The sequence below is a fragment of the Macrobrachium nipponense genome, chromosome 36 (genome assembly GCF_015104395.2).
Source record: "Macrobrachium nipponense isolate FS-2020 chromosome 36, ASM1510439v2, whole genome shotgun sequence".
Classification (NCBI taxonomy): domain Eukaryota; kingdom Metazoa; phylum Arthropoda; class Malacostraca; order Decapoda; family Palaemonidae; genus Macrobrachium; species Macrobrachium nipponense.
Genome location: NC_087220.1, coordinates 3,001,302 through 3,062,249, shown reverse-complemented (window position 1 = coordinate 3,062,249; position 60,948 = coordinate 3,001,302). Strand labels below are relative to the sequence as shown.

The 60,948-nt window shown below is 38.3% G+C and overlaps 1 protein-coding gene and 1 pseudogene across 1 annotated transcript in view; both read right to left on the bottom strand.

Moving 5' to 3' along the window:
• Positions 1-1,214: 1,214 nt before the first annotated feature.
• Positions 1,215-37,612, bottom strand: LOC135203501 (zinc finger protein OZF-like; annotated as a pseudogene).
• An 18,092-nt stretch (positions 37,613-55,704) lies between these two features.
• The window catches only part of LOC135203248 (uncharacterized), a 61,852-nt gene continuing 56,608 nt past the window's right edge, over positions 55,705-60,948 (bottom strand). The window contains exons 3-4 of the mRNA XM_064233020.1: positions 58,725-60,948; positions 55,705-58,528 (exon numbers count right to left, since the gene is read on the bottom strand). The exon at positions 58,725-60,948 is cut by the window's right edge and continues 357 nt beyond it. Coding sequence (XP_064089090.1) covers positions 55,705-58,528; positions 58,725-60,948 — 5,048 coding nt within the window. The remainder of the gene's footprint in view (positions 58,529-58,724) is intronic.

Sequence of the window (60,948 nt, the reverse complement as noted above, 5' to 3'; positions counted from 1 at the left end):
GCTTACTGACGTACACCTGGTCTTACTTATAAGTGTGTTGTGCTCTTATTATCTTTATACAGTGGGAATAATGTCAATTCGAGTTTTGGGTAATAATATTCAGGGAACTCTTATTGGCCTAATGTCAGATGTTCAGCACTAAAAGCAGCCATTTGCTGTAACATGCTAAGTAGTACACTAGTGGCCTCTTGATCAGAGATCATACAACACAGAACCTGTCAGTAATTGCACAAGTGATTATCAAGGAATTCTAGCCATTAACTCATTGTTATACCTCTGGCCTCTTGATGTGTGAACCTAGGTAACATAGGGTCAAATCAGTTCTGGGACAGTGTACTACCTTCAATAGGTCATGAGTAGTAAGGGACTAGAAGCCTCATCCTCAATGACATGTAGAAATTTGCTTGGAATCACAGCAAGACTTCAAGGGCCACCCACCAGAGCTAGTTAATTTTTTAAACAATAATCTAGAAACCACGATAATCAATATTAGTACTTGAGGAGACACTGAAAGTAATTAGTGAATGTTTAATGGCATTAGAATTTTTTCAAAGGCCTTAAAATACTCATGATTTGAATAAACCTTGATACATACAACTGCTACAGATAATCAAACACTACATGGGTTAAAACTTTATGATTTATGGAGAACCCTTCCTTACCAAAGTTCATTACATGTATTTTTACAGAACTTGCTTCGTACAGCAGTGCAATGCTGTTCTTATTTCTGTAGATTTTATAGGATTGATTGACTTGCAGTATTGTGAATACCTTTCAAAGGGCATCTAAAAACTGTGAAGTAATCCTATTCTTACAAAGGACTACGCTAAAACATGCTCCTTTAATTTATATAAATCAGTCCATATTTTTATACAAATAAATAACAACACTTAACAAAAGGGTCTATACATGAGACTGAGAAAAGTTGGCCAGAAAGAGCAATGAATATGGAAATGTCATGACCAAGACAGGCAGGAGCAGCAGCAGCACAAGACAGGGATGGTAAGGACTCTATTTCATGTCCAACCCACTGAAAGGCAAAACCTGATATAAGAACGCGTTAAGCGTCCAGCCTAACTCCGAGCTAAATTGAAAGACTGATCACTTTTTGCAATATACACTCTTATTTGTTCATTCATTGAATTAATTAGTGCAATTCCACTACAGATGCTTTGAAATGTAAAGGTTAAGTAAACTCTAGAAATTCCTGACATTTTAATAAAACTATAATAATACAATACATTTTAGTAAGGCTAAAAGAATATACAAATACTATTTCTAAAATTAAAGATATGATGTTATACATTTTTATAAGAATATATATGCATACTGTAACTCTGCTCTTATATCTAACAAATGTCATTCAGGTAAATAAAACCATTTAAGCATAACTACAAAACAGATTCTCCACAAAGAGAACTTCCTATACTCCAGAATATAAGGCTATAACAATTTTGCTTATGTTACCAAGTTCTACATCATATGTCAACTAAAATGAATTTCACTACTGTACATTTTTATGAATGGAACTTCCAGTCCTAGAGCAGAGTATTTCTTTTCATGAATGACTGGGTATCCAAATAATACAGTCGGGTACTAAAATTGTGCACTTTGTGATAAAGAAGTGGTTATACAATCAACAATCAGCCTTTTTTGTTCTAAAGGCCCAAGACCTCTGCAATTACAAATTGAATACCTCACTCTGTGTACATACAGTATTGTTGCCAGCTTACAGTAGATGTTAAACTATAAGATATAACTGATGGGTACATCACTTTTGTAATTTGAAACATAGTAATATGTAAAATATATGCATGAGGAATCAGCACCCCGTTAGTGATACAAAATCATGACTGGAATAGATACCTCAACATTTTATACTTCCTAAACATATGAAAAATAGGCTTGAGAACATCATCAGTAGCAACAGTACCTCTAGAGATTGAACTCTTGGACACAAATATCTAATGCTACGGTGTTCTTCAAAATTTGCTAAATTAGGACTCTACGAGGTCTTTTCACAATGAACCTTGCTCACTATTCTGTGGTTTTTTGGACACCATTATACTCGTACTGACATTTATGATGTTTACACTAAAGTACACAATATACCATTATTAGTTCTTCCTTACATTATTAATGTTACAGATATCAATTCAAATCTTGCCAGGATGCTGTTTACAAATATTGATGTCTGTTTTGGGCAAGTGTGCAAAGAATTACAGGTGGTCTCATAAAGATCAAGTTAAGTAAACTAAATGATAATCAACACAGTATACAATAGTGTACAAGCTGCCTGAGGTTCATGGTTGCCCCTCTAAATTCCACTAGCCTTATATCCGATGGTTCTTTTCAAGAGGTTAATCGCTCCTTTGTGGACAGCATTTGCACCTCATTTATTCTTGGACAGCTTGTTATTGCCTGAAGACACTTTCTCAGGTTTTTCTTTATAAGTGCTGTTGCACCTACCAATGCAGGCATTATTTCTATTTCCTTCAGTTCCTATGTGCTTTTCAGGTCGTTCTTTAGGTCTTGGTATTTTGTTATCTTGTGCCTTTCAGCTCTATTGAGACCAAGGCTCCAGTATGAATTCTCCTATGACTTATAAGATTTCCTTTATGGGAAAATGCCTTCCCACATTCCTGCACATGAATGGCTTCTCTCTAGCATGGAGTCTCATATGGACTGTAAGACAAAATTTCTGGGAAAATGCTTTCCCACACTCCTTGCAAACGAATGGCTTCTCTCCTGTATGGATTCTCATATGAACTGTAAGATCTGGTTTCCGGGAAAATGCTTTCCCACATTCCTTGCAGACGAATGGCTTCTCTCCTGTATGGACTTTCATATGAGCTGTAACATGTGTTTTCCGGGAAAATGCTTTCCTACATTCCTTGCACATGAATGGTTTCTCTCCAGTGTGGATTCTAATATGATCTGTAAGATGTGACTTCATGGAAAATGCTTTCCCACATTCCTTACACACAAATGGCTTCTCTCCAGTATGGAGTCTCATATGGATTATAAGACCTGATTTCTGGGAAAATGCTTTCCCACATTCCTTGCACATGAATGGTTTTTCTCCAGTGTGGATTCTAATATGATCTGTAAGATGTGACTTCATGGAAAATGCTTTCCCACATTCCTTACACACAAATGGCTTCTCTCCAGTATGGAGTCTCATATGGATTGTAAGACTTGATTTCAGGGAAAATGCTTTTCCACATTCCTTGCACATGAATGGTTTCTCTCCAGTGTGGATTCTAATATGATCTGTAAGATGTGACTTCACGGAAAATGCTATCCCACATTCCTTACACACAAATGGCTTCTCTTCAGTATGGATTCTCATATGGATTGTAAGCTTTGGTTTGTGGGAAAATGCTTTCCCACACTCCTTGCAGACGAATGGCTTCTCTCCTGTATGGATTCTCATATGAACTGTAAGAACTGTTTTCCGGGAAAATGCTTTCCCACATTCCTTGCACATGAATGGTTTCTCTCCAGTGTGGATTCTAATATGATCTGTAAGATGATGCTTCAAGGAAAATGCTTTCCCACAGTCACTGCATATGAATTTCTCTTTGGTCGGATTTGTGATAGGACTTGTAAGATTAATTCTATTGTAAAATGCTTTCTCACAGTCACTGGATCTGAAAGGCTCCTCTCCATTGTGACTATTCCTTCTCTCTTGTTTTACTTCCTCTTTGCAAGGTTGTGTATGTTTTTCATTCACTACTGAATTAATTTCATGTGAATATTCATCATCTTCATTAGGCTCACAGAATTCTTCTGGCTCTATTTTCGTATCCATCAATGGATCCAGAGACAAAAAGTCTCCATCTCTAGTTTTGCTAAAGGCAGCCATGTTGCTGTTTTCTTGCTTTATGGATGGTAGTGATAATGTACCTTCAATTTCCCTTTTCAAAGGAAATTCTAAAGAATGCTCTGGATTCATTTTAGCCTTTTGTCCAGTGCTGTTCTGTAATGACAATGTGCTCAATTTGCAACTCTTAACACAAAACTGTTTGCAATAAATTTCCCAATGAGTCTGTTATAAATTAAGCACAATATCTTGAATGATTACAACCAGATTTCACTGCTGATGTATGAATCTAATATTTAGAATAGATTTTACTTATTGTTGTTGCAATCTTTAAATTAGGAGTACAATAATTCACTGTTGTTTCTTACACCTTTAAAGTTGCTACTGGTAATGTCCCATGTAGTACCATTAAACAACATGCATTCCCAAAATCTTGATACTGTTCAAAACTGATGAAGGAAGGAAGATTCTTCTAAGGGAGAATCTGAAATCAAAGAATCCAACACAGAATTAGGAAACAATACCAGAACTGAAGAAGCAAAATAATAATTTAAATTTAATTTGGGTGCCCATGAAGGTCTCAGGCCAATTAACAAGGTGTGCATTTGACAGTACTATCCAAACATTAATACAATCTAACCAGCATCAAAACATTCCTGAGGCAACAATGCAACAAAAGATTTAAAGTTAATATTGACATCCACCCTCTCACATCTGTAAACATTCCTAGCTTGACATTAAAGTACATACTATTTCTTGTGAAAAAATCCTTATTAACAAATCAATGGCCAAAAACAGAAAATGCAAGAGGCCAGCATATGAATTTTGTGAGGTAACAACACGAAGGGTGCAGTACACAGTAAATGCTTAATCATATGTGATCCAGTTATACATAACTCCATGAGAGATGAAAGTTTTCAAATTTCATCTCTCCAAGAGAGATGAAAGTTTTCAAATTAGTTTAACTGATTGTTATTGAGAATACAATACATGAGTAGCTATTAAGACCAGCAACACTGATGACAGTCTTGGAAGGTATATGTTACTAAATTTCCTGAAATGTGAAACATTTCTTTTCAGAGCCATATGAACCAGAGATTTTTGTGAAGGTTAAGAAGAGTGAGAAAGGGAATTCCCCTACCTCACATTCCATCACCAAGCACTTTTTCATTTGGCTTGTATACAGTGGACCCTGCAATCGTGGGGGGAGGATGGGTACCACAACCCCCCAGAATAGCTAAGATCTGCGAACAGTACATAAAACCCCTCCAAAAATGCTTAGAACTCTCTACTTTTTGATAGATGAAACAAAAAAAAACTCTAAAAATGGTCAGCACTGCCTATTTTAATAGTTAAAAAGACTCTAAAAATGCTTAGAACTGCCTACTGTTTTGATATTTAAAACAAAACTTCCCTCTAAAAATGCTTATAATTGCCTACTATTTTGTTAAAACAGAAAAATTACTAAAAAAAATCGGTTATGCCTGAGTATATTAATAGTTTTCTCACAAAAAGTGCATTTGATCATGAAAATTATATGAAAATACAGTATTATGTCATTTTTGAATACCATTTCTCAGAAAAAAAATACCGTGAATAGGCAAATTTTTCACAAATAATGGTCCAAAGAAAAATCCACAAATAGATGGAGTCGAGTGTACCTCTGAAAATTTTATATGATACAGTTTTTTCTTTGATTACTTTATCTGCATCTTTTTTTGCTGTTTGCGACTTGGCAATATATTCAGATTTAACTCCAGCCCACCAAAGTTACAAGAATGTGTACATTAATAAATAAAAATGAATACATTCAGGTTTTCACTGCTACAGTGACAGAAAACCTACACATTTTTAAAGTAATATGACATTTTTATAATAAAATAAGATTTTATACAAGAAAAAACTAATAAGTCACCTACACCAAAATAAAAACCTATACCACCATACTAAAAATACAAATCGGCTGGTGAGTACTCCAGGTAATTAGGACAACCCCCCCCCCCCCCCCCCCCCCAGACTTCCCTTAATTCGACAACCTTGTTAAAAGGCAAAAAAAAAAAAAAAAAAAAATCAAAAAAAAAAAAAAAAAAAAAAAAAAAAACACACATATTACGTGGGAAAAACCCTCATGTATTTCATACGGTAAGCGTGGACACGAAACGGAAGGCAGACGCCCCCACACCCACTACACAGACAGGCTCTCTCTCTCTCTCTCCCGGCAATCACCCCATCTCTCTCTCTCTCTCTCCACCTCTTTCTCTCCATTCTAACAGGTAATGAAAAGAGAGAGTTGCATCATAACATAACGTTTATTTACAATAACTAAGTCGGTTAACTAAGTAATCCAGTCTTACAGACTAACTTAAAACAACTCATTGTCAAGTCACCCAAAAGGTCACACCTTTCCCTGGGAACTCTGTCCCACCGAAATCCAGAACCATCCATTCCCAACCGGACACTAAACACTATGTGACAAAAAACTCCCCCGGCGAATGCCACGGCATCTTTGCCTATGACTCGAAGCCCTCTGTCAAAATCCCTCCCATAGGTTTGGGTATGAACGCTTTTAACAGAAAGAGGCGCACACGCACATACGAACACACAGTTCGACAACGCCTCGCGGTTCTAGCTGCATCTAGTTTCACAAAGGCACTTTGGGAAGAGTTCATAAACTGTCGTACATTGACTCGACAAACTAAGCATTTTTATCTCACGCCATCCCCTAGAAACTCATTCATCAGCTACTCTCAGGTCGTTATCTCTGCACTGTCCTCCACATTCCACAGGTTACAGAGAATGCACGAACAATATATTATTAATCAAAACCCTATGTCTTACAGATTGCTCGGCCTCGCACCTATATGCTAGCTCCCGCCTAGCAAAATTGCTTATACAATATAAAACATTGGCCGGCTTAAAATCAATAAGTAAAAACTGCACGTCTCTGGCATCATAAAATAAAGTCTTATCACGCTTTATCTCCCAATAACACAAAACGCATTTTCTCTCATATTTTCTGCATTAGGATTCTTGAATATCCCTCTTCGCTTGTCTGCAAGTAGCTGAACAGACAGCAACAGGCTATAGCAGCTGTAGCAACTGTAGGAAGACGGAATGCCTCCCTCATCGTAGAAGACTCTCACGGCTTCTTGTAGATCCCCAAAAAACACGCTGTAGAATTCTCTCGATCACCCATCATGGAAATACTTCTAATCACCATGGGCAACATGGCAGCAACCTCTCTTTACGGCTGGTGGACGTCTTGCTGGAGTCGGGGAACTTTTGGGCGTTAGTATGTCAGTCAGGTCTTTGGTCAATCTAAGAAAATTAACCCAAACATACTACCTCTATCAAACAATGATCTCAAAAAAGGTCAGAAATACTAACTGAACGTCTCCCAATTAACTCCCTTAAATATGACTACTAAATGATAAGTCATTATCGCAACTCTCTAAGAAAAAGAAACATCAAGTTCTCCAATTCAATTCTCCAAACTCGCACATCAGCACACACACAACTCAGAAATCACAGCAACTCCACGGAATTCTGCACTCACATTTCGAACTCGAATGTGCTCACAAGAAAAAAAAAGAAAGAAAAAAAGAAAAGAATCACGTAACACCCAAACCCAAAAATTTTCTCTTAAGTTCTGACATCTAAACAACCCACAAAATCAGCAAAAATCTCCAACTTTTAACAGCAAAAACCCCTCTACTGCTCAATAATTAATTACAATGAGACTTAATGTCAAACTCCCATTTCGTAAATAGCAACCCTCGAAAAATTACACCTCCCGGTAAAATCAAATCTCCCGTCCAAAAAAGAAATGCTACTTAAGCTCAATCCCCAAATCATATCTCTCATAGGAAAAGGAAGAAAAATAATAAAAAAAAAGAATAATCACAAGTAGATTTCCCCAATCCAAAAATACATAATACATGTATAATATGCATAACTCCCGCGTTTTCCCCAAATGCTCCATGTAAAGTTATGGAATTTGCCAGAAAGCAAACTCTCATACATGCGCTTTCGTGAAATGCTATAGCCACATTTCCAGATATTGCAAAAAATTCTGATCTGTCACCATCAGAAGAAAAGAATCAGCACACGGCTCATCACATCGCTTGTCAGCAGAAAAATCACCTGCGGACGCATGCTCAAACAACAGCACAAAAATTGTCTAGTAAGACACATAAGTTTGGAAACTCATGATTCTCAAGAAAAAAGGTCTAACTGACACATTTCACAGAATTAACTCCAGGATATGACTAATGTGTTCAAAAATTTGTCTCGAAGACTTATTCTCTCAACATGACTTTTCCCCAAATTATATTTCTCCAAGAATAACACACTTGTGAACATGAAAAATGCACACACATCTCCAAATAACTCGTAATGAAGTAATGCCATTCGCCTCTAAATAGACACGAAACCAAAAAAAGAGAACCACAGAAAACTTCTCTTGTCTCGAAAAAACTCCATAACCACAAAAAAAAAGAGAGTCACCCGCCCAAGATTAATTCCAACTCCATTATGAGACATCATATCAATAATAACGCCACTCCGGTTATAGAAATATTTCCTCCATTTGGTTAATAACCAACCCCCTATATTATTCTCTTATTTCTCCAAAGCCACATGTCAGTAAAAACAAAAACACCACTCCAAGAATAGAGAATAATCACCTCTATTTCGGCAAATACAAAATATTTACCTCTATTTCCACAATAACTCCATGTGGAACAAAACAAGGCTCCAAATAATATATCTCCAAAAAATGTGCACTCAAGGCATCTAACTCACACACTCCCAAATATTGCCCCATAATCTCCAAATATGTGTCTCCATTTTGCAACAAAGATGGCTTGCAAAATAATTGAACTAAACATAGCTCATACCACATTGGCAAATATCAAAAATGGCCAAAAAATATATCTCCCATATATTATATCTCAAATATAACTCCAAAATAATATATACCTCCAATTATCTCCCCAAATATAATATATCTCAATTATATCTCAATTCTAACTCCAATTCTCCAGAGAATAACTCAATGTTATAGTCAAAAACTATAAAAACTCTCTCCGTTTAGCATAACTGCTAAAAAAAAGCAAAAACTCGGCATATAAAACTGTCTAGAAAATTCTAGAAAAAATCACCAACGTGCCACAAGTCATTGTAACAGAACTCCAAATTCACAGTGTCTAAGCAAAGACTTCCCCATATGCACTACGACATAGCCATTAGAAAACTTAACCAAGTTTCCTATCTCTCACAAAGTTGTCACAAATACAACAAGGTATTGTGCAAGAAAACTCCCAATTCCTGGAACAAAATATCCAGAGAAAAAAATGTAGTGCCATTACGTATGCATTCAAAACATGCAAGAAATTCTCCCCTATATTACTCTATAGCATCAAATAGGTAAAACACGAACACGTTCTCTTAAATGGCTCTAAGTCATGAACTGAGATAATATTCACACTAACTGGAGAGAAAAACAAATTCAAATTCACCCATGGTAAAAAAAAACTTGTGTCAGCGATGGCTAATTTCCAAAAAAGGAGAAAAGAAAAATCAACGGCACCATTAACTATCTCCCGTAACTCACTAAATGTCAAGCAATTATCTGCTGAACTCATAAAAAAAGAAAAAAAAAACTAAAACAATGTGTTGTTAGTTCTTCCCATAATCACAAAAGATTTCACCTCCCTTGACAGCATTAAAACACCCACGTATTAGTATAAAAAAAATCAGTATCAGAAATATCACTATCACAAAATCACCAAAAAAATTGCTATCATCAAAATCATCAGTATCAGTACAAAAATTATCACCAATGTTAATGCTTGTCCATTCTCCAAAAATTCAGCACAAAATTCAGCAAAACTCACACAATTCACCATGATTCAGCCAGATTCATCAAGATTCAGCAAAACTCATCCCCGTGAATCACTGAAATATTCTCCAAAGTTACAAGAACTCAACAATTAATTAACACAAGACTTCTCCCATTAATTCATCGTAATAATTCTCCTTGAATAATTATCTGTAATAATTATCAAATAATCTCCCATGAAATATCTCAAATCTCTCGTAAAACAATTCTCCCGTAATGATAATTATACTTAAGCAAACCTCCCGTGACACATCTCAAGTATAACAATTATTAATAATAATAATAATAACTCTCCAAAGCAATAATTCTCTTGCAAAGATTTCAAGTAAGGGTGAAATTCAAATAGCATACAACAGTAATGCTGAATCTTATGACATACAATTTCTCCAGCATGCAACACCATGACATAACACCATTGCCACACAACACAGATACAACACCAATCATCGGCATTTCAAAGTAATTTCTCCGACACAATAAAAAAAAATAATCTGTGTATCCCCCTTATATTTGTGTCTTTCAAGGCACAAAGAAACATATAACACATCCCGTGCATGTTAACTACTTTTCCCCTCATTTTCGGAAAAGAAAAATCTCTTTATTTCCTTTTCTCTTCATCCAAGGGAGAGAAAAAAAAATCTCTTTTCCTAAAAAAAGACTCTACGGGCATTTCACTTCATCAACTTATCAATCAGCTGACATCTTAGCATTCAATGTCAAGGCCAAATCCATCTCCAACACTAAGAAAAAAAAAGGAAAAGGGGGAATTCACCCACACTGAGAGAAAAAAAAAAAAAAAAAAAAAAAATTTCTCCCCCCCTGAGAACAACCCCTCAGTCGAGCAGCAGAACAGCCCGAGGCATACCAGTAGTATCCCCCCATCTCCCCTTGAATAGTGTCTGAGGACCCCTACCCAAGGTATACACAAGTGCCCATCCCCTGCACTATCTCACGAGTGAGGCTAGTGGTACCCATGCAACTACCCTCCCAAGGGATGCCCGTACACCCTCGCAATGCAAGGCGCCTCTCTGCAGAAATATGCTGAGCCCTTAAAATTGTGGCGCCGCTCTGTTGTCCACTAAGCCAAATATGCTTATTTATAAGCACAGTTCCCCCAGCATAGAAAAAATACACTCCTATGTTTTAAACAAAGACGAATGCATACGTCTATTATAAACACGTGCAAATAAAGAAAACACTTCACTATGGGGAAAGAAAAAATTGTTTTGACCTCTTGAACCAATCCCATAACCCAGAAATATTTAAACAAAAACCCACTCCTTTTTGATAAACAATAGTTCTTTAACACTCACCACTCCATAATGGGAAAAAAGAACTCGAAATTCTTCGTAAAAACGCGGTAGTGATATAACAACGACCGCCGCACAGGTATCTCGGAACACTCGTCATTGCACAAGCAAAAGTCACACTGGGTGCGCTCACTGCTTCAGGCTGACTCCCTGGGAAAAATGCTGAGTCCCATAAAAATCCTTCCCTCCCTTTAGCACAGTTAATCAGACAGACATTTTCTCATTTTTTCCACTAAGTAACTGAAAACTAACAGTTTAACGATTTTCCACAATCCCACAAAGCTTTGTCGTTCGAAAACTATCGCTAAGTCACGGCCCCTTTTTATTTTTCTAACTGGCCACTCATATCTCTTCATTGGCGTTCCTAGGCATAGAAAAGCAAGAAAACTTTCTATATCCCCTTTTTAACCGCTGACACCACTATTACGTGGGAAAAACCCTCATGTATTTCATACGGTAAGCGTGGACACGAAACGGAAGGCAGACCCCCACACCCACTACACAGACAGGCTCTCTCTCTCTCTCTCCCGGCAATCACCCCATCTCTCTCTCTCTCTCTCCACCTCTTTCTCTCCATTCTAACAGGTAATGAAAATGAGAGAGTTGCATCATAACATAACGTTTATTTACAATAACTAAGTCGATTAACTAAGTAATCCAGTCTTACAGACTAACTTAAAACAACTCATTGTCAAGTCACCCAAAAGGTCACACCTTTCCCTGGGAACTCTGTCCCACCGAAATCCAGAACCATCCATTCCCAACCGGACACTAAACACTATGTGACAAAAAACTCCCCCGGCGAATGCCACGGCATCTTTGCCTATGACTCGAAGCCCTCTGTCAAAATCCCTCCCATAGGTTTGGGTATGAACGCTTTTAACAGAAAGAGGCGCACACGCACATACGAACACACAGTTCGACAACGCCTCGCGGTTCTAGCTGCATCTAGTTTCACAAAGGCACTTTGGGAAGAGTTCATAAACTGTCGTACATTGACTCGACAAACTAAGCATTTTTATCTCACGCCATCCCCTAGAAACTCATTCATCAGCTACTCTCAGGTCGTTATCTCTGCACTGTCCTCCACATTCCACAGGTTACAGAGAATGCACGAACAATATATTATTAATCAAAACCCTATGTCTTACACACACACACAGAGGGACCAACCCATTATGCCATTCCTCCCAACACTATGCCAGCTACAGACAAAGGACTGAAAGAAATGCAATCATCGAACACTGTTTCAATCTCCTTACGATAATGAGATGCAAAAACAGATTTTGAACTCCAAAACTTACTTTGTAAAATAACAGAAAGTGACGAATTGTGTTGAAACACTAGAGACTTCATGAGCTTTGACTTTAAGAAAGGGAAAATCTTCTTCCCTACCCTCAAAATGCACTTCTATAACGAGTTCTCTCAGGAAGAAGGAGACTGCATTCTTAGAAAGAGGTTGAGAGGGATTTTTTACTGAGCACCAAAGACGAGAAGATTGGCCTCTTATTTTCTCCAATCTGTGGAGGTCATACCTTAGCACTCTTACTGGACATAAGAGCTTTTCTCCTTCCTCTGGACCAAGAATATCAGTCAAATTCTTGAGAGTGAAGGAGTGTAACATGGAGTTCACTTATGCGCCTTCCGGATGCTAAGGCTACCAATTGCAGTGTCTTTTTGGTTACACGTCTTATGGAAGAAGATCACATGAGGTCAAAAGACGAGCTAGAAAGTATCTTGAGAACAACATCAAGGTTCCAAGCTTTTGAAACCTTCGGAAACTTAGAATTTACAAAGGATTTCATCAAATCAGAGAGGTCACTATTAGTAGACAAGTCTTTTCCCTTATGTTTAAAAACAGAAGTCAGCATCGCTCTGTAATCCCTAATTGTCGAAGGAGCCACACGTTTTGATTCCATTAAGTACAGAAAAAAGCCCACTACTTCAATTTTAGATGTCTCAGAAGAAGAGACTTTATTTTGTCTACACCATCCTTGAAAGACTCGCCATTTACACTGATAAAGTCTGTTAGAAGAATCTCTTATGCATCTCGTGATAGTTTCTGGATCTCTCCTCTGACAAGGCTCCTGACAGTCTGAAGCCTGTCAGAGCCAAAGTGGACAGTCTTTGATGAAACCTTGCAAAATACACCTGTTTGAGTAGTGACTTTTTGCACAGAAGCAGTCTAGGAAAGTTGACAAGCAGACTGAGTAGATCTGGAAACCATTCCTTCCTTGGTCAGAATGGTGCTACAAGGGTGAGAGACATATAATAAAACAGGACTTATCATAGCCGAATGGAGGAAAGGCATAAGCATCCAGACCCGACCAATCCAGTAACATTACATCACGACCATGTGAGAGGGTCCAGGACCGGAGAGCAAAAGAGAGATGGCAAACAGATCTATCATTGAATTTCCTCAGATCCTCCAAAGGTCCAGACAAACCTTGGAATCAAGCGTCCATTCTGATAGAGGAACTTGTTGACCTTGACTCAATTTATCTGCCATCACATTCATCAAACTGAGGAATCAGGGATATCTGATTCCTCTCTGACCATAACAGAAAGTCCTTTACTTTCTTGTAAAGAATGAATGAATGTGTTCCTCCTTGCTTATGGATATATGACAATGCGGTGGAGTTGTTCACATATACCGCTACCACATGACCTGATACCTGGTGAACAAAAGCGTGTAGACCCAGATGGACTGCTAATAACTCCTTTACATTGATGTGATGGGAATTCTGAGCCACTGACAACTTTCCTGGCCCTTCCATCTCTCCCAACAGAGCTCCCAACCCATGTCAGATGCATTAGAATATAAAACCTTACTTTTAATGCCTTGGGTTCATTAAAAACTATGTAAACTGCATTCTTATTGCATTTTTCATAAAAAAATTTCAAATATTGATTATTTTGCATTTTTGGAGTCATATTTCTTCTGCCAGATCAGCGTTGTAGGCGTCGTAACCCTGGAACATGTGTTGTAAACCTGGAAATAATTTCTGATGAATATAATTGAAAAGCGTTGTAACCTTGGAACGTCGTAAGCCGAACCCGTCGTAAGCCGGGGACTGCCTGTATATGGTGATATAAGTACCCTGTAGAGTAGAAATAATATTAAGAGATTTTACTAATGCAGTTAATGCAGCAGTAAAAATAGAGGCATTATGAAAAAGTCTGCCCACATATGAGCTAATAGTATGAACAATAGCACAACCAACATCACTTGATGTCTTTGATCCATCAGTGAATAGTTTAACAGAACCTGAACGTATTTGGTCAAGATAAACAAAACGAGACTTCACTTCCTGGACATTAACCAATATTTTAACCACAGCTTTTTTGACAGACTGATGGTTCTTGGGTCAACCAAGGAAGCAACTTAGAGCAACTTATTGCCTTAATTTTTTGGTCTTTAATTGACAGTCAACTGCAGCATTAATTCTTACATAAAAAGGCTTGGATGGTCTAGCATTTGCAAACTGATGTGGACCGTTTTCTGGGGAACCTCTTAATATGATCATATACCACAGTCCCAGTTCCTCTCGATTTAAGTCTAGAGGGAGCTCTTCAGTGTCAGTATATGAACTTTCAACTGGTGATATCATAAATGCATCAGAGCATATTCTTAGACCAGCATGATGAACTACATCCAACTCCTTAAGTTTGCTTGCACTTGCTGAAGAGTAGACTTGGCAACCATACTCAAGCTTGGATTTACATATCAGCACCCCAGTTAAAACCTGAGACTACTTTTAAAATGTTAAGGGACTTCTTTACCTTAATTTTCAAGGAGTCAATATGACTAACACATGTCAGCTTCTTATCATCCCTAAAAACTTTACCTCCTCCTCATATGGCATTAGTGTGTCTTTCAGCTTAATATTTGGGATGGTCTCCTTTCAAGCAGTAAAACCTCGGTTTTCAAATGCCTCTCTTTTTGTATGTTTCGGTTCTTGTAGACTTTTTCTACAAAGTTTTCTCTCGGTTTTCGTACACTCGGAAACGCTCCATCCGGGGCCCAGTGTAAGACCAGACCCCATATTGAGCATCCAAACAATGAATCCCATTTTCTTTCGTGACCCATTCTGCTTTTGTGTTTGTTGTTTTAGTGCTTTTTTTATTCTTGTGCAACTGCTAAATAAGCCATCATGGGGCCAAAGAAAGTTCTGTAAAAAAGATGAGAAACACTATAGAATTTAAGAAAGAACTCATAGTAAAGTGTTGGAGGAAAAGATGGTATTTAGTCTAATGAGACATATATCTGTCTGATGATTCTCGCAATGGCATATGCGGCTCATGAGATATGAACCATAAGCGACAGTGGAGAAACAATAATAAGACAAAAAATATCTCTGTGAGAAGGCAGTACTCTGCCCCTCACTAGACTCTGTAGGCCGAGTTGTTTGGGAGTACATTCCAGCTTGGAATGCATTTGGCTTATAGAGCTATCGAGTGCACTACAGATACACTTGAGCAGCTGCATGTTAACCAAAACAGGAGGGAATGAAGCCCTCTTGTTCGGATTTAATGCCACTCCTGTTGTGTTGTTGTTAAAAAAATACTATTGGTCATCTCAAAACCAAACCAGAAACTCTTGGGAGACCTAAAAGGCTGCCCTAAGTTTCAGATTAATTAAGAGAAGGTACTTGTCGTCTCGGTCACACACCAGTAGAACTAACCTACAGGTATGTGTAATGCATACATTATAAAAATACAGATATTTTCCATATCTGTAAATAAACCCATGACCCAAGGGGTCATTGGCGAGTTAGGAGGGTGATCAATAGCCATAACAGGACGTAAAACTAGACCATGCCATGCAATGCTTGCAGTGGCCTGGTTTGTATTTATCTGTATCAACAATTTGCACATCTTGTAAATAGGTCACAGCGCCTTCCATGAAGAGAGGGAAAGTGAAGCTCTCCAAAAGGGAGGCTTCTACAGCGATAAGAGGACACCAAAGACGACTAGTTCATGCCGAACAGGGTGTTCCCAAAAGGAACACTGGAGAGGTGGAGTTCAAAACTTCTCAGTGATATCCATTCAGAACAGATTGAGTGTACATCTGGTGACATCCTAAGACTGAACCAGGAACACAGTCTCTCGTAAGCGAACTCTGGGGAGTAGACTCCGTAGAATTCCTCTTATTCCATTGTCCATCCTGGTGTAAACCAGGAATTAGAAGGAAAAAGGGAGGAGGAATGACAGTTCTCGCCTGCTCTTCTGTCGGAACTAGCAGGAAGGGGCGATAAAGCGTACGATCATAAACTTGCAGTGATAATAGCAATGCATAAACTTAGGAAACAAATTTGCATCTGCAATAAATGTTTCCTGAAAGGAAAGCAGAGGTTCTCACCCACCAAATGGAGGATTCTCTTCCACCAACTGGTTCGTTCGGATGAATGGGAGCAAGAGTTGAGTGGAGCTAAATGTGCCAAAAGTTGGCGAGAACTTGCAATGTTTTGCCATGCATCTTTCTCCAGGATCGAAACTTCATGAAGACAGACATCTAAAGTAGGGTGAATGACTCATACCCCTCTCCTGTCACATGCCAAAATCGGGACAGTGAGTTGTCTCTCCGGCACTGAATTTAGATGTACAATCTCCCATAGAGGTTTATACAATTTGAAGTGTCTTGCGAACAAGCTCTCTCTGACTCAGTATACTAGCTCTAGGGACGGAACCTCTAGACCTAGTGGCAGGAGAATGAACTGAAATTTGCACTCCTATAGCTTCCCAAAACACTACCCAGGTGTAAGTGTAACTGTTCCTAGCCCCGAAAGATTAGGATAACCTACAGGAGATCCAATTGCTTCCTCTATGAAAGGAGGCAGGTCCGAAAGAGAAGAGGCAGTAGAAGACGAGACTGACAAGGATGAAGGTGACAACCCATTCGTGTGAAACTCGATTATCTAACAGGATGACACTAGGACTGCATGAAGACTGCAACACGGGAAAGGAGGGTGCTATGCCATGGCAAAGAACCGACCTGATCGAGGGTACAGAGTTCATTCGGTAGAGCCAAGCCAAGTCGAGTGAGCTGAGCAGATCACAACCATGGAATTATGAATGGTAATCATCAGCAGGGAACTACCACTTCCCCCAATAGACTATTCTCCTTGAGGCTAAAGCCCCAAGGAGAAGAATAAAGAGGGATTCTGTGTCTGCTGTCCTGCCAATTCTAACCTTAAGGTACAAGACACTTGCTCATGGACCAAGGTGTTGGCATGCAGTTTCATGCTCTGAATAAACCCAAACCAAACTGAAGAGCAAAATCTTCTGTACTGGTAGAGGCATGTCTTGCTATCCAAGCACGTGTGATAGCGAGTTCTTGGCGAGAGCCTGAATTCATATGAATTCACATGCTTGATGAGATTCCAGACTCTCCCAAAGACAATTATCATGAAAACTTCTCACTTGAGTGCTCGGATATCGCAAGAAACCAAGCATTCGGTGAGCGCCAGCATTTCCAAGGGAACCAGGTGCTCGGGAAGACTCCCGAGTCTTGTAAAACAATAATCTTGTCTTACCCAAGTGCTTGGAAACAGATGAAACCAGTCACTTGATGAGCACATGGAAATTCCGGGAAAATCAAGCTTTCCCCAAGACTCCAGACTCTTGTGATAACAATTATCTGTAATGCCTGTCTCACCTGAATGTTTGGAAATCACAGAAAACAAAACGAGACTCCTGAATCTTGTCAGACGATCATCAGGAGAGGTCCTTCTTCGACTCCTGTATAAGTCGAGGAGGAACAGGCATAGAACCAGTCTTTTATGCGAGCAATTAAGACTGGATCAAGAGAGTGATTTAATAGAATAGGCACTCAAGGCTCCCAAAATGCAAGACCCATGGGAGACTGCAAATTGGAATCCTCCCAAAGGACGGAAAGATTCAGGGAGAACACTGTCTCCAGGTGTTCGAATCCTCAGAATCAGAACACCAGGTGGGAATCTACCAAGCACTGATGAGCACTCCTTTGTGCTGGCAGAAAGGGACGAGACACGTGAATGTCTCGTCCCTTCTCTCATCCTGTGACTGAACTGGGAGGGCCCATCAACGGTTCTGGATGCTCATGATTCAATAGAAACACAAGCACTCAGAATGACTTGCAAACGAGCATCCAACACAGCACCTGTTCAGAGGTGAACCTCTTAACAGGTGACCGGAATGCAAGCCGAAGCCTGCACTCCTGCTGCTCCCTAAACACAAGCCCAGGGGCAAGCGAATCGGTTCCTGAACCCGAAAGTTGGGAAAAGCCAATGGAAGATCCCACTGCCTCCTCAGAAGGAGGAAAGCCCTTTGAAATTTTGCAGGAGGACTTCTTAGGGAAGGAGAAGAATCCTTCCTCTTCTTTGCCTGAGGAGGCCGGTCCAGATTCCCAGGCCTCCTAGAGTTTCAGAAAAGGAAGGGAAGGTCGATAGAGGAGACATTCTTCAGCAGGACTTCTTCTGCAGGATGAAGAACAGACATCATCAGAAGTAGAGTTAATAATCACAAGGCAACTGGCATAGATGTTGTCCAGTGATAAAGCTTCAGGAAAACAGCAACATTTTAATATGATTCACAGCAGGGGAACTGTACACACACTCGAGGCCTATCATGTCACAGGTAGAATCTCAAGGGTTAGGATAACCAAAATGCGGAGATAGCCTTTCATCTTCTGCTGTGATTTACTAACACTTACTGTTAGCCTGCAGAAAAAGGAAAACGTGATTAATAAAGAAGGATACTCCTCTCATACCAAAGGGCAATGCCCTCCGAAACGAGAGGAGATCCCCAATCATCAACACCACACACACACACACACACACCTTTCCTCACTTGAGAAGCGAACGAAGAGGGCAAAGGAGAAGGAAGAATACTGGGTGAGACAAAACAAAGGGTAAACCTCCGAAGTCTCCCCTGGTGAATTCTCCTGGAGTGTAAGCATGAATCTCAAATTCAATAATAAATATATATACTGTTGTGCCCTTATTATTAAAGGGCAAAAGAAAGTAGGGTGCATATATACCTTCGCTGCTGATCCCTATATAGACACGAAAGGGACAGGCGGCTTGCAAGGCTATCACATAAAGTGGGTGTGCATATTAACAGTATTAATATTAATATCAAACACACTAAAATATTCAAAATATATCATCATCAAAACAATAAAAGAGAGATACCACCACGAAAATAGATTAACGGCAGTCAAGCAAGACTTCATGAAAACACGTCTTTATCTGAAGACAGCCAAAAACAAAATTGGAATGTTTACATCTGGGCCAGCAGGTCTCCCCACCTACCTGCTGGTAGGTGCTGCCTAACCCCCTTCAAGAATCTTATTGGCTGTGCTTCAGCTTTGCCGTAAGCAATTCCTATTGTAAAGAACTTCAGGTTTGTATATTGTGTAGGAACAAATGCCAGTCAGTGCATCATGAATAACTAACAGACTGGGTTTTGAACAAAGTGACTGAAGATTCTATATAGTTTACATTAAATACTACATATAATTCATGGACATTCTCTCTTACTGCAATGACTTCACTTTTATATCACTTACCTAGAATGTGTTCTTGAGGAAAATCAACACGATACTAAAGAAAACGTTCTTTCGCAGATTGTCATCAGTGATCATCCGTAACAATAGTACAGGTTATCTATGACAAAGAGATGTGATCTCCATTAGCACATAGAAGTTTTCTATACACAATACTATACCAATGAGATTGTATACTAATCACATAAAGCTTCATTGCAAATGTTAGACTAATGCTGTGCAAAACATGTATGAAAAAATCACAATTTTTAAAAGTGAACTGTATTTTTCATAACTATACAAACCTAGGTTGTTTACAATAGGAATTACTAAGGCATAACCTGGACACGGCTGCTGAATTCTTCAAACAAGGCGGTTCAGTAGTTAACTACCGGACCGGTCATTGGTAGTCCCTCCAACCGGATGCAATTCATTCCAATTTGCTTTTGGCCCAGGTAACAGATTGGCGGGTGGCAGTTTGTGTAAAGGATGTCAGGTTTGTATTGTTAGGAAAAACACAATTTACTTTAAAAAACTATGATTTGTTCCTACACAATATACAAACAGTCGGTCCTTTACAATAGGAAGACTTACTGATTGGAGGGAGGAATCTGAGTGTGCTCTAGTGAACCGACTGGGGTTCAGCCTACCTGGATTTTTCTTCCTGGTCATAAGAACAAGGAAGAGGAACCAACCACTGGAATCTGATCAGAGTTATGGAACTGCAAGATCAGAGTCAATCATCTGGGCTTTTCCCATAAGGGAGAGATGTGAGCCGTCATTATGGGGAGGCAAAGAACCATATGTTGGAGACTACAAGGCAAATACAAGTTATAGGTTTGTCTTATGTCAAAGCCCCCTTCCCAGCCTTGTAAGGGAAGGGCCGGTTAATTGCATCTATTGCTAATAAAAGGAATAGATAGGTTACTCTAAGGAGTGTCCTACCTTCATCTATGCTTGGTCCAGCATGTAACAGTCTGCATTACTCTCCGCCCCCGGTCAGGTAACACGTTATACTAGGTTAGGTTATTATTAGAACATTTACATTCATATTATATTGTCTTTCCTTAAAGGGCTCCGCTCCCGGTCAGGTAACACGTTATACTAGGTTAGGTTATTATTAGAACATTGTCTTTCTTTAAAGGGGTAATGGGGCCCCGGTCGGGTAACACATTCTGCAGGTTAGTTTAGGTTAGTATGCTAACCTATATGTTATTCTTCCTTTAACCCATTAACAGCCCATGCTGCCAAAATGCAACGCCTATTCCACGAATTTTTTAAAATTATCTTTGGAAATTTCCTTATCAGGTTATTTTCATAAGAATAGTAATGTTTTATATACCACTGGGATCACCAGAAAATGGCGATTATTACTGCAATAAACAAATTTATTTTTGCAAAGAGAACATATATATATTATTATATATTGCTACTTTCAAAATGCATGTTTTTCCCCTCTTTGAAATGGTCATGTAGAATTGTGCAACATTTTGTTTTTCAGATTCCATTAGAGATAAGCTTAGAATAGGATGTTTTTAAAATGTGTGTTCAGATTTCGCATTAACGTTCTTGTAAAAGAATATAGTACTAGTATCATGGTAAAGAGAGAGATCCTTGTCTTTTCAAAGCTGCAAATGTTTAACTTTTATGTCAGCACTTTAAAATTAGAGTCTGCGAGATCCGTTTACTTCCCTGCTCTGTCAGCGCGTTTGATAGCGAGCTCGTTGTCATCAAAAACATGTCAATCTTAATTATCGTTTACCCTCCGTTTCAATCGGGTACGTATCTGTTGAGCAGTCTTGTCTTGTACGCGTATGCTTTAATCAAAGCCACGTGCATGTTGCACATTATGTGTGTAAGATTGCGTCAGATTTCAGAACTTTCGAGAAGCTTTCGTGCCTAGAACGTTTTGAGACATCTGCTCTGTCATTTCCATAAAGGAAGAGATATTCATTCGATCTTAAAGACCTCGACCGGCAGTTAGAATCCTCCTTCTCTCTCTCTCACTCGACATCGAGATTATATTAACGTAAACGTAAATTTGGTCACTCATAACTTGTGAGAATTCTATATTTGATATTTCTTAGAATTTATTTAGTTTATTTAATTTCTTTTGTGAATCTGAACAAACATTTCGTAATGGCGCCTGGTTTTTTTTGTGAAAGTTGTAATATACAAGAGAAAGAAAGAAGTTGGTATACCAAAAAAGGTAAAGTGTGTTATATTTTTATTAGTTGCAACTAATAATGGATAGGGAGTGTGTTTAACTAATGACGGATAGGAATTGTGTTTGGTAAAAACTGTTGGTTACAGTTTTTGAGTGAAAAGATTTACACTTTTACACATTGCTGATATTTTTTTGTGTTTGTGTCTGTTCCATTGTTTGTGCACTTATTCATTTTCTTATTGAAGTGTGTCTTTTTGTTTTATATTTTCATTTGCATTCACCATTTAATTGACTTAGTTATTTTCATTGCTTTATCATTGCACATTTAATTAAATTTAACACTTGTGAATTGATTTGCATTTACTTAGAATTCTTTTCAAGTTTTATTGTTGTTTAGCACTTGTGAATTAATTTCAAATTTTCAATTATTGCCTAACACTTTTGAATTTTGATTGAATTAATTTTCTTGAATTTAATTTGTGATAAAATTAATTTTGATTTAATTTTACTTAATTTGATTCAAGAATTAATTAAACTTTACTTTGTTTTTCAAGTAACAGTAATTTTCCCTGATATTGTGAATTTCACTTATAAATTTTGAATTTAATAATAAATTTTGTATTTAAAATTTTTATAAGTGTTTTCTTTATCTTACACCAGTATAAATATATTTAATTATGATTATATTCATGTTAGGTAGAAACATAGAGTGGTAATTGATTTGCTTTCCTTCAATTTAATTGAAGTGACTTAGAACCAGGGAAGTACTTAGACTTCTGAAATCAGGGAAATACTTAGGAAACTTTTTAAAGTTGTTGATGGAGTGATGCCCTTTGATTAATTTAATTACTTACAGATTACCTCACAACCTGTTTGATGACTTAGTCTGATTTTCTGCAATACTGGTAAGTGTTAAGGGATCACTGTTGCCTTTAGAGTATTCAGTCGTTTAAACGTGTTATGAGGGTTCAGGTGTTTGGCTTTTGGTGAGGTAATATTTGATGCAATGGTAACCAGATACTTGCACTTCGTAACATTATTTAATGGTGCCCAGAGACCCGGGAAAGCAGATTTCATTATCACTCTAGAATATACTGGTGGTGTTAGGAATATATTTTGTTAGGAGAGTGACCATATAGTTTGTTTTGTATTTATTGTATTGAATTGTAAGTTGATAACTTAGAGGAAAATGGCTCAGTTCAATGTTCAGGAATTTTTAGCAGCTCCTTCCGTCCAAAGTTTTGTCTGAAACCACTCTGTCTAGAGCCACAGTGGAGCGCTTTAGCAGAGGCATGTGGTGGTTTTGTGTCTACTAGTATGGTAAAGGCACAAATAAGATGTATTGCTATGGAATCATTGATAAACTCTGTAGAATAACTGATGAAGATGAGTTAGAATTGGCTCAAGAGTTGTTGAATGTAGCACGTGCTGATCTCATAAATAAGCAAGCAGAAAAGAAAGAGAAAAGTGATGCAGAGTTAGAGCTTAGACGCATTGAAACAGAGGAGAATTTGATTAAGCTAAAAATGCTTGCTGAAAGAGAGAGAATGCAAGCTGAAAGAGAGAGAATGCAAGCAAAAGAAAGAGAATAGACAGGGAAAAACAAGAAAGAAGAGAAAGAGAAGAAGAAAAAGCAGCAGAAGAGGAAAGAGAAAGAATAAAAAGAGGAAAGAGAAATCGCAAGACATGAAAGGGAAATGGAATTAATAAGAGCTAGATCCACATTACCTGTAACACCGTCTAACCCTAACCAAGGTAATCAAGACCCTGTATTTGATGTAGTGAGAGTACAGAAGTTAATCCCTAAGAAGCTCCAGATGAGTTTTTTGATCACTTTGAGAAAGTGGCTTCAGGTATGGGATGACAGAGGATAAATGGTCAGTTTTGCTACAAAGTGTCTTGATTGGTAAAGGGAGAAGTGCTTATCTAGCCTTAACAGCTGATCAGTGTAAAGACTACAAGGTACTTAAACACAGTGTGCTACAAGTTTACCAGATGACCCCAGAGTACTACAATGAGAGATTCAGAAATTTAAGAAAATAAAAAGATGAGAAGGGAACCTCTAGATTATGCTTACAAAGTGAGAAGGTGTTTCAAACGTTGGGTAGAAGCTGCTAAAGTTAAAACTTTTAAAATTTTTGATGAGTTAGAAGAGTTACTTGTTCTTGAACAGTATCTTAAGGAATTCCTGAACATATAAGAGCCTATTTAAGAGAGAGAGAAGTGAAGAAACTTGACAAAGCCGCTACACTTAGTGAAGATTACAATATAATCAGTAGCAAACGTAATTACAATGTCAAGTACCAGAGTCAACAACGCCCAGGTTTTAAGTCTTATCCAAATAACAGGAACAAATTTAATGGGAAACCTTCAAGTGATACTACTAAGAGTACACAAGGTAATACAGCTCAGCAAATTAATGTGAAATCCTCATCCAGTTTTTCAAGACAGTTACAGAAACCTAATGTTGTCTGTTTCAAGTGTGGAAGAGTAGGACACTACAGTCAAGAGAGTGTTTTTTTTACCGGAATCAACAGCCGTCAAACCAGTTAGTCAAGTTGTGAAACAAACTACGAAGAGCAGTGTGGGCGAAAGAATCAGACTCCAGACAAGAATGAAACTAAACAAGCTGAATGTTTAGCAACCAGTGGAAATGTTACCTCAAGCAGTGAGTGGTTAAGCAGTTTGTGGAGGCTTTTTAAGCCATATATCTATGAGGGTATGCTGTCAACTCAAGAAGGAAGTATGCAGGTACCAGTCAAGATATTACGTGATACAGGGAGTAACCATAGTGTGGTAGTACGTGGTTCTCACCCTCAGTTGGAGAAGAGTCTCACAGGAGATTCAGTTATTTTGAAGGGTATAGGAGGAGAGGAAGTAACTCCTATATGCCGCTTACACCTGTCATGTGAATTGGTGACAGGGAATGTTGATTTTGCTGTAAAGGACTCACTAGCTGTGGAAGGTATACATGTTCTGTTGGGGATGAAGTTTGTGGTGTGCCCATTTATTCCTTGTCCTGTAGTGACAGACAAACCATTGAGGATTAGTCCTACAGAAGAGTTTGGAGAAGAATAACCCCCCACCTGTTTCCTAGTTGCGTAACTACCAGAAGTATGAAGAGGACTACGACTGTAAGTGAAGAAACTGAGGATTTACATACCCAAGAAGGATCAAGTGAAGGATCTTTGTGCTTAGAAGAATATTCCAGGGAAGTGAAGTTTCCCATAGTGCTGACCAAGAAGAGGATTATTCCCAAGATAAGGATGAAGAAGACGACGACGAAGAAGAATGAACCTGATGTTCCTGAAGAGACTCCAAGTAGTCAAAGTGTTGCTGAAGACAGTAGTGAAACTACAGTAGCTGAGTTAGCAGATATTGAGAATTCAACCCTTGAAGTTGGTCAAGTGACAAGAGAGAAGCTGATGGACTTGCAGAAGAAGGATGCATCGTTAACTGATTTGTTCTTCAGAGTTGTTGATCGAGAAGAGATGCAACAAACTCCTACCTGTTACTATCTGAAGGAATGTTTGCTGATGAGGAAGTATAGACCTACAGATATACCAGGAGATGCTGAATGGGGCGAATATCATCAAATTTTGATACCATATCCATGAGAAAGCAAGTGGTTGCAGTAGCTCATGAGTCTGGACATATGGGAATCAGGAAGACTGTGGAGAAGATCATGAAATATTTTTTCTGGCCTGGACTTCACAATGTTAGCAGGTTTTGTCGTAAGTGTCATACCTGCCAGATAGCTGGAAAACCGAATGAAACCATCAAGAAAGCCCCCCTACAACCTATAGAAGTTTAGAGGAGAACCCTTTAGCAAAGTGATTATAGATATGGTTGGACCGCTGCCGAAGACAAAGAAAGGGAAAATGAGTATTTATTGACATTAATGTGTCCTGTGACAGGTATCCGAGCAATCCTGTTAGAAACATATCTGCCAAGATAGTTGCTGGAAAAACTTGTGGAGTTTTTTCTCAAGTTTGGTATACCAGAAATTGTACAAAGTGATAGAGGAACGAACTTTACTTCAAAGTTATTCCAGGATGTGATGAACTTATTAGGGGTGAAACAACAGTTATCAACCGCCTATCATCCAGAAACTCAAGGTGCCTTGGAAAGGTTCCACCAGACATTGAAAAGTATGCTGACAAAGTATTGTTCTGAGTCAGAAAAAGAGAATGGGATGTTGGTTTACCATTAATGTTGTTTGAAGTTAGGAATGCTTATCAAGAAAGTATGGGATGTTCACCTAATGAGATGATTTTTTTTTGGAAGAGAAGTGAGAGGACCGTTGAGATTCTTGCAGAAAATTGGGAAGAAAATCAAGAGGAAAGCCAAGCAGAGTATGTCAAGAACTTAAGGAAGAGGTGAAAGAGATTAGAAAATCTCTTTAGAAAACTTGAAAATGAGTCAAGAGAAAATGAAAAGGAGATTTGATGCTAAGGCTAAGCTAAGAAGTTTTAGTATTGGTCAACAAGTGTTAGTGTTCTTACCTGTCAAGAGATTTCCCCTCACTAATAAATTTCAAGGTCCTTACCAGATAATTCAGAAGTTAAGTGATAGAACTTATGTGATTGAAACACCAGAAAGAAGAAGAAAACAAAGGAAGATACATGTGAACCTCTTGAAACCTTATTTCTCAGAAACTAAAACTGAAAACTGTGTCAGTAAACCCAGACAACTTTATCTACAGAAGACGATGATGGCTACGAATTAGGAGCTGCAAGCAAGATGAATAATTCTTCAATTTTGGAAAATTTGGAGGATAAATTGAAACATCTGAGTGTTGAACAAGATGAAGACTTAAGTGACGTAACTAGAAGTTTTCCAGAAGTTTTTACAGATGTGCCTAGACGTACTGATCTGACCAAGCATGAAATCAAAGTTCAAGAAGATGGAAAACCTTTCAAGCAAAGAGCCTATCGCTTATCACCGTATCATCGAGATGTTTTGAAGAAAGAAGTTGAGTATTTGCTGCAACATGGATTAGCAGAACCCAGTTCAAGTCACTTCAGTTTCTCCATGTGTGTTAGTGAAGAAACCAGATGGTTCATTTAGGATGTGTAATGATTATAGAAGCTGAATTCTATCAGTGTGGCTGATAATTATCCTTTGCCTCTTATAGATCAGTTACTTGATAATATTGGGCAAGCCAAGTTTGTTTCCAAGATAGACTTGTTGAAAGGATATTATCAAATTCCCTTAGATGAGAATGCGAAGCTGCTGTCAGCTTTTATTACTCCTTTTGGGACTATATCAGTATACTGTTTGCTGCCGTTTGGTCTGGATGAATGCACCCGCACATTTCAACGAGTGATGGATCAACTGCTAGGATCAATAGAAGGAGTAGGTATATACCTAGATGACATCGTGATTTACTCTACAACGTGGGAAGAACATCTGAAGATTCTGAAGAAAAGAAAGTTTTCAAGAAACTACAAGAAGCAGGATTAAACAGTCAACCTAGAGAAGAGTGAGTTTGGAAAGGCAACTGTACAGTATCTTTTTGGGTTTGAAGTTTGGGGAAAGGCCTTTTCTTGCTCCAGTAAATGCTAATGTAGAAGGTATCCGTAAGGCTACCCCACCTACTACCAGGAAACCAAAAAACTACAGAGATTTTTAGGCATGGCTGGTTTCTATCGTCGTTTTTGCCCAAATTTCTCAGCTGTAGTAGCTCCCTTGACAGACTTAACTAGTCCCAAAGCTAAGTTTATTTGGACTCCAGAGTGTCAAGAATCCTTTGAGAAGGTAAAAGCCATTTTAACTTCAAGACCAGTACTTCAAGCTCCAGACTTCGACAAGAAATTTGTGATACAAGTTGATGCGTCAGACTGTGGTGTTGGAGCTGTTCTACTTCAAGAAGATGAAAAATAATATCTACCATTCCTGTATGCTTCATGTCTACAAAATTGAAAAAAACATCAGAAAGTATATTCGACAATTGAGAAGGAAACTTTAGCCTTAATCACCGCATTGAAAAATTTGAAGTGTATGTGAATAGACCTAGGAATGAAGAAATATTAGTGTTTTCTGATCACAATCCACTGTCATTTATCCAGAAAATGAAAAATCACAATCAAAGACTGACCAGGTGGTCTTTGTGCCTGCAACAGTATAACTTAAGAGTGCAGCACATTAGTGGCAAAAACAATGTAGTTGCTGATTATTTATCTCGTTGCTAATCGTTGGATTCAACACCGTGATAAAAAATCTTCTGGGGGGAGGTATATTATATATTGCTACTTTCAAAATGCATGTTTCCCCTCTTTGAAATGTCATGTAGATTGTGCAACATTTTTCTCAGATTCTAGATAGCTTAGAATAGGATGTTTTAAAATGTGTGTTCAGATTTCGCATTAACGTCTTGTAAAAGAATATATATATAACGTAAAGAGAGAGATCCTTGTCTTTTCAAAGCTGCAAATGTTTAACTTTTATGTCAGCACTTTAAAATTAGAGTCTGCGAGATCCGTTTACTTCCCTGCTCTGTCAGCGCGTTGATAGCGAGCTCGTTGTCATCAAAAACAAAAACATGTCAATCTTAATTATCGTTTACCCTCCGTTTCAATCGGGTACGTATCTGTTGAGCAGTCTTGTCTTGTACGCGTATGCTTTAATCAAAGCCACGTGCATGTTGCACATTATGTGTGTAAGATTGCGTCAGATTTCAGAACTTTCGAGAAGCTTTCGTGCCTAGAACGTTTTGAGACATCTGCTCTGTCATTTCCATAAAGGAAGAGATATTCATTCGATCTTAAGACCTCGAGGCAGTTAGATCTCCCTCTCTCTCTCTCGCTCTCTCTCTCTCACTCGACATCGAGATTATATTAACGTAAACGTAAATTTGGTCACTCATAACTTGTGAGAATTCTATATTTGATATTTCTTAGAATTTATTTAGTTTATTTAATTTCTTTTGTGGAATCTGAACAAACATTTCGTAACGGCGCCTGTTTTTTTTTTTGTGAAAGTGTAATATACAAGAGAAAGAAAGAAGTTGGTATACCAAAAAAGGTAAAGTGTGTTATATTTTTATTAATTGCAACTAATAATGGATAGGGAGTGTGTTTAACTAATAACGGATAGGAATGTGTTTGGTAAAAACTGTTGGTTACAGTTTTTGAGTGAAAAGATTTACACTTTTACACATTGCTGATATTTTTTGTGTTTGTGTCTGTTCCATTGTTTGTGCACTTATTCATTTTCTTATTGAAGTGTGTCTTTTTGTTTTATATTTTCATTGCATTCACCATTTAATTGACTTAGTATTTTCATTGCTTTATCATTGCACATTTAATTAAATTTAACACTTGTGAATTGATTTGCATTTACTTAGAATTCTTTTCAAGTTTTATTGTTGTTTAGCACTTGTGAATTAATTTCAAATTTTCAATTATTGCCTAACACTTTTGAATTTTGATTGAATTAATTTTCTTGAATTTTGTGATAAATTAATTTTGATTTAATTTTACTTAATTTGATTCAAGAATTAATTAAACTTTACTTTGTTTCAAGTAACAGTAATTTTCCCTGATATTGTGAATTTCACTTATAAATTTTGAATTTAAATAATAAATTTTGTATTTAAAATTTTTATAAGTGTTTTCTTTATCTTACACCAGTATAAATATTTAATTAATGATTATATTCATGTTAGGTAGAAACATAGAGTGGGTAACAACTGATTTGCTTTCCTTCAATTTAATTGAAGTGACTTAGAACCAGGGAAGTACTTAGACTTCTGAAATCAGGGAAATACTTAGACTTTTAAAGTTGTTGATGGAGTGATGCCCTTTGATTAATTTAATTACTTACAAGATTACCTACACCTGTTTTGATGAACTTAGTCTGATTTTCTGCAATACTGGTAAGTGTTAAGGGATCACTGTTGCCTTTAGTGTATTCAGTCGTTTAAACGTGTTATGAGGGTTCAGGTGTTTGGCTTTTGGTGAGGTAATATTTGATGCAAGGTAACCAGATACTTGGCACTTCGTAACAATATATATATACAGTGGTACCTCGAGATACGAAATTAATCCAGTTCACCGAGGTCGGCCTTCGTATTATGAGTTTTTTGTATCTTGGAACACATTTTACATGTAAAATGGCTAATCCGTTCCAAGCCCTCCAAAAACACCCCAGTAAATTATATTTCCAGGCCTAAAACACATGTTCTAGGGTTACAACGCCGATCCAACGGAAGAAATATGACTCCAAAAAGACAATACTGTACATACTTGAGTAATATTCAACTGCATGTAATGTTCAACCCCATTTTATTACGACTTTAGCATACTATGTCCCCCTTAGCAATAAGCCTAGCCTATGTTAGCGGTTGCTACTGTAGCCTAGTCTATGATTCTGACATCTAAACCTAAGAGCTAAAAGCTTAGAATATGCCAATAAAATGTATAAATACTCAGGTATGTACTCATTTCAAATAAAAATTATTAATTAATCATTAACTATAATACACAAACAAACAAAAAAACAAACCTTCCAATCGATTGTTTACATTCAGCTCTTACCTGTCTTACGCAGTATCGAACGAGCGCCAAGTAATCATTTTTCCTAGCACACAGTAAGCCATAAATTGTCATTAGTATCTCTCTTCAACTAATGAAACTACCAAACAAGTATAAATAAAACCAACTCAGTTTTATTCTTTTTATTCTATCTTTACCTAATGGAGATACCGAGTTACTGACAGCTATAATGAAACATACGTATACGTAACGTAATAATAAAGCAGAAGAAGAATTCTAAAAAATACGTATTTGTTGGTAGTCTGATTTATTTTATATTTTATGATATCTAATTCACAATTTTTTTATTAAATGTATTGCATGTACTCATTTCAAATAATTATTAAGTAACCATTAACTATATAAACAAACAAAAAAAAGCTTCCAAACGTCTGTTTACATCCAGCACTTACGAGTATCGAACGATCGACAAGCAATCACTTTACACAGTAAGCCATAAATTTTCATTATCTCTCTTCAAACTACTGAAACTACCAAAAACAGTATAATAACCATTCATTTCTATTCTTTATTCTATCTTTAACTAATTTTTTTTTTAGTTAAATATATTGCATGAATAAGTTTTTCAATTTACAGCATCCTTTTACCAATAGAATACTTAAAGCACAAGGGGTAGATGCTGACCAATATGAGAGCAGGACCTTATGGGGTGACTAGCATCAGGAACCAATGGGAGAGCAGGAGGATGGTGGCGAGTTTACTCAGTTTTGGGCGGCGCGGGAGTTTTAAAATTGTTCTCGATGGTCCGGGGGCGAATCTCGGGACTTTACAGCAACAATCTTTCGTATCTTGAAAACTTTTCGTATGTAGAGCAGTAAAATTTTTCGCATTGGCTTTTGTGTCTCGAGTTTTTCGTAACTAGAGCCTTTCGTATCTCGAGATACTACTATATAGATATATATATATATATATATATATAATATATATATATATATATATATATATTATATTTATATATTTATATATATATATATATATATATTTTATATATCATATATATATATATATTATATATATATATATATATATATATATATATATATATACATATATATTGTGAAATGTAAAGGAAAATCACAATTTCTGAAAGTAAATTGTATTTTCCTAACTATACAAACCTGAGGTCCTTTACATAAGAAATTCTTTCAGCGCCAGCTGGAACTTGGTCGTAAGATTCAATAACAAGGTAGTTAGGCAGTAACTGCTTGTCCGATGGTCGGGAGTCCCGCCTGACTGGATGTGCACATTACACTTTGCTTTAGGCCCAGGAACAGAGTGAGGGGTGGCATGAGGTGGGCCTATATGTAAAGGACCTCAGGTTTGTATAGTTATGAAAAATACAATTTACTTTCAAAAATTGTGATTTGTTCCTACGTTTTACAAACTATCGGTCCTTTACATAAGGAAGACTCAATTATTGGTGGGAGGAATCTGAGTCTTGTGAACAGACTGGTGTTCACCCAACCTGAGCTCCCTCCCTGGTCGTAAGAGCATGGGGGGGAACCTAGCCTCTGTCCAACTGATCAGAGTGAGATACTGTAGGATCAGTGGCCAGACCTCTGGACCAATTCATAAGAGGGAGGCATGCATACCTCTTATGAATAGCAAGCAAGAACTTCAAATCATAAGTAAGAGGCCAAATATAAAGCATTGGGTTTGTTTCTTACTGTTGTTTGCTTCCCCCTTTGTTAGGGAAGGGACAGATAAATGCTTCTATCCCTAACTAAAGAGATTGGATGGAGCTCAGTTATGTAGCTTACCTGCACTATCATCCTGTCCATCATGTGATAACTGCTACTTTCTGCCCACAGGAAGAGGGAAGAAAAGAGAAGGAAGAGGAGCCAGTCACACTCTCATTCATTCTCCATTCACGCAATATCACAAGGACGAGATGCCACCTTGTCCTGTTAAAGGAGCTGGGTAAGCTACACAACTTGTCGAGCAGCCACCACAGGTCCCAAGGAAAGAGTGTCCAGGGACCTATGGGCAATATCCCGAAGGTAGAAAGAGGTGAAGGTGGTCTGGTTGGAACACACCCCTGCCTTCAGCACCTGTGCAACTGACAAGTTCTTGCGGAATGTAAGGGTAGGACTAATACCTTTAACTTCGTGGGTTCTTGAACGAAAGGCACTGGTGCCGGTACTCCTTTCGGAGTTGTACACTTTCCTAATCACCTCACGAAACCAGAAAGAAATAGTGTTCTTTGACACTTCTTTCTTGGTCACCCCGGTGCTAACAAAGAGGTTTCGACACTCAGGCCTGAGCGGTCGAGTTTTCTTCAGATAGTGGCGTAGCATTCTAACAGGACAAAGTAGCATCTCTTCCTTATCATTACCAGTAAAGTCCTCTAGGGAGGGGATCGTGAAGGACTCGAACCTGACGTCAGGGACCGAATGGTTCTGAGTCTTCGCTACAAAATCCGGGACGATATCGAGCGTAACTGATCCCCATCCCCTCGAGTATTCGACATCAAAGGAAAGACCATGAAGTTCCCCTACTTTCTTCGCCAGTGTCAGGGCCAGCAGAAAGACGGTCTTGAGGGTCAGATCCCTGTCTGACAACTCCCGGAGAGGCTCATAAGGTCAACGAGTCAAACTCCTTAAAACAAGAGTCACGTCCCACTCAGGGGGCCTGACTTCCCTGGGTGGGCAAGACCTCTCAGAGCTCCTCATTAGGAGAGATACTTGCATGGAAGAGGAAATATCAACTCCTCACAGCTTAAGGACTAGAGCCAGAGCGGCTCTGTATCCTTGGTGAAGAAAGACGAGGAAATCCGCTCCCTGCTGAAGAGTGGCTCTGAGCGGAGAGAGACCCCGTCTACGACACCAACCACAGAAGATGGACCACTTTCCCTGGTATACCGCTGCAGAGGACTGTCTGAGGTATACAGCCATCTCTGTTGCTGCTCGGCGAGAAAAGCCTCTCACTCGCAAGATATGGTGGATAATCGCCAGCCATGAAGACACAGGGAATGTACTGCCTGGTGGTACTGTTCCACATGTGGTTGACACAGCAGGTTGAGCCATGGGGGAATCTCTCAAGTCCGAAGGAGCTAGCAGGTCCGGATACCAAGCAGCCTGAGGCCATTTGTGTGCCACCAGAATCATCCGAAGATTGCTGGTGACCAGCACCCTGCTGATCACCTTGCAAATCAGACAGAACGGGGGAAAGGCGTACACTACGAGGTTGTCCCACGGATGATGGAACGCGTCCTCTGCAGCTGCAGAGAAGAAAACCGGAAGAAGTTTTCTGCTGTGCCAGGTGGTGAAATGTTAAATGGAACCTTAATAAACAAACTTATATTACAAGTGAGACAACAATCTTCATTACAACGATATAAACTGCTCAGATTTTTTTTACTCCGTGTGTGTGTGTGTGTGTGTGTCTTTCTCCAACCATTCCTAATAACTCCGCCCACCAAACGAACTCCAGAACTTATTGGTGGAACTCTTGTTAGCAGAGAAGGGGTTCTCCCCCCCCATCTCCCTCAGTAAACACTGTTACCATGTAATTTTTCGAAGTCTCGCAAGACGGTGTACCAGGGAAACCTGTGTCCAACTGTACATGATATACCATAGTATACAATAGGCTAACTCTTGTTAGTGATATTCGGGTAGTTTACAGATCCGGGGACAGATCCTACAATTCCAGAACCATTACCCCAAATAACAAAATGCATAGAATAAAAGTTGTCCAGAATTCCAAAATATACCCGAAAAGTCACTTATCCGACCAATTTACACCAAAATACCATCCGCCGATATTTCCCGTGAAACGTAAATTTTCTAAGTACCCACTTGATGTGAAGGCTGACACGGCGGTCGTAGCTCCTGTAGTTCTTGAGTTGGCCGCAGACAGGCACTGTACGTCGGCCCGCCCCCGACGATGGAATTTTAAATCAAACCAATCCTGTATCAGGTTGACCCAGGTCATCCCCAAGGGACATGGATTAACTTCCTTCCAACCAATAAAAACGTGTCCCATGAATATGACTCAGACAATCATACCTGCAGTCACAAAATTTGCCCTTTTCGTTCTCCACCGCCGTCATGGATAGAACGCACGCAGTACTATTTCCCAAAAGTGTTACAGCAGACGAGTTCGATCAATATACGCATTTGTATATTGGTATTCTGATCGAGTTCCTACGAAACACCAACGAATTTATGAAGTGGTTGTACAGAGAAGGGTTACTTGGGGACTATTCGGGGCCAACCGATATACATGTGGCGCTGTACAAACAGCAAGTGCGGTAAGAAGGTATCAGTTCGGCACGGGTCCTTTTTTGAAAAGTCGCTTTTGTCCTTAGAAACAATTATGATATTAATATTTTGTTTCACCAAGAAAATCCCACAGTGTGTTGTAACGGATTTGGTTATGCCTCTAGCACCTAACACCATGGTGGATTGGTATAATTTTTGTAGGGATGTATGTTGCCAAATCCTGTGTGCTGATAATAAGAAAATCGGTGGTCCTGGTCATATTGTTGAGATCGACGAATCTAAATTTAGGAAACAGAAGTACAACCGTGGCCGAAAGATGGACAGATCTTGGGTGTTCGGTGGCATTGACCGACAGACACGTGAGACCTTTTTCAAGTTGGTTCCTGACCGTTCTGCCGAAACTCTGATCCCGGTGTTGCTTGATAATGTACTTCCAGAAACCACAATTGTATCTGATTGCTGGAAGCCATACAGCAAAGTCCGGGATCATTATTTTGCGCATAATGTCATGAACCACAGTGTTAACTTCGTTAGCCCGGACGACCCGAATGTACACACGAACACTATAGAATCGCAGTGGCGTGTTCTTAAACGGAGCGAGCTACCGAGACACGGTATGCAGAAAGAACTTTACGAAAGCTATTTTTCTACGTACTGTATCCAGAAGCGGTATCTACAAGATGTTCCGTGTCCATTTCGGGCGTTCCTGAAATTGATCAAACATGTCTATCCGCTCAAAAGCCGCCCGACATCCCCATCTCAAATTGGATTTCACGGACCGAAACAATAAGACCAGGACCTTCTACCAGCGAGCCACGTGATCCCCCATCAGTTTCAAAGAGGCTGAGACTGATGCCTTCATGTACCCCTTCATGGTCCTCGGACAGCAGCGACTTTGAAATGTGAATAAGGTAAGTTGTACATTAATTTTTGTTAGCCTTAAAACTAGTGTTTCGTTTATTTCGAAGCCAGTACTGAAGCATGTGTTCGAACAGTAGTGTTTCGGTTAGTTCGAAGTCAGTACCGAAGCACGTGTTCGAACAGTAAGGCCGTGGCGAACGAGGAAGGTGTTTAATGTTACAGTTATGGGGGGATTTAGAGCCTAAGCTAGTCATGTTTTTTTGTATGTACTGTGGCTAATTCACTGTAACCCCTGTGGCTACCGCGCGCAGCGCAACACTACCTCTTGCCAGAACATGTTGGGCTTGCCAAGAATCTTTAAATATACGGATAAGGCACAAAGCGCCGTTCCGCCACGGCCTTACTGACAGCACACATAAACATATTCACCGTTAACAAATAATTTATCAGTAATACTGGTTAGTCATAGCCTAGGCTAGTCTGTCTTTTACATGTAAAGTAGTGGTTCAAAGTTATGTATGCAAAGTAAGGGGTCTTAGCATCTAATTTAATGTCGGTTAGTGGTAGCCTAGGCTAGACGTTTTACATGTAGGCTAGTCGTTCAAAAGTTCTGCAATGTAAGGGGTCCTAGGCTAGCCTAGCCTACGTCAACCTTGAATGCAGAGTAAGAGGTCAAACTTTTGTATTCAGGGTAAAGGGTCTGGGTCTCAAAACCGGGAATTGAGAGTTTCGTGCGCTGTGAAAGTCTGAGGCCGCTTCCCTCTTTACCGTTTGTTGTTTTTTAGGCTTTATTTTTACTGGGTCAACTTCAAAAACGGGCAAAAACGTTATTCTTAGCAATTTTTCCCCACGAAAATCGATTGTCCCCAGATCTGTAGTGTCTCCCTCAAGGATTTACTCGCAGGCTAATGGTAAGTTTAGGCTATAAGATTCCATAGGATCTCATTACTGCAGGCTACAGGATGCCTTTACCCTGCATCATGGCCTACTTTATCTTAAGACCGGAAGGTTTACAGCAATTTCACCTATAACCCTATAGCCTAGGTTAGGGTATAGCCCTATGTCATAGGTTCTTTTTCAATTGATCAAGAGACGAGAGTAAAGGAGGTTTTGTGCTACAAAATAACTGGTGCAAATTGTGTTTCTCACCAGTATTTGTTGTTTTTATTTACAGGTATTTTCCTAGTTACGATAGGGTTAGGTTCTAAAAAACCCATCATTTGTTGGAAAAATCGTATCTTGAATATAACCTACCCTACACTGCTGTAATCAGTACCATCCTTATTTATATGGTAGCCTAGCTTACACTACACAGCATACTCTATATAGGCATATACAGTATAGCAAGTATTTAAATCAGCTAATTCTCTAGGTTCAATGCAGATTGACAAATGATAATTGAGTAAAAAGAGAAAATGAATATCACTAACAAGAGTTAGCCTATTGTATACTATGGTATATCATGTACAGTTGGACACAGGTTTCTCTGGTACACCGTCTTGCGAGACATCGAAAAATTACATGGTAACAGTGTTTACTGAGGGAGATGGGGGGGAGAACCCCTTCTCTGCTAACAAGAGTTCCACCAATAAGTTCTGGAGTTCGTTTGGTGGGCGGAGTTATTAGGAATGGTTGGAGAAAGACACACACACACTCGGAGTAAAAAAAATCTGAGCAGTTTATATCGTTGTAATGAAGATTGTTGTCTCACTTGTAATATAGGTAAGTTTGTTTATTAAGGTTCCATTTAACTTTCGGCCAAGACGTTATCTTATCATGAAATATAGTTAGTTTCACTTAGACAGTCATGGGTTACAGTGGGCCAGGCTAAGCTACAGCCTACAGTCTACAGGCTGCCAGTAACCTGTTTTACCAGACCCCATAGAAGGCTACGGCCTATAGGGTAACCCAGGGGTACCATAACTTTAGAGGTTAATGATACAATCTATAAACCTATAAACAATATAACTCACCGAAGCAAAGGTCATCCATCTCATAGGTAGGTACTTACTTAATGATTATTGACTGATGCTCTAAGCCCAAGACAACACTTGCACTCTTCATTCCTGACTCTCACGATCCTTTCAGACCCACATTATAACAGTAATTATCAGTTATCTATGTATTTTATCAATTATTATGATTAATTATGAATTGTCTCTATTATTGAGACGGCAATTATTATAGAAGATAAAAGACCTTCGAATAAAAGTTATGCTACTAAGGCAGTCAATGGCGTCGCTTTGTTGACATTTTCGGAGTTTTCTATTTAACAGTGTATACGTTTGTGGTTCTGGTTTAGAAGTGGTTTCGGTTCTTTTCATTCATTCTAATAAGTTAATTGGTGGATAATTGTTGATAATCAGTGGGAAAATAATGAAAAATTTAGATAAATTACTAACAAACTGGATAATCTCATGGTAATTATTAAGGCAAATAATGGATTCAGGTAATAACAGTTTGTTTACGTTTTAGGCGTCGTCTACTAATGACTTTTCATTTGTGGTTCCGGTTTGAATTTGATGTTTTGATAAAAAACCTAATTGATGGAAAGGAAAAATTTCGATGTAATCATTGGAGAAATAATTAAAAAAAATATAGATAATTTATTTGATTGAGATATAATTAGGATGAATAATGATTAATACCCCGGCAATATAGAAACATAGTCGGCCGCAGGTCCTGCATTATTATCTTTTGGATTTTTTCATTATGAACAGATGCAAAAGAGACAAATACTAAATTTAACTTGGGTTATCTGCAATTATGGTATTAAAATTTTACTAAGCTTTTATGTCATAAAATCAAAGACAAGTTGGCCTAAGTGATGAAGATTAAAGTGAAGTTATCATCAAGAATTTGGTAGATAATCCAAGAAAACCAAATAGTTTTAAATTCTATAACAGTGAACAGATAACGAAAGCTTGAAGCTGTCAAGAAATTACGCATTACTAACCCTCTTACGCCGATTGGACGTATTAAACGTCGAGTCAAAATGTCTCCTGTATGCCGATTGGATGTATTATTCGTCGACTCAAAAAAGTTTTTTTTTTAAATTCGCGGAAAAATACTTATAGGCCTACCAGCCGAAAACTTTTGAATCACGCCCCTTGGGGGATGCTGGGAGTACACGGATCAAGGCGTTGTTTTGTTTACAATCGTTCTTATCGCACTAAAAAGTATCAGTGACACATCTCAAAAATTATTTTGTCACTTTGACATAAATTTTGCACCGTTTTAAATTATCCGTTGCATGGAGTATTATATATGAAAATGTGCGCAATTTCATGTAGAATACAACAAAAAAATATTCATGATTGTAGCTTTTATCAATTTTGAAATATTTTATATATATATATATGATAAGTGCAAAAATTTTAACCTTTGGTCAACTTTGACTCTAACAAAATGGTCGAAAAACGCAATTGTAAGCTAAAACTCTTATATTCTAGTAATATTCAATCATTTGCCTTTATATTGCAACAAATTGGACGTTTCTAGCACAATATTTCGATTTATGGTGAATTTATGAAAAAACTTTTTCCTTACGTCCGCGCGGTAACTCTTCTGATAAATTTTTTCGTGCGATTGTCGTAATGTTTGCACCATTTTAAATTTGCCGTTACATAAAGTTTTATGTATGGAAATGTGCGCAATTTCATGCACAATACATCTAAAAACAATCCATAGTTGTAGCTTTCATCAGTTTTGAAATATTTTCATATAAATAACGATAAGTGCAAAAATTTCAACCTTTGGTCAACTTTGACTCTACCGAAGTGGTCGAAAAACGCAATTGTAAGCTAAAACTCTTATATTGTAGTAATATTCAATCATTTACCTTCATTTTGCAACGAATTGGAAGTCTCTAGCACAATATTTCGATTTATGGTGAATTTATGAAAAAAAAAACATTTTCCTTACGTCCGCGCGGTAACTCTTCCGAAAAAAATAATAAAATTCCGTACGACTGTCGAAATGTTTGCACCATTTAAAAATTAGCCATTACATAAAGTTTTATATATGAAAATGTGAGCAATTTCATGTAGAATACAACGAAAAATGATTGAAGGTTGTAGCTTTTCTCTTTTTCAAAATATTTGCATATAAATCACGATAAATAGAAAAAAAAACCACGTTCTGTCAACTTTGACTCTACCGAAATAGTCGAAAAACGCAATTGTAAGCTAAAACTCTTACAATCTAGTAATATACAGTCATTTAGCTTCATTTTGAAACAAATTTGAAGTGTCTAGCACAATATTTAGATTTATGGTGAATTTTTAAAAAAAACTTTCTTTCCCTCCACGCGCCGATTCGCAGCCGCAAATCTCCGAAATGCGTACGTCGCATTCTCCTAATATTTGCTCCTTTTCATATTAGGCATTTTATAGAGTTTCATATATGAAAATGTGCGTAAATTCATGAAAAATACAAACAAAAATATTTGAAGGTTGTAGCTTTTCTCATTTTTGCAATATTTGCATATAAAAAATATATATATAAAAATTTTGACATTTGGTCAACTTTAACTCGTCCGAAATGGTCAAAAGCTGCAATTCTAAGCTAAAACTCTTACAGTATCGTAATATTCAATCATTTGTTGTCATTTTGAAACAAATTGGAAGTCTCTAGAACAATATTTAGATTTATGGTGAATTTAAAAAAAAAAAAAAAATTTACGTCCGCGCATTACGAATTCATGCATCATTTTGTGATAATATTTTTTCTGTGTTGCTTTGATCGTTTTACAATGTGTTATATATTAAAATTATTGCAATTTAGTGTACAATACAACGAAAAAAAAATAACTCGTTAGCTTTAATCGTTTTTTTCACAGCTTGATTTGAATACAATTATGTATGAATTTTTTTTTGCCACCATATATCGCATTATTTATATATGATAATGATATTTTTTTCATTTCTGATGGTTGCATACTAAACATCAGGCAATGACAAAAAAAGGAGCCAAAAATGAACTCTTAATCTTGAAAACTAAGTGCGCTGTGATTTTTTGAAAAAATTATTTTTTCCACTTCCGCACTCACTCCAAACCCGCCTCGGCATACGGGAGACATTTTGGTTTTTAGGGCTTAGGCGTAAGAGGGTTAATAGAAATGACATAAGTGCAGTTAACAATCATCAATCATAGAAAAACTTCAAGTCCCTGACATCAATGGTACTTCCGTTTTCTTTATTGAGCATAAGGATATGTTGTCGGAAATTGCAAATGCTAAATCATATATATATATATATATATCTATAATATATATAATATATATATATATTTATATTATAAATATAGTGTATAAATATATATTAAATTATATATATTATTAATATATATATATATATATATATATATATATATATATATATAGATATATATAGTATATATATATGATATATATATATATATATATATATAGTATATATATATATATATATATATATATATATATATATATATATATATATATATAGTTTGTATATATATATTATATATATTTAATATATATATATAGATATATATATATATATATATATACACATATATATAATATATATATATATATATATGTGTGTGTGTGTGTGTGTGTGTGTGTGTGTGTGTATGTACGTATGTATGTATGTATTGCCGAGTATATTTGACCCTTTGGCACTGGTTTAATTAAAATAAAACAAGCGGCAACCCTCTTAACTTTAGTTGCTGGCTATCTATCTGCAAATGGTATCAAGCTAAGATATAAGCTGGGCTAATGAATCCTCGTAGATACAAAAGTATACTTTTTATTTCCCAAACTAACTAAACATGATAAGGAACAAAGTGATTAAAAGAGACTTAAATTAAGAACTAAGTCTGACCTTTAAAAGACCGTAAACTGTCATTCTACTCTCCTGAATTAGACTAAGTAATCACCCCTAAAACTCACAATCTATTTGTTTTTACATTTAAATAGTCAAGTCTTTTAGAGAATCCCATTCTCTTGTATAATGCCATGAACCCATCTGAAATAAAGAGACATATTTGTTACATTTCCCACCATATAAATAAATATTAGATAAATGTGTACACACTACACTTCTCTCTCTTTTCAAAGGGCAACTTTTTCTTAGTCTTTTAAGTTACCGTACCTTTTACAATGGGCGTGTCCTCAAGACCCCCAAAACCGTTCTGCATCTTAACACTGACAAAAAGAGAGTGTCACCTTTCTCTAGGATCTCGGGCTGTTGGGGCCATTTATTACACGCACAAACCCATGCACACATCCAGTCATGCCTTTGAAATGGCATAGCAACTGAGAATCTCACCCAGGCTCTAAAGGGTCATCAGCCTTATATTGCATGATCATCAATTCGGCCTGTTGCTATAGCCCTCGATCTTGTCTCCTAGTGGAGAAAGCTGAGATCTAACAATTCACCAATATATTTGCTTTTTCTTTTAAGATATGTATATATGGTGGCATCCATGTTCCAGACCCATGTAAATAAATCGTCAAAAATCATCATGCCTTCACGATACTCAACGTCCTGTAAAAACCGTTAAATGTGGGGAGCCCAAGCCCTGTGACTATAGGAGATTGATTGCCAAACACAGCGTTTATGACAGTTGCACTCTGAAATTGCCAATGTGTGACCCAGGCTTTACGCTCTGGTCAGCAGCTGCAGCGTTGTACCTATAGGTATACTTTTTGGTGAATTTTTCTTGTTTCAATTCTCCTCTGCATTGCATTGGTGATTTTGCAAAATTTATTACAATTTACTATATATAATGAATATACTAAGAAACTGAAAGTATGGCTGCAACATTGCAGTAACATTCCCTGAATGTCAAACATCCACCAGTCAACTTACAACCTGTTTGTAACGTTGCAAATACGTTCGGTATTAGTTGAGAAAGTTGCAGTAACATTCCTTGAATGTTAAACATCCACCAAACCTACTTGCACCCTGTTTGCAACATCACAAATACGTTCGATGTTAGCTGGGTTATGTTGCAACAACGTTCCCTGAATATCAAACATCCACCAACCTACTTGCAACCTGTTTGCAAAGTTGCAAATACATCTGCCCTGCACACTATGCATCATGTATCAGCCACATGATGCAGTAGTGGCATTGAATAAAATATCTAGCGATTGCAACCCTGTTCACATGCTCATTCGTGTGAGCTGCTCAGTTGCAGTTCACCTTTCATATCGGCAGGATATTTGTCGATGATGTATTTTGCCAGGAGACTCTAGAGTGTGTCGGGTGAAGTTGCTGTGTGCTGCAAAAAAGAAACTTTTGAGAAAGAAACATAGAACCTTGTGGTGTAAGCAATGGCTTTCTCAGCGACCTCTGAAGGGAAGCTTCAATGAAATATTTTTGGAGTTACAAGTCGAAAATCAAACAGACTTTGAAAATTGCACAAAAATGCCAATCCCTGCATCCTATAAATTACTGGCAAAAATTTAACCGTATATTTGTAAGCATGACACCAGCTTTCGAGACAGCATATCACCTGGAGCTCATCTGCAGGCTACACTAAGCTTTCTTGCAGCTGGAGGATCATACTCAAGCTTCCAATATTCAACCAAGATTTTAAAACAGAGCCTCGGTTTAATCATCTCCAAAACCTGTGAAGCTATCTATAATGTCCTTAGGGAGGATTATTTGAAGGAAAGGCTAAAATATATATACAAAGTACACAATTTTTTTATTACAATGACAATAATACTAGTACATAATCCCTACATGCCTGTATATGTGACTATAATCAATATTAAGAAAGTATTAAAAAAATATTTCCTGATTGGAAATTATCAAACAAGAGGCTAGAAATGAATAATAGGAAGTAGCATTAACTCACGACAAATAAATAAGTAATGTAGAAACTTATATGATAAAATGACTCCTCTTTATGCTAAGATTGTTATGAAATAACTTGCAGTAACAGGTTTTTGTTGAAAACAGTGACACATGTGGTAGACAACATATTATAACTTCCTACCTCATGCCATGAAACTATCTCAACCCACTACTTGCACTGCTTTATGGTCCCTGGTTAGATCACCCATGTGAAGAAATCGCATTAGTTTTTTTGGCTAGCTTCTGTTGCATTTCACTCATGTTCTTCAGTTCAGTATCAACAAACTTGGATATACTTGGCAATGACTCACGATTGTTGGGACTGGGAAGGGATGAGAGTTTACTAATAGCAAGTGCCATCACATGACCTATTTTGTCAATTTGCTTCCTCTTCTTTGAAGATCCACCTTAACTACAGGAAGGGAAAGGGGAGGGAGTACATGTGGGAGCAACAGAACAGGCAGAAATCAGCTTTGATGTGGATGGAGCAGAGGGGACATCTGGTGACTCATTGACGGAAGTTGCCACTTCATCGATCTGTGGCTAAATAAATTCAATTGTATATTAATATAAAGAGTGTTTCAGTTTTGCCTACATGTGTAATTAAAAATGATGCACTCCTGATGTTTGTCATCTTGTACTACTTGCAACCTGTTTGAAACATTGCAAGTAAATTGGGTGTTAGCTGGGTATCATTGAAGCAATGTTCTCTGAATGTCAAACACCCACCAACCTACTTGCAATCAGTTTGAAACGTTGGAAATACATTTGGTGTTAGCTCGGTAACATTGTATCAACATTAACTGAATGTCAAACATCTACCAACTTATTTGCAACCTGTTTGAAACGTTGTAGCAAAGTTTCCCGAATGTCACAACATCCACCAACCTACTTGCAACATGTATGAAACGTTGCATATACGTCGGGTGCTAGTTGGGTAACGCTGCAGCAATGTTCCCTGAATGTCAAACATCGGTAGATCTAGGGTACCTATCCGCGGTGGCCCAGACTATGGTGGTTGTAGGTTTTCTATGCAATTTTACCTACTGAACAAGAATTTTAAGTAATATTTATTCGGACGACTGTAATTTACCTTTGAACTCTATCCTACGGTAAAGGGGACCCCCATTGGGAACCGGGGTTTTGGGTGGAAACAAAACACTGGGGAGAATTATGCAGTTCAATTATATCCTACGGTAAGGGGGACCCCCAGTGGGAACCAGGGTTTTGGGTGGGGAGAAACCACTTGGGGGGAGGTTTTGCCGTGTTATTGTGTTATTTCCCATTATTTATGACATTTAAAACACGAAAATAAGAGATAACAAAAGCACCGATAGTGGTGCCGTTTCACATCCAAATCCCATCTACTACTACTACTATTACAACACCGAATCCTACTAAGCATGCGCCAGTTTTACTGTGCATGCGCTAGTTGTAAGGGAGCTTTTGTTCTAAACGCAGACTTCTTAGTGAAGAAAAAAATTGGGGTGTACAGGAGGGGTACATGTATTTCCAATCACGTTGCGGTATGACCCTTACATTGCTATAGGGCCGAGTGAAGAATTGTTGGGTATTCATACATTGAGTTACACAAATTAATTTTCCTAATTTGTTTTATAATCATGTTATATGAATTCTAGTGTTTATTCCTGTTTCCTGTTGCCATATACACTTTGAAATATTAAGTTATAATTGAGGACAGACACCTGAAAATGCCTACGTGGTGGGACTAGAAGTGGGTGTTAGGACGATTCGATACCTACCTTCCTGTCAGTTACATGAAATTGCAAGTTGCTTACGATATTTCATACATGATTTATACATGATTTATACACAACTCACCCCCTTCCCTTTCCAGTATTCACGTCTGACTGTTTGCGTTTCATCATTAAGAATACATTTCATACCCATAACAATTTCTTTGTTGAAATTTGACCTTATTGGAACATCTACATATATATATTCCATTATATCCTTTTACACACATTTCAATTTACACGTTTTTCTCCCTTCTCTTTCCATTATCCACCTCTGTCTATTTACGCTCATAATTTTACAATCCTTTCTCACCCATAAAAATTTTTTGGATAGAATTTTACTAATCATTAGAACATTTTCATTGTTTATATCTTAGGCTACCTTCAAATTTGTCTTCCTTTACGGGGTCAGGTAATATGTTCTACTAGGTTAGATTAGGTTAGGTTGGTTAGGTTAGTATGTTAACCTATATGTTGGTCTTCCTTTAAGTTTGTCTTTCTTGAAGGGGGGTTACGGGGAGTTGGAGCCCCCCCCGGTCAGGTAACACGTTCTACTAGGACAGGTTAGGTTAGGTTGCTTATATCTTAGTCTACCCTCAAGTTTGTCTTCCTTTATGGGGGTGGGGGGGGCCCTGATCAGGTAATATGTTCTACTAGGTTAGTTTAGTATGGTAACCTATATGCTGGCCTTCCGTCAAGTTTGTCTTTCTTTAAGGTGGGGTACGGGGGGGCGGAGCTCCCCTGGTCAGGTAACAGGTTCTACTAGGATAGGTTAGGTTAGGTTGCTTATATCTTAGTCAACCTTCAAGTTTGTCTTCCCAGCCAGGTAATATGTTCTACTAGATTAGGGTACACAACATTTCATTGCAATATTATTTCCTTTGTTTAAAATATATCCACAATTATATATAAAAATATATTTCTATGTAAAAATTTTAAACAAAGACTTTCGAACACCTGAATGGTGTTTCTCATCAGTGTAACGTTAAAATGTAATGAAGAGGATAGTTTCCCTCTGAAGAGCATCTAATAAGGTGGGCGGGGCGAGAAAATAATAACAGCCCATGATCGAAGTGCTGCTTCGTGTTTTAGGTAATCCCAAACTCAACAGGCAGTTGCGCCAACCTCCTCGATCTGCGAACCTGCGAAGTTGCTCCTGCTTGCACTGCATAGCTGCCACAGTTGGAAACATTCACTAGGACGTCGGCTATCTAGAGAGGGAGGGGAAGAGGAAGTAGAGCATCAGGGTTCACATGGTCAACGTCAGTTTTAAAATTAAAGTCTTTTAAGTATTGCCTGGCAATGAAACTGTTTATAAAAGGGCCTTCATTGGTAAACGACTTACTATCCTCAAAAGATATTCCCATGTTTATAGCGGCGCCTTCAACTAGTCTTCTCACATGAGAATCGTCGCTCTTAAAAATAATTTGTGCACCATCCCAATTGATTCTGTGGATAAATTAAAACTATGAGCCACCAAAAGCGCTGCCCTTTGCATGAAGATCATAGGCCCTTCTGTGTTCCCTTAATCTGACCTCTAATCCCCTACCACTTCCCCCGTAGTAACAACCACCGCAATCCTGACATGGAACCTTGTAAACACCGTTTTTTCTCTTGGTACTGTTATTATTCTTTGTAAGAGCTTTTGCCAAAGTGTTTTTGTAGGTATAAACAATTTCTATGCCCTTTTAGTGCTTATTTATATGATCACCTACTTCTGAGATTTCATCGTGAAAGGGCAGTGATACACGTTTCTTGTCTTGCATTTCCTTATTATCTTGACCAATGTAAAACTTCTTTTTAGCTTGGCTAATTGCGTCAGTAATAAAATGTTCTGGGTACTTTAAGGACCTATAAGTGTCTACGACATGTTTGAGTTCTCTGTCTAGAAATGTGGGGTCACATATACGAAGGGCCCTTAAAACAAAACTCATAATTACATTCCTTTTAGCTTGTTGTGAGTGGTGGGAAAAATAATGAATATAATTTTCTTTGTTGGTAGCTTTTCAAAAACCTGAAAATTTGAAAGAGTTACTGTTTACATCCCTATGAATTAAAACATCTAAGAAAGAAATCTTACCATCAAACTCTTTTTCAACTGTAAATTTTATTGAATCGACAACGTTGTTGGCAGTATTCAGTAAGCAATCTAAAGCTACGTCGTCACCGTAAAAAACAATAAATATGTCGTCTACATATCTCACCCACATAGCAGGCTTACAGTTGGGGTTACATCTCTCTAATATTTCAACTTCTATGAACTCCATGCACAGGTTGGCTAAAACTGGTGACAATGGTGAACCCATGGAAACACCAGCCCTTTGTTGGAAGTATTCATCATTAAAAGTGAAAATGGTACAGTCAAAACAGATTCTAACCAAGTCTTTAAATTTTTTAAAATTTTTCCAAAACATAGTCCAGAGGAACATTTGTAAATAAGGATGTGACATCGAGGCTAATCATCCTACCATCGGTACGGTTAAAACTCCTTAATCTGCCAATGAAATAATGCACAATACCTTAGGTTTCATGGAAATAAAAGATACTAAGTTTTACGATTTTACAAAGTTCACATTGTCTCTTCAACTGGCCTCTCTGATTTCTTGTACTGACCGTTCATTACAAGATCCTGTTCATGTATGTGTTACGGAGTATTGCACATTTTTTTTCCTTTTCTGAAAATACGATGTTAGTTCCCACATACGTGTGAAATCATCCCCCTCAATGTACCCGCCCACAATTCTTCCAACCAATCAGAAGCCTTGTCACCAATGTGCTGCCGATACCCAGATTCAACAGATCATTTAGCAAGAAGTATTCGCAGTGTTAACACCCCACGCTCCATACTCTCAAAGTGACCGTGTTTTCACCAGTAATAGTGTTAAAAATTCTGTTACGATATATGGACATCCTAATATAATTTTGAGAAACCTATCTTCGTTGGGTATTTGGCCGAAAATCTGTTCAAGATTCAAGATGGGCAGACTTTCAAGAATCGAAGATGAGACGAGATTCGGCATACCTAAGTGCGTATCTGAATTGTACCATCTGCCCCTTTAAGATAAAGTTCCCAAACTATATTCCCCTATTGTTAGAACAATCGTGGTTTAGTAATTTTCAGTTAGAAGTTTTAGATTTTGTTGGTTAGTTATCGTTATTTGCCATATCATTACCCAACAACCCATCGTCACTTAGGCAACTAGTACCTCCTGTGCTTGCCCACAAATCCACCCACCCACCACACCAAGTACCCCGCCTTCCCCTTAATGAACATAGGGCTCCGTAGTGGTTACGGAATTCAAACATGGCAGATGTGTTTACATTTCGCCGAACACTTGGTAGATTGATCTATTGAACTATTCCGCTGCGATCTAGGCTATAGCAGTTGACGTTTTCCTTTGTTATTTTACTTGCTTTACAAGAGTTGGGAATATTTTTTTCGTTCCACTGGAAATAAACTTTAATTTACCTTTGAACTCAATACGTCGATCCATTGGTACCGTCATGTAGTCTTCAAAGGTAAATTACTGCTTAGTTACAGTTGTTTGAATAAATATTATGGAGGAGTTATGGAGTTCCATTTGACAATGTCTGTGAGAGAGAGAGAGAGAGAGAGAGAGAGGGTGTAATTGCTGTATGGATAGTTAATGAATGAATTGGTTGTTGGTAGGTTCTGGGCTGTCTGCTGGTGCTGTTGATTGTTAGAGTTCTGTGTTTCGAGTGAGTTTTTCAGTCAGTCTTTGGTGAGAGCTGGTGACAGTTAGTAGTGTGGGAAGCAGTTATTTGAAGGCACTGGGAGTTAGTTGAGTTTTGTGTGCTATTGATTTATTATTTGGTTGTTGTTAAGTTAGTGTTGTTTGCTTAGAGTACGTTGTTGTGCCTGTGCTGTTGTGATGTTTTGTGTTGTTGTGTAGTGGTCTTTTGTTGTGTTGTTGAGTTTTGTTGTTATGTGTGAGGTTGTGGTTGTGTTCCTTGGTTTGTTGCTTTGTTGTTGGGTTGTGGTTGTGTTCCTTTTTTGTTGTTGTTTTGTTGTGGTCCTTGATTGTTGAATTGTTGGTTGTAGTCCTTGGTTGTTGTTGTGTTGTTGTTATTGGGTTGTGGTTCTTGGTTGTTGTTGTTGGTATCTGTGACCTCAACCAGTGGACAGCACAGGATAGCCCGGAGTAACTGGATTGATTGGTAAGTACTACATGTGTTTTGAGAGTTTTTTTGTTTTATGTTTTGTGTAGTTGTAGGTAAATTGTCCTGCGTGTATGCTGTAGTGTGTAGAGGAAAGTGTGACTGGGGTGGATTTGGCAGCTAGAGTGATTAGGTTAAAGTGGGGGGGATTTTGCCAGCTTGTTTTTCAGCTTGTGATCCCGCCACATTAATTTTTGGCTCCCGAACAGGGACTGTTGGTGCGGCAGCTGCAGGGCAATTGGGGTAGTGAGTTGTTTGATTGGTGGAGAAAGTGAGGATGGAAGGGTTGAAGGAGATAGAGAGGCTGAAGGAGGAGCTGAGGTTGGCGAGGGAAGCTAAAGGAAGGTTGGAAGTGGAGAATGAGAGGTTGAGGGTAGAGTGTGAGGAGCAGAAGAGGGAGTTAGAGGAAATGAGAGGAATGCTAAGGAGTGCGAAAGTGGAAATGAAAGAAGAGGTGAAAGGAGCAGAAGAGAGAATGGTTGAGAAAATGGATGAAAAATTGGGGGTAACGATGAATGCAGTGCAAGAGAAGATGCAGGAAATGATGAAGGGATTCATGGGAGAGGGAGCTCTAGGAGGTAGGCCTACTGGGTCTTGTGACGGGCCAGGAGTGGTAAAGAAAGTGAAAGAGCGAGTGGATGAGAGTACGAGTGACGAAGGTGATTCGGTTGTGATAGGTAAGGGGAAGAAGGGGAAGACACAGGATAAGGATAAACCTGAGGACAAGAATAAGAAAGTGGCTGAGGAAAAGAAGAAGACTAAGGGAAAGAAGGTTAGTAAGGGTGATGGACAGGATGAGACTAAGACAGAATACATTGGGGAAAGGGCTGAGAGTGATTTGGATAGCGGTGAGTGGAAACAGGTAGTTAGAAAGAAGAAGGGTAAGAAGAGCATAGTCAGGGGTATGGACGTGAGTATGGAAGCGGATTCGCTGTATTCGGAAGAAGGAAAGAGGGGTCAGAATGGAAATAGCGGAAGTGAGAGTGAGAGTGAGCAGGAAGTACGAAAGGCTGTGTATATGCGAGAGGTACCCTGATGTGCACAATACGAGGAATATGGAAGTAGGGACATAGGGGACTTTTTTTAAAGAATATGAGAGGTATTGTGAGGCAAAAAGGGGATAACAAGAGAGTCTGGGCAAGAGAGTTAGGTAGCTTTTTGACGGGATTCTTGTTGAGTATGTAAGGAGTAATGATGAGTGTAGGAAATGTGCCGTATGAGAGTGTAAAAGCTAGGATTGTAGAACAGGCAAAGAGGATAAAGAGTAGTGTTAGATATAGGAGAAAGCAAGATTTTGAAGAGGCAAGAATGAATGTTGGTGAGTCGTTGTCAATGTATGTCTGTAGGTTGGAAACATTAGCTAGGAAAAACTTTGGGGACGAAGGGATAAATGAGTGTAAGGAGTTAGTGCGAAAGTTGTTGGCGACTGTACCAGAGAGTGTATATGAGTTTATAAATCTGAAACGTAAGGTGAAAATGCGATGGACGAATGAAAGGTTAACATGGAACGACATTTTAGAAATAATAGAGGATTATGAGTTAGACAAGTGTATGAAAGAGAGTAGAAGTGTTAGTGTTAGGACTGAAGTAGCTGAGGTTGTACCAGAGTTTAGAAGCTATAGGGAGGCAGTTTCGGAATGGCCGAGGTGAATGGCAGAGTGAGTGGTAGATAGGAGCGTTAGGGCAAGTAATGTGAGTGTAGTTAGCCCTAAAAGAGATAGGAGTGCGAGTGTTGGAAGAGTAGGGTTAGTTAGTCGTGAGCGAGATCAGTGTTATAGATGTGGTAAGCCAGGACACAGGAAGAATGAATGTCGTTGGGTGTTAGGAGCGTGCTTTGGGTGTGGGCAAAGAGGGCATTTGGTGAGTGAGTGTAAGAAAGATAGGGATATTAAATGTTATAGGTGTGGACAGGCAGGGCACATAGCTAGTGGATGTTGGGGTACCTGTATGAACATAGTTTGCGGAAACTGCAGGAAGAACGGGCATTATGCTAGGATGTGTAAAGAACAGCGTGCGAAATGTGTTGAATGTGGAATGGAAGGTCATGTGGCGAGTGTGTGTAGGCGAAAGTGGATGAGTCAGGCTGGGAATTCGGGAAACTAAGTGAAAAGGGGATTCAGTTGGGTGGGTCTTCTAGTGTGCGGCAGTATGTTCAGGAGAATGTGATGAGTGGGTGGTTGAAAGTGAATAAATGTGAGCCGAGTGTCAGTGAGCAAATGGGCCTGGAAGATTGGCAGTTAGTGTTGGTTGAGTGTGGAAGAAAGCGGAAGAAGGTAAGGAAATGGAATGAAAGGGAGAAACGTGAGCTGCATGATAGAGGGGTTAGTGTTAGGGTAAAAATGGTGGATAAGGCATGTAATACAGATGACTTTGAGGGGAGGAATGATACTAAAGCGAGTGTGGGTTTGAATTGACAGGGTTTAGTGAAGTTTCACCGGGAAGGGAATCAGGTAGTAAGGATGTAGTTGGCAGTATGAATGAGTCTGTTCGGGAGTTGGCAGGAGTGTAAATGAGGTAAGAGATTTGGTGGCAGAGTTACAAGAGATGTTCGGACAAGAGTTAGAGGGGGTAGATGAGATAGTGAATGGGATTTGGGGGGATGGTAGTGAGGGTAGTAATGGTAGTCTGACTGGAAGTGATCTGGGAGAAGTTGATGGCGGTGTAACTGAGAGTGTGTATGAGGGCCCTCAAACAAGATCCAGTGGACCTGCATCTGAGCATCCGTGGGTGTTGCGGAAGGCTATTTAGTGTGGGTGTTGTGAGTGAAAGGAGACGTCGTCAAATGTAACACGGAAGGAAATATGGAGGAGTTATGGATTCCATTTGACAACGTCTGTGTGTGTGCGTGAGAGAGAGAGAGAGAGAAAGAGTGTAATTGCTGTATGGATAGTTAATGACTGAATTGGTTGTTGGTATGTTCTGGGCTGTCTGCTGGTGTGTTGATTGTTAAAGTTCTGTGTTTTGAGTGAGTTTTTCAGTCAGTCTTTGGTGAGAGCTGGTGACAGTTAGTAGTGTGGGAAGCAGTTCTTTGAAGGCATTGGGAGTTAGTTGAGTTTTGTGTGCTATTTATTTATTACTTGGTTGTTGTTAAGTTAGTGTTGTTTGCTTAGAGTTGTTGTGCCTGTACTGTTGTGATTTTTTGTGTTGTTGTGTAGTGGTCTTTTGTTGTGTTGTTGAGTTTTGTTGTTATGTGTGAGGTTGTGGTTGTGTTCCTTGGTTGTTTGCTCTGTTGTTGAATTGTAGTTGTGTTCCTTTTTTGTTGTTGTTTTGTTGTGGTCCTTGATTGTTGAATTGTTGGTTGTAGTCCTTGGTTGTTGTTGTGTTGTTGTTATTGGGTTGTGGTTCTTGGTTGTTGTTGTTGGTATCTGTGACCTCAACCAGTGGACAGCACAGGATAGCCCGGAGTAACTGGATTGATTGGTAAGTACATGTGTTTTGAGAGTTTTTTTGTTTTATGTTTTGTGTAGTTGTAGGTCAATTGTCCTGCGTGTATGCTGTAGTGTGTAGAGGAAAGTGTGACTGGGGTGGATTTGGCAGCTAGAGTGATTAGGTTAATGTGGGGGGGATTTTGCCAGCTTGTTTTTCAGCTTGTGATCCCGCCATAAAATTACTTTCAAATCTTGTACAGCAAGTAAAATAACATAGGAAAACGTTAATTGCCATAGTCTAGGCCACTGCGGATTGCTTCTGTAGAAATACCCAAACATCCACCAAACTACCTGTAACATGTTTGGTTTTGACTATGAGAGTATCCTCTTTCTTAGGACATGGGCGAGTTAGGAGCTGCTCTGGGGACATCACTAGAGTTTGCCCAAACGTCACTTCGGTGACGCTATGCAAGATCTAGATTGTTACATGCAATTTATTGTTCTTTCATACACTAGTCCCTGTATCTAACATTTCGGTCAATTGATTTTTTGCTATAATCACATACACGTTTCGTAATAGGTTAAGGGAGAAATTACAGGTCTTCGCCCAGCGCTCAAAGCAACAGACAAAAATATGAAGACAATTCACATTCAAGTTTCAACCCCAATGCCTTTCCTCTTCGTCTTCTTCTTCTTCTTTGAACTGAACTTTGTGAAGTTTCTGTCGGGGAAAACTGGATGATCTGGATCCTTCCTTTTCTCGACAATTATTATTATTATTATTATTATTATTTATTATTTTATTATTATTATTATTATTATTATTATTATTATTATTATTTCCCAGGAGGTGTCGTTTCTCTTAGTGACTATAGTAGCTCTGAGTTCACACTGAACTCTTAATATGCATATATGCATGCTGCAAAGTGTATCATGTCTTCATGTTAAAACTGGAATGTATGAGAAAGAGGAATGTATTCCTGAATGGAAAGGAATACAACCAGAATGGGAAATCATGAGTGACGATGTAAACACGACAGAATTCGCCTTAATCCTCCGATTCCTGACTGACTCCGGCTTAGGCCTATACTATCTATTTCAGTAATTATTGGCATCGTTCTGCTCTTAAATTTAGTTTATTGCATCGAATTTTGTTATAAAAGTTATAATATAAATAAACTTACAAGAATAAAATACCTTGAAATAAAACCAGATGTAAAACTGTTGAATCATATCTACAATTTCGAAGTGTCACTCGGTTGAACTTTGGCGTTATCTCTGCCAAACGTACGTCTTAATATGCACATTTGGATCTGAGCTTTTTTTCTCCTTTTTTTAAACAATTTTCTTAAATTTCTTAAACTGGTGATAATATTAAACGAGATGCTTATTAAATGGGAGGTGTGGCGAAAAAGATGGACTTATAGTGGACTGTATTATATGCTTAACGTTGTTACTTGGTCAAAAACCGCTAAAAGCCTTACGTAACAACTCCACAAAACTCCCTTTGCGGTTTCTAAATTACTGGGAGATATCTCTCAACCCAATTCATTATTAACGAGGATAACACACCAATATCATTAATGAATAGTAGCACAATTAAGTACTTTCACTTACTGAGCAGTCCTTGTAGACATGAACTCAGATCATAAATCGCTACACGAGATACGACGAGAGGTACGTGCCTCTCTCTCTCTCTCTCTCTCTCTCTCTCGTCTCTCTCTCTCTCTCGGTCTCTCTCTCTCCGCTCTCTCCTCTCTCTCTCTCTCGTCTCGTCTCTCTCTAAATGTTGCAAGTGCTCACGGGTTGATTTTCAGACCTTAGAGGACCGCTGTGTTATCTCGTTTCTAAAAGTTACTTGCATAACCTTAAAGTATGAACACAATAAAGGTTTATCAGATCAATTTATATTCACCATCCACAAAACTGAAACATAGGAAAAATGAAATAAAATCGAGGGATATTGAAACGCATTTGATAAATGTAAAGTTAAAACTAATTTAATAACTAAAAGTTAAACATATCAAAGAGTAATAACATATAAGTGACAAATGAAATTAATCACTCAAGGGGAATTGTAAATCAATGGCACTCAAATGAAACAAATTACGACAAAATTCAAAGAATCAGGGCAATCGCCCTTTCTAAATCCACACACACATCACTACACAACACTCGATAACAGGTCACCTCAAAAGTTGAGCCAAGAAGCTGTCCGTTCGTTCCTGCATTCGGGTTTTGTTGGGGAAAAGAGACAAGTTATTCATTTACCACGAATGTAGAACTGACGTACAAGGTTTTCATGAACATAAAAAACTCTACAATAATTATCAACTTCGTTGTCAAAAATAAATTCCAAATATAATAGTGTGCAACTTCAACATATTTATTAAATGTAGTGAATTAATTGGTGGTGTGTGTCAATACAGTTTTGGGCGATATCATGCCCATACAGTGTACTACGCACATACGCATACACACCCCTAGAGGGGCACGCAAAGGAGCGTTCAGAGGGGCGAACTACTACCCTTCTTTTCCCCTCCCGATCTTTTGACCTCTCCTAATGGCTTCTGGCTGCGAGAGGCACCAAACAAGACCCAATGACACCAACTCTTACCATACGTAATATGCGCAATACATTCACCAAGAACAATTTCACATACATAAAGACAAATGAATTATCATAACTAAAACAGTAATTATACTTCGTTACTAAAACGTCTACTGACGTTTATATGTCAAAAGACTACGTCTTTGTGTAAAACCATCTTTTCGGTGCTAAGCGCACCACAGATACTACGTACTAGAACATAGCAAAATCAGATAAAATAATGTTAAGTGTCATTCTCGAATAGATGTGGTTCTTTCACCCTTATTATGTCATGCAATGTAGACGTACATATCTTTATAAAATATATGGGCATGCGAATACATTTGGTTTTCACATGAATACAAATACAGTAACAGTTCCTGTCTGTCGATTACCTGACAGACGGCAATACGCAGTGAAAATCAACCAATAATTTCTTATGAGACAGACACTAATAACTATAAAAGAAAAATATCATGGAAACAAGTGAATACTCAAAAAATATTAGAAAATAAAATCGTTTGTAGACAATTCCTCGCACCCTCCCCCACCAAAAAATTCATACAACACATGTATAGTGTCCTTATAACGCTCCTTCTCGAATCAACTGTTTTCTTTGTTCGTCGGCCTTAGCAGCAGTTCTTCTCATGGGCCGACGATCAGACATCACTGGTGGTGGGGAACCTGTTGAGGTCGTAGGGTCATCCTCTGCAACACTCTCTAGGCCGTCTCCTACGTCCTTGGTTTCGGCCCTCTCCATCGTCTTCTTTGTTGTCATGTTTATATGACTAGCCTCGTTTGAGGCCTCGCTGGTCTCGCCTACTTCATTCTGTCTGCTTTCTGTTGTTGATTCCTCTCTGACATTACATTCGAGTGGAATGACTTGATTCAATGGTCTCGTAAAATTTCCACTTGCTGTTTTTATTTCGACTGTCCTTTTAACATTATCAGGACCTGCGTGGAGTTTCTCGATGATTCCCAAAGGGTACTTGAGCTTTTTACAATTATCATTTACTATAAGGACCAAATCTCCTATGCTTAATGGACAGATGGTTGAAGACTCAATGTTTCTGTGCCTCTCTCTAAGAGAAGACAAATAGTCAAGTAGCCACAATTTCTCAAACTTTCTTATCGTCTCACACAGTCTTGCATAGTTCTCCCTCAATTCGACGTTCTCATTGAAAGGTACGTCGACGAACTTGTTCAAAGGAGGAGCCATTGTAATAGCTCTGCCGTATAAGAGTCTGGCAGGGGTGAGCGCGATGTCGGCGTTATCTTCGTTGACATATGTTAGTGGCCTGTTATTGATGATGTTCTCGGCTTCGGCGACGATGGTATTGAGTTCTATAAACGAAACTCTTTTTCTGTGCACGGCCCTTTGTAAGCACGATTTCACCACTCCGATCAGTCTCTCGTAAAAGCCGCCTTTCCAAGGTGATCGGGGTGTTATGAACTTCCATTCTAAATTATGATCCGTCAGATAATTTCTTACTTCGGGCTCTTCGCTGATATCTCTTAGAAACTTATTGGCTGCAATGAAGTTTGGCGCATTATCACTTATTAAAACTTTCGGAAGTCCGTGTCTTGCCGCGAATTGTCTAAAAACAAAGAGGAATTCTTGTGCATTCATGGATTTGCACACATATAGGGCAACCGCTCTTGACGTAGCGCATGTAAACAACAAGACATACGCCTTCTCGTTCTCAGCTTCATTTTCAGCCACATTAATGTTTCCCGTATAGTCGACGCCAACACAGGAAAAAGGGACTTGATGCTTAACTCGTTCGGGTGGTAACGGGGGAAATCCAGGCAGACTTAGAGGTTGATTTTGTGCTTTCTTACACAATAAGCACTCTTTCAGGATCTTCTTAACGGACTGTCTCATTTTTCCAGCCCAAAACTGTTGTCTCAATATAACCACAAGTGTATTCGTGTTGCAGTGCAAGTTGAGTATGTGATAATGAGACACTATAAGTTGCCATAAGGGGTGTCGGCTGGCGACGTATACTGGATGCTTAGCGAATTCTGGCAATTCTGCATTATGAAGTCTTCCTTGGCACCGAATGACACCACTTTCATCAACATAAAGTCCTAATTGTCTGATAAGATTCCTTAACTCAGAGGGAACACTAGAACTGGTTTGTAACCCATTAGTCAACGCATAATATAACGTTGGAAAAGCTTGACGCTGCATGATTCTGATTAAAACAAGTAAATTATTACTTTCCCTGAATTTATCAGGAAATATTCTTCTCCCAAACAAGATCAATCTACCTACAATCCTTAATGCGTGTTTCAATGAGGAGAACTCAGAACATTTAAATACAAGTACATCATCATCAGGGTTTCTCAAAACTGGTTCTACAATAATTTCATTTACATTAACAGGCTCTATGTAAACTACATCCTCTTGTTCTGGAAACTTATTTTTGTCAATAATCCAGGTCGGGCCATGAAACCACAAACCTGACTTACTCAAAAGAGACATTGAAATACCTCGTGTAACTAAATCAGCAGGATTATCCTCGCTCTTAACATATAACAACCTGATGTTATGACTGGACTTCAAGTCCTTGATTTCCTTTACTCTGTTGGTTACAAACACTTCTTTAGATCTTTCATAAAATACCCAACTCAAAGCTACTTGGGAGTCACTCCAAACAGTACAATCTGAAAAATTTTCCCCAAAAATCTCTAGCAAATGAACAGCTAGGCGCATGCCTATAGTCAAAGCAAGTAATTCTTGACGGGGGATAGTGAGTGGGGGGCTCGGAGCTACTCGAGACTTACTAATTAGCAAGTGACTTGTGTGCTTACTGCTAACAACATACGCACAGGCTCCATAAGCCACATGAGAAGCATCAACAAATACATGTAAGCTACAAGTTCCTTCATTAAAACAAGATCTAGGGACTTTGATCTCCTCAATAGAATTGAGTTGGTTTAACAATTCATCGAACTCTTTCTTTAAATCCATCATCAGTTCGTCATCCCAGTCAGTTTTCAGTTCCCACAATTTCTTCACAAATAGTTTTCCCTTAATTGTTACGGGGGTCAATATTCGCAAAGGATCAAAGATGGTTGAAAGGAGAGACACAACCTTTCTCTTAGTCAAAGTACAAACATTTCCTAGATTATTCAAATATGTAACAATCTGAGAAGGCATCTTTACACTCAATGAGTCATTACAGGTATCCCACAAGAGACCGAGTAGTTTTACTGCATTCAAGTTGACAGTATCTGGGCTATGTTTATCATTAAATGAACTCAAATTGCTAGCCCATTCTCCCAAAGGCATATTAGCTTCCAGCATAATTTGGTTTACCTTATTACTCTCGAGTTCTAAATCTTCACATTTCTCATAAGTTTTCATAAAGTTATCCACATAAAAGGACTTCTTGACTGAGCTGGCGATGGGATCTGAATAGTTTTGCAAATGATACTGTATTGTCTGATTCAACAGAAAAGGTGAACAAGTAGCTCCAAACAATAAAATCTTAAATCTGAAAGTCTTGACATGCTTAAAATCTCTATCAGCAAACCATAAGAATCTTGTGAAATCTCTGTGATTTTCAATTATTCCTATTCTAAGGAGGAGCTTACTTATGTCTGCTACTACAGCATATGTTCTGACGAAATTCCAGCAGCATATCTGTCAATTTCGTTGCCAGATTAGGTCCCGCATGTAAACAATCATTGAGGGACTTTGCATGGTGTGACTCCTTACTACTTGCATTGAAAACTATCCTAATTGGAGTCGTAGCAGATTCCTTGAAAACTGGGTGGTGAGGTAAATAATGATTAATACCATCAACTGGATCAAAGGAGTTATCTTCTAACTTTACCTCCTCAATAAATCCTAACTTAACATACTCATCTAAAACAGACTGATATTGATCAAACATGACTGGTTTAGACTGAAAGGTTCTCTTAAGTGAATATAATTGACCTAAGGCTTTTCTATAACCCGTAGGGGGTCTGGCATCGCTCTTAAATGGCAAATCAATCGTATATTTGTTATCAGTCTTTACAATAGTCTCATTGAAATGTTCGATCGCTGCTTGATCGGTATAGGATCGCGCATCCTTCGCGATGCCGATCGTATCTAATGACCACAGTCTAGAAATATCCTCACCGTCAAGAGGATTTACAGAAGCAGTGACTCTCGAGCAAACTATACTCTGTGTACTTATTACAGATCTTACATTTTCATCATCACTGATAACATTACAAGCCCAATTGGGTATAGGACCAAAAATAACAGCACCGGCGGTGCTACCAAGCAAACATACATCATCATATTTATCGTGACAATACACAAATGCATTATAATAATCAGCACCAATAATCAACCCTATATCACTGAGGGTATCTGATTCAATATTCTTATCTGCCAGTTTAACACCTCGTTCTTGCAATCGCAGATACACGTTGTGTAGACCAGGTGTGTGTATGGAAGTGTTAACATGATTACAAACAACAGCATTTAATTTGATACGTTTAGTACCTGCTCGAACCATTACTCTTACTACATCAAACATTTTAGTTTCAACATTATCTCCAAACGGAATTAATGTAAGTTCCACTTGTTTTATGGGCACTAAGTTCAATTTCTCAACAACATCTGGGTTAATGAACGTTCTTTGAGATCCGCTGTCTAAAAATGCTCGAACCGGGATCCAATTCCCATCATTACTCAATAGAAGGGTGGCTGTCGGTAACGCTGTCGGTCGAAGAGATGCGACATTTTTCACAGCTACTTGATTACTGTTAACATTATTCTGAAAATTACTCTGATTACTCGTGGCAGCTGATTTCTGACTAGTACTGAAACTAGGCTGCGATTGAGCTGTTTCTATAGGCTTATTATCAGCTCTACTATGACCTGATTTGGTGCTAGAAGGTTGCTGAGACGAATTTACATTGACGCTCGTAGCATTAGGTAATAGTCTAGCACATAAGAATGTATGATGTTTACCATTACAGTTAAAACAATATGCCTTACTCTTACTGTTACATTCAAATAAACGATGACCCTTTCGTAAACAACCAAAGCATAGTTGTAATTCATTGATACGAGCTCTTCTAGTCTCTAAAGTATTGTATTTCGTGCAGACCTTACCGCTGTGTTCGCCTTGACAAAAACAACAAGAAAAAGTTATTTTCTTAGGGGTATTTTTGACATTAGTTCTGAAAGCACTACTAGGCGAATTAGCTTGACGCTCGTTTTTCGAACTCGTGTTACGATCCTTGCCACTCTTAACTGGGTTGGACGGTGATGGTGTGGGGTTATGCATATTATTTCTACCTAAACGCTCAATCAATTTCTCAATGCCCTTTCTCAATTGATCTACACTGAGTTCACAAGTATCATATCTCTGATACAAGGCTTGCAATGTTTCCTTTGATAAACACCGCTTGATAATTGCTTTCTCATTAGAATCGCCACTCGCAGTACCTGGTAAAGCGTCTAACTGATGAACGATGCTATTCCATTTCATAAGGAAATCCATTAGTTGCTCTGCATCATGCTCAGGGTGCAGTAAACTTAACAGCCGATTTCTTAAGTTCTCTTCTAATTTCCCAACGTTGGAAAAACGAGTTTTCAGTAGGTTTATCGCTGCAGCATAATTAGCTGCAGTTATAGCTAAACCCTCAACGGTTTCGCGTGCTTTACCCTTAAGATAACTATTCAGCATAGTAAACTTGATGACATCATTCATGTCCTGCCTATCATGAATAACTGCTTTAAAAACAGTCCAAAAAGGATACCACTGCTCAATTTTGCCATCAAAAGTAGGTATCGTAATTTGAGGCAACTTAGGTT